At 42.6% G+C, this 72,089-nt stretch overlaps 1 protein-coding gene across 10 annotated transcripts; it reads right to left on the bottom strand.

The window, feature by feature from the left end:
• Positions 1-4,484: 4,484 nt before the first annotated feature.
• NPL (N-acetylneuraminate pyruvate lyase) lies at positions 4,485-44,943 on the bottom strand. 10 transcript variants are annotated; one of them, XR_015143161.1, is made up of 14 exons: positions 44,716-44,838; positions 39,983-40,089; positions 33,724-33,797; positions 32,531-32,618; positions 28,785-28,842; positions 27,413-27,529; positions 20,554-20,629; positions 19,377-19,452; positions 18,954-19,046; positions 17,866-18,014; positions 17,193-17,239; positions 14,498-14,582; positions 10,226-10,265; positions 6,066-6,666 (listed from the first exon to the last, which is right to left on the bottom strand). XR_015143161.1 is itself a non-coding variant. In XM_086343491.1 (13 exons), the coding sequence occupies exons 2-13, from the start codon at positions 40,048-40,050 to the stop codon at positions 6,482-6,484; spliced, it is 1,080 nt and encodes a 359-aa protein (XP_086199617.1). In that variant the 5' UTR covers positions 40,051-40,066; positions 44,716-44,931; the 3' UTR covers positions 4,485-6,481. The 10 variants fall into 10 exon arrangements, 8 of the variants coding, with proteins under 8 accessions (XP_086199617.1, XP_086199611.1, XP_086199612.1 ...); XM_086343491.1 differs by lacking the exon at positions 19,377-19,452 and having other exon boundaries at positions 4,485-6,666; positions 39,983-40,066; positions 44,716-44,931; XM_086343485.1 differs by lacking the exon at positions 19,377-19,452 and having other exon boundaries at positions 4,485-6,666; positions 44,716-44,757.
• Positions 44,944-72,089: the final 27,146 nt, after the last annotated feature.

A 72,089-nucleotide genomic window follows, 5' to 3' on the forward strand; every position in this document is an offset into this window, starting at 1 on the left:
CAGGGAAGAATAAAATCTGATTTCCTGTTCCATCTGTTTCTTTTACTCTAACCTTTGCTTTCCATTGCTTTTGTTTCTACAATCACTAAGAAGATGCTGCCTGAAGTTATAAGCGTACATCGTGGCCTCGGGGAACACCTGCCCCTCTGCCAGAATGTTAAAATGTCTTTATTCAGCTCACAGGGAAACATCCTGACCATGTCCACCTGTGAATGGCTGCAGAAAAAAAGGAATTAACACTTTCCCTAATGGAGGCTGTACAAAGGAGATACTTTGCAAGACTTACTGCCTTTTCACTTTACTTCCTCACCTTCTCTCCTCTGTTCTATAAAAGAAGCTAGCATCCAGACCCCGTAAAACATCTTGGACTCTAGTCCGCCACCTTCTCGGATGCCTGGTTTTCTGAGTAAAATCGCTACACCTTGCCTCAACACCTTGTCTCCTGATCATTGGCCTGTTGTGCAGCAAGCGGACTTGGACTTGGTAACATTTGCAGAGGGAAGTAAGCTCTGTTATCTTCTTAGTTTGTCATCTTGATCCTCATCCCATGGTGAGAATATTTAGACCATGGAATTAGGCAAATGCTACACCCCACCCCCACCCCCTCACCCAATCTTCTGCCAGAGTCAATTGTTAACCATTTATCAGCTCACCTCTGGCCTTGGTCCGGGCAAGTCCTTCAGCTGCCGTGTTTAATCTTCCCTTCCCTTGAACCAGGGGTGAATTAGATGCTAGTCTTTCAGCTCCAGCCTCCTGCCCTGCAGCTTAGGCAGGCGATGGTGAGTCATGCTACTTCTGAGCTGCCCTAGAGAGCCCGTGTCCTGAGCCTGGGGCTCAGTGACAAGGTGATTGGGAATGGAACCTCACATGGTACTCAACTTCTGAGGTTCCAGGGCTTTCCACGCTTGCAAGATGACTCCAGGGGTAATTGAAAGACCCTGGTCCTTTGGGGACTGGTGACATCTGCCAACTGCCCGTTTCCCTCTGAGCTTTAACATTCTCCTCTGAGAAAGAGACTTCTGAAGCAGATCTTCTCTGAACATCACCACCCCTCACATTTGAGGCTTTTGGAGTTCCTCCGAGCACAGCTCTGCTCCCATGTCTCCAATCCCTCCATCTCAGACTCCTATGAAGCTCCCTCTGTAAGCGCACCGAATGCCAGTCATGCCCAGGTTCTGTTCTCAGCACTCTATATACACTCTGCCTGGACTATCTTACATGCTTTCCACTACCATCTATGTGTGAATGAATACCCTCTAAACTTCAATCTCCTATCCAAACTTTCTTTTGAACTTCAGATCATAGGTAAATGCTTGGTGAACCTCTCTCCTTAACGTCCCCCAGGCTTTTGAGTCTCGGGTCTCAATCCTGATTCTTTTATCATTGGAGTAGGCAGCCTTCAATATGGCCAACAACGATCCTTTCCTCCTGGCATATGAACCCTGTGTAGTCCCATCCTACACTGTTACTAGGACTGGTCTTTTTGACTAAAGCACACGGAATGGGATAGTAAGCCACTTCTGAGATTGCTTTAAAAGACTGTGGCTTCTGTTTTGAGTTTTGGCTCACTTGTGTGCCATCTCTATCTTTCGGATCACTCTCATATCTTTCTGGAGTAAGAAAGCTGCCATAGTGTCATGAGAAACTGAAGTCTCTGGCCAACAGCCAGCAACAGAGGCCTGCCCAGCTACGTAAGTGAACCCAGAAGTGAGTTCTTTGGCTCCAGTTCAACCTTGAGAGGAATAAAGCTCTAGCCAACGGCTTGACTGCAATTTTTTCAAAGACTTTGTACCAGAATCATCCAGTTAAGCTGCTCCTAGATTCCTAACCCTCAGAAACTACATGAGTTAATGATTCCAATGTTAAACTGTTACATTTATGGGTGATTTATTACATGAAATAAATAACAAATACAAGTGCAATTGTCCCTTAGTATCCATAGGGGATTGGTCCCAGGACCCTCCCAGATACCAATCTATGGAGACTCACCAGTCTCCAAATAAATGGCACAGTATTTGCATAAAACCTATAGGATATACTTCTGTATATTTTAATCATCTCTAGATTTATAATAACTACAATGTATGTGCTATGTAAATAGTTGTAAATACAATGTAAATGTTATGTAGTTATCTGCTGCTGCTGCTGCTAAGTCGCTTTAGTCGTGTCCGACTCTGTGCGACCCCATAGACGGCAGCCCACCAGGCTCCCCTGTCCCTGGGATTCTCCAGGCAAGAACACTGGAGTGGGTTGCCATTTCCTTCTCCAATGCATGAAAGTGAAAAGTGAAAGTGAAGTCGCTCAGTCGTGTCCGACTCCCAGACCCCATGGACTGCAGCCCACCAGGCTCCTCCGTCCATGGGATTTTCCAGGCAAGAGTACTGGAGTGGGGTGCCATTGCCTTCTCCAATGTAGTTACCAGTATGTGGCATATTCAAGTTTTGCTTTTTGGAACCTTCTGGAATTTTTTTTCCCAATATTTTTCTTCTGTATTTGGTTGAATCCTTGGATACAGAGATATCCTGCAGATACAGAGTGCCAGTTGTATCTTCTGTATCTAGTTTCTGTTCATTGTTTTTTCTAAATATCTTTTATTCCACTCTCTCCCCTCCATCACTGCTGCCACTTCCTTAGTTTGAGTCTCCACCACTGGTTACCTATTGCAATAGGCCACCTAATGGTTTCCCTATTCCCAGTCTGTCTTTTAATCTACTCATCACACCGCTTCAAGAGTGACATTTTTAAAACAAAAAGTCATGTCACATACCTTCCCAGCCCACAAACACATTCAGTTCAGTTCAGCTGCTCAGTCATGTCCAACTCTTTACGACCTCAAGGACAGTAGCATGCCAGGCCTCCCTGTCCATCACCAACTGCCAGACTTTATTCAAACTCATGTCCATTGAGTCAGTGATGCCATCCAACCATCTAATCCTTTGTCATCCCCTTCTCCTCCTACCTTCAATCTTTCCCAGTATTAGGGTCTTTTCCAATGAATCAGTTCTTTGCATCAGGTGGCCAAAGTATTGGAGTTTCAGCTTCAACATCAGTCTTTCCAATGAATTTTCAGGACTTATTTCTTTTAGGACAGACTGGCTGGATCTCCTTGCACTCCAAGGGACTCTCAAGGGTCTTCTCCAAAACCACAGTTCAAAAGCATCAATTCTTTGGTGCTCAGCTTTCTTTATAGTCCAACTCTCACATCCATACATGACCACTGGAAAAACCATAGCCTTGACTAGACGGACCTTTGTTGGCAAAGGAATGTCTCTGCTTTTGAATATGCTATCTAGGTTGGTCATAACTTTCCTTCCAAGGAGTAAGCGTCTTTTAATTTCATGGCTGCAGTCACCATCTGCAGTGATTTTGGAGCCCCAAAAAATAAAGTCTGACACTGTTTCCACTGTTTCCCCATCTATTTGCCATGAAGTGATGGGACCAGATGCCATGATCTTAGTTTTCTGAATGGTGAGTTTTAAGCCAACTTTTCATTCTCCCCTTTCACTTTCATCAAGAGGCTCTAATTCTTCTTCGCTTTCTGCCATAAGGGTGGTGTCATCTGCATATCTGAGGTTATTGATATTACTCCTGGCAATCTTGATTCCAGCTTGTGCTTCATCCAGCCCAGTGTTTCTCATGATGTACTGCACATATAAGGAAGCCCCATAAATACTTCAAATCTTTCAGTGATGGTAACTTTTAAAATCTATGTCTCTTTGACATGGTTGTTCCTCTAAAGTCACTTAGCAAAAGGCATTCTCTTATTGTATTTGCCACTGTTCCAAACAGTGATACATGGGTCATTCAAGAGTCCGTAGATATTTTCCATTCCCCATCTGCTACTGTTAGAAGCACAGTCAAAACTTTGCAACCTAGGAAAAAATCTGAGAGTGGAATTGTGATCTGATCTCTGATGATAATAAATGGAAATTTCTATATCACTTCTTGGGTTTTGTATCTTTTTCAACTTTATTTTGCCAGCTATTGAGTTAGCGGTTTAGCAGCAATGCCATGTTTCTCTCTGGTGTATAAAGAACACACACTGGGGGCTTCCCTGGTGGCTCAGTGGTAAAGAATCTGTCTGCCAACGCAGGAGACACAGGTTCAATCCCTGGTCCAGGAAGATTTCGCATGGCCTCGGAGCAACTAAGCCTGTGCTCCACAACTACTGAACCTGGATGCCTAGAACCTGTGCTCTGCAACAAGAGATAGCATTGAAACGAAAAGCCCATGCAGCACAACAAAGAGTAGCCCCTACTGCAACCAGAGAAAGCATGTGCAAAGCAGCAAAGACCCAGCACAGCCAAAAATAAGAAATAAAATGAAAATTATTAAAAACAACAACAACATAACAAAGTTTAAACTCAGCCTTGGTCATTTGTTTAACCATCATCTTTCTCTTTGTGTTCACAAGATCTCATTAATCATGTTAAAAGCTCTCCAAGTGCTAATTTCAGATGAGCAAAAAAAGAAAAACAGAGCTCTTTGCTTAATGGATATCCAGCATTTATTTTCACTGAAAAATTAATTTGGCCTTAGTATCATTAAATAGGGATATGACATCCTCAGAAACAAACATTAACAAAAAACCTCACTTTTCTTCTTCTGGAAGTTAACAGCTATACAGAGAAGTTTCAATGAGGTAGAATATAAGCTCACATAAGCAACTGTGGTTCAATTTCTAATTTAGATACCTTATTCCTAAAGAAGACAGAAATATGAGAAAACAGTATGTGTTATTCCTGGGCAAAAAAGGAGTGTTGTTGTTCAGTCACTAAGTCATATCTGACTCTTTGTGACCTCATGGCCTGCAGCATGCCAGGCTCCTCTATCCTCCACTATATCCTGGAGTTTGCTCAAATTCATGTCCATTGAGTCGGCAAAAGGAGGGAGGAGATATAAATATAACAACTGTTACCTACCCAACCAATTTTTAAAAGGGTTAGCAAAGATAACTGAATCCATTGTTCATTTTGAATTCTCATTTTGAACAAGTTTTCTTGTTAATTTAAAAAATTAAAAAACAGCATAAACTGATACGAATTTCAAACAGTTCTCTTCTGCAGACTCATCAGACAGGAAACAAAATGAAACCCTAGGTAGTTACTAGATTGGATAATCAAGTTTAAAAGCATTAGGGATTAACCATCAATAGACTTTGTTGCTATAAACCACACACCTGGGTTTGTTACAGAGGAGGCTGAGCAGCCAATTATACATTTCAGGAAAAAAAGAAGTAAAGGGTGTGTAGAGAAAGTTAAAGTGAGATCTTTGCTGCTGCTGCTAAGTCGCTTCAGTCGTGTCCAACTCTATGCGACCTCATGATGGCAGCCCATCAGGCTCCGCCGTCCCTGGGATTCTCCAGCCAAGAACACTGGAGTGGGTTGCCATTTCCTTCTCCAATGCATGAAAGTGAAAAGTGAAAGTGAAGTTGCTCAGTCGTGTCCGACTCTTAGCGACCCCATGGACTGGAGCCCACCAGGCTCCTCCGTCCATGGGATTTTCCAGGCAAGAGTACTGGAGTGGGGTGCCATTGCCTTGGGTCCTCCCTAAACTTTTTATCACTGAAAAGTGACTGCTTGAAAATGCAACTGGAAAATGAAAGTAAGTAGCCACTGGGCTCACTGCAGAAGGGACTCTGGTTTTCACTGCCAATAATTCAGTGCACTGTTGGGGGACACTTTCTCCCGAGTGAGGAAAGGAGGAAGTTGCAGTGCCCAGAGCAGAGAGATCTTTGGTTCTGTGAAACTCTGAGCTTTAAGAAGTTCTCTACAGCAGCAAGTAGACATGAATTCATCTTTTCGGAAGGCCTCCCCTTTGTTAGTGAAAACCACCCAAATAGCCCTTTATTATAGTAACTGAAGCAAGTCTTCACCTAACCCAAAGTTTTTGGGGAAAATTGTGACACTGTAATTAATCTGCAAGAAGATATACTGAGTTAGACTGAGCAGCCAAGTGAACTGATATGTTAATAATTGTGCATAGTTGAGTTATGTTGTTAGATGTAATTGTAATTGGCATTACAGTTAGAATATCTGCCTAAATGCAATCACTCAGAGTTGTCCTAGATTACAAATGAATATTTATTAAAATGAAAGTATATTGTAGTAGTTTAAAATTAGAAAACTTTAAAATAGAATTAAGAACCAGGAATTAAGATAATGGGAGCTCCTGAAGGCAAATGGAATTAATCAAGTACAGTTTTCCTCTTGATTTGATCTCATCCACATATGCAAAAATTTCTCTACAAAAATTTTGTGAAATATTGAATGATTTAGGGCTATGACTCCTTTTGAAGTTTTTGCCCTTTCACAAATAAAAACTTTTAAAAGATCATAGTAGGTATTTAAATACTTGTTGACTGCTGTAAGATTTCATTTGCTAGGAAGGTTGAGTTCAAGCTCATCTAAAGTCTTTGAGAAACAAATGCTGTATTCAAGGTGCATTATATTTCAATGTACACACCCTGATTTGATAGACACTAGCTACAAGCTTCCATATTTCCATCCTTTAAATCAGTGCAAGAAAGGAAATCTAGGCTTTTCAGTTTAGCTTCTGCATTATCAGTAAACTCCCTGGAGGCTTTCTGTAGCGGAAGACGGGGTGGGCCCATTGGAATCCCGGAGACAAGGGTCATGATGGCTTTGGTCTGCGACACTCCAAAACCTAGGAAAAATAAACAGGAAACATGGCTGGGACAGTTCACTTTGCCACAAACATTCCAGAGAAGAGATCATATTCTTACAGTGATTCCTAGCACAGGATAAAATGGAACTAAAAGATGGGGTATTTCTGTCAATACGGCAGATTGAGCAGATGCAGGAAGTCCCTGCATGCATGCTCAGGGGCCTCAGTGGACTACAGCCCACCAGGCTCCTCTGTCCATGGGATCGATTCTCCAGGCAAGAATACTGGAGTGGGTTGCCATGCCCTCTCTAGGAGATCTTCCTGACCCAGGGGCTGAACCTGGGTCTCTTGGTGTCTACCCCCACTGGCAGGCAGGTTCTTTACCATTAGCGCCACCTGGGAAGCCCCTTAGGGAATCCGTAGGCCTGTTCTGAACACATACAAATGCTGGAAGCTTTTTTAACAAATTGATAAATTATAAAATAAAACAAAATGAGACTCAAAGTCAACCTCAAAAGCAAGAAGGAGGGACAAGAGGTATCAGGAATAAAGAGGTCAAAGTGGTAGGGAGACACTGAAGCCAATGGTCCATGAGGATAATGTGATTCAGGGATGTACCGCTGTGGATTGAAAGATAGAGGACTTCATCACTAAGACAGAATTTAGTTCCAGCACATCTAAGAAGTCCCTGAGAAATGCACTAATTAAGGGAATAGTTTATGACTCAGTGCTGGTGTTTAGATTAGGGTTGCAATGCAAGATAGAGTCTTCAGTCTGTGAAGTGGAATTAAAACTCCCAGTATCAAGTTGGTAGTCAGTCTTATACAAAAAGCAATAGAAAAAACAAAACCAAACTAAACAAACAAACAAAGAAAAACTCTCCTAAGAAGCAAGGGAGCCTGACTTCTGCCAGGGCTGTGGCTGGAAAAGGAAGTAAAAGAAATCCCACGCCTGTGCCATATATAAATGCTGGATCTATATTATGTGCTTAGTTCAGGAACCATACTAAAAAATATACCTAAAGACTTGGTTAGAACTGATGAAACTGAAGTGTTTGCAGAGGCAGATATAAAATCCCTTGATAGGACACCTCACAACCTGGAGGACAACGAATTCCCCAGGAAACAACTGTCTCTGAAGATGAATTCAGAGTTAAAAGTTATAAAGCACATGAGGAAAAAGAAGCTGCATGGGAACCAGCAAATACACAACTCACAAATTTCACATCCTGAGAAAAGATGACACAAAATTCTGAAAGAGATTCCACAGAGATAAAATATTTAAGAATAGAAGCCATAGGCTAAGAGAAGGACATATAAAGAATGGGATCATTTGGAAGAAATAACCAAAAAGAAATCATGAAAATGAAAAATATATAACCAGTGAAATGAAATTGTAGAAAATAGCTGAAGATAATATTAGTGATTTTGAAGGTAGGTCTAAGGAAATAAACCAGAATATGGCACAGGAAGATATTTGTTTTCTTAACTGGCTATTGCTCTTAGATTAAAGGTATGAGCAGTAATTTTCTTTTCCTAAGGTAACTTAGTTACAGTCAGTAACAATTGAGCACTGGGAAAGAAAATACTAGCTTGGCTAAATACATAGAATATACTTTGCTAAATGCAAAGTGACCCTCCTATTCTTATTATGAATGGTGGGAGAGGGAGAGCTACCTTCATGATAAGGCTATCATATTTATTAAGTCTCTCTTATATACAATGGAATGAGAGTCCCTTGGACTGAAAGGATATCCAACCAGTCCATCCTAAAGGAAATCAGTCCTGAATATTCATTGGAAGGACTGATGTTGAAGCTGAAACGCCAATACTTTGGCCACCTGATGTGAAGCGCTGACTCATTTGAAAAGACCCTGATTCTGGGAAAGATTGAGGGCAGGAGGAGAAGGGGACGACAGAGGATGAGATGGTTGGATGGCATCACCGACTTGATGGGCATGGGTTTGGGTGGACTCCGGGAGTTGGTGATGGACAGGGAGGCCTGGCATGCTGCGGTTCATGGGGTTGCAAAGAGTCGGACAGGAATGAGTGACTGAACTGAAACTGAAACTGAAAAAAGAACGAAAGCTTGCAGCTTATAACAGATGGACCTAGAGGGTATTGAACTAAATGAAATTGAAATAAGTCAGACAGAAAAAGGCACTATATTAGTGGAATCTTAACTACAAAAAATAAACAAAGACAGAAATAGAGTTATACATGCTGTATGTCAAATTTATCTCAATAAAACTGGAAGAAAAATCCTTCTTTGCAGTATCACTGCTGGTATGCAAAGTGATCTTAGACATACAGGGAAATGTTTAGTTCCTTAAAAACTGGAAAACCTAGTAGTAGTTCAATATCTACTTTTACGCACCTTAGGAATATATACCAACCCATTTTGGTATTTTGTGAAAAGTATTGCTTAAGACAAGGGAATAATAATAGCTAACAATATTGGGTGGGCCAAAAAGTTCCTTCTAGTTATGGAAAACCCAGAACGAACTTTGTGGCCAATCCATTAGTACTGGTGGCACACAAATATGACCAAAATCATCGAAGTGGAAAAACAAATGGGAAGCATTGTCTTTGAAGGATAAAGAGAGCTGGCTGAAAACCCATGAGAATGAGGGACATAATACATAATAGGTGCTTAGGGCTTGGGAGGACTTGCCAGGAAGAGGCAGAAAGGCTCTGAAAGGAAGGAAGGAGGTCTGCCAAGAAAAAAACCTAAAACTTTTCCTGGACTTGACCCAGGTTCTCAAGAAGGGCCAAGTTCTTGCAGAAGTGGAGTGAATGGTGGCATTTATCATTTGTTATGGATAAGACTTCGGAGACTGTGGAGAGGTTTCTCTACTCAGATTCAGGGTATTTCCCTCAAACTTTACATTGTCATATTATTCAAACCTCTATCCATTCAAGCTTACTTGTGTTAATAAACTTTTAAATTGCAGATACTCTTGGGAGAGCTGTCAGTCAGTCACATATTCAAGCTGCTTGCTTCCAAATACTTAGGCTGAAATCAGCTATAGTGTGGTAGTAGAATTTTAAGGAGCAGAGGCAAGGGAAGGGAGGGAGTACTGATGGTTTAGAAGAAAAGGGGTAAAAAATGGTGTGTGCACAGAGTAGGAAGGTGAGTAAAGTGCTAAGATGGAAAAGAGAGGTTTGCAGAAGGGTGCCAAGACCTTCCAACTGGGTTTACTTCACCGTTTTATAGGATTGGCTCTGAAAGTTAGCATTAGGGATAGAACCTTGTTTACAACTGATTAAAAGGTGTTCTTGTTGAACCCTCGGACAAAGTGATGAAAGTCCCTCATTACTTTCTCTGAAACTCTCCCAGCATCGTGTGTTCAGTTGCTCAGTCGTGTTCAACTCTTTGCAGTCCCATGGGATGTAGCCTGCCAGGCTCCTCTGTTCATGGGATTTTTTTCCAGGCAAGAATACTGGAGCGGGGTTGCCATTTCCTACTCCAGGGGATCTTCCCAACCCAGGATCGAACCCAAGTGTCTTGCATCTCCTGCATTGGCAGGTGGATTCTTTATCACTGTGCCACCTGGGAAGCCTCCAAACCCTCCCGAGTAGCAAAGAGGGAAACTTACCTAGTTTGACCACAAAGTTGATAAATCTCTGAATACAAAACTGGAAAGAAACAAACAAATCTACAGTCAGTATTACTGAACCGTGGTAACAATTTAAAGAATTTGGAGGTCCAGTTACAGAAACCTCAAACCAAAGGTCCACACATCTTATTTTTCTGTAGGTCTGACTGAATGGAGAAAAACAGCCAAGTGAGGATGGTTGAGATCCATCTCGGATAACGTAGGATCTTTCTGTATATATAAGCTTTATGAATCGAGCCCATGAAGAAAAGAAGCTCCAATGAAGGAACTGTTCTATACAGAGTTAGGGTGGGGAAGGCAACCTCTACCCATCTAGGCTACCTAGGTAAGCTAACCAGCTAGTGTAGTTGTTTCCAAATTGGGGTGCTCTAACTTCTGGATGACTTTACAAGACACCTTGGGGACACTTGGCCAAGGCTGATTTATGGAAATCAACTTCTAGATACTCAAATCCCATAAGTGCTATTTCTAAAATTGATCAGAGAGAGGATTTACACATAATGGAGGTGTAGATTGTCCTTTTCCATTTTCCCTTTCACAGTCCTTCTCCTACTTTTGAAAAAATAAAGACATACCTCCTATATCACTGCCTTGGGACACCTCTTGCAATCAAATAAAGGAGCAAATCAAATGTTGGTATTGGCATCCACAAAGAGAGCTGACAGAGTGATTCCTCTAATTAATGAATAACAAGTCCTCTTAAAAATCGTAGGGTTTTCCATTTTTTCCTTTCAACATTGCTTTTAATGTTGTGATTCACACTGTCAGTTGAAAATCATTAAATGATCAAGCTTTCTGTGATCTGTGGCATATGACTCAAAAACTGCTTAAAGAACTGAGTGCCACTGCTTCTTCCATTCTTATCTACTAATACATGATCATGCTTTCACAGCACTTATTTCTATAAAAACAAAAACCAGAAATAGTATTGATGCTGAACTGTAACTCATTCTAGCATTAAAGGATATTCATCCCCAAATTCATGAAGCAATTCTTAGAAAAAGAGATCCCCATCCATCTCACTATTTTCAATAGAGATGTATTTTCAAGAACATTTGCTTTTTGTGTTGTTTTACTCAATTGTATGTGTGTGTGTGCATGCTTAGTCATTCAGTCATGTCTGACTCTGTGACTCCATGGACTGTAGGTTGGCAGGTGCCTCTATCCATGGGAATTCTTCCAGGCAAGAATACTAAAGTGGGTTGCCATTTCCTACTAAAGGGGATCTTCCCCACCCAGGGACTGAACCAGTGTCTCTTGCATCTCCTGCATTGCAAGGTGGATTCTTTAGCATTAGAATGTGCTTTAGCATTAGAATGTGGCACCTGGGAAGCCCTTAATCAATTGTATACAAGCAACAAAAAATTCAATGCAGATTAAAATTTGAACACCAAGAATGTATATGCATATGTTCTTTTTTTCCTGACAAACTATGGCACATTACGTTCAAAAGTCTCTACTTTGCTTCTCTTCTAAGCTTTTATTTCCTATTCACTATCACACTATCCAACCTTGTCTTAGCTTGGTGCTCAGTGGAAATAATTTAATCAAACCATTCATTAATAATGTTAGCTACTCATAATAAAATTAAATATATAAAAAAACAAAAAACCCCAAAAGTCTCTACTTTGTTGTTGTTTTTTTCTTACACTTAATATATCATAGAGATCTCTTCACATCTGTGCATATAAAACTTTTAAAGGGCTGTAAATAGATCCATTAAAAAACTCAAACATAGCGGTGGGACCTTTCCCTTTAGGCTGTGCCCAGCTGTCTTCTGGGCTTCCCAGGTGGCTCAGCGGTAAAGAAGCCACCTGCCAATGCAGGAGACATGGGCTCGATCCCCGGGTCAGAAAGATCCTCTGGAGGAGAGAATGGCAACCTACTCCAGTATTCTTGCCTGGAAAACCCTATGGACAGAGAAGTCCATGGGGTCATAAAAGACTGACTAAACAACAAGGTATTTAACCGTCTCTTTGGGTGGATATGTGAGCTGTTTCCATCTTGTGCTATTATAAACAATGTTATAAGGAATAGCTTTGTATATGCATTATTTCACTTTGTAAATATAATGGATGGCATTTAAATCTATGAGAATGAGTAAGTTTAGCCCTAACTTTTTACTTGTTTGTTTCTTCACTTGACTACAAACTCCTTTAGGGCAGAGACCAGCTTTACTGAAATCAAGTATTCAGTTCAGCCCTTGGTATATTAACAAATAAGTAAATGAGACCCACTCACACTGGCTTTCTGTAAGAAAAAATAGAATGTGATGAACGAAACTCCTTCCCAATAATGTTTTAAGTGAGATGATTTATTTGAGTAGGACTAAAAGAAAAAATGGGATGGAGATGGAAGCTGAGTCAACCCATAAAAGAAACCACTAAATGGAAGGGTCCATCTTGCATCCATTTCATGCCATTCTATGATTTTCCCTCCATTCAGCTCAGAACAGGTTGAAATTTTCAAAAATACTTTTTTTTCTGGGAAACTTTGGAAGAAGAAAATTATAAATGAAAAGAGATGGCATGAGTCTGCACAATTCAGACTTCATGCCTTAGTTTAAAACCAACGTCCTGCCAATGCTTAATCTAGGTGACATAGCCTCCTAAGTCCTTACGGTGTTCCCGCTTTCAGCCTCACCTGGTCTGAGGCTGAACAAAGATGAATATTAAATAAGCTGTTTTAAACTTTAAGTAGGAAGTAGATTTAGGCTGGCTCAACGTTCAGGGCTAAAGGCTAAGGATGTATTTTTTTAAATTAACTAATTAATTTGGCTGTGTTGGGTCTGAGTTGCAGCATGCAGGGTCTTGTTTGCATCTTTGGCTCTTTCCCTGTGGCATGGGCTCAGCAGTTGCAGCACGAAGGTTTAGTTGCTCTGTGGCATGTGGGATCTTAGTTCCCCAACCAGGGATCTAACCCACGCCCCCTGTGTTTCAAGGTAGATTCCTAAGGAATGGGCCACCAGGGAAGTCCCAGGAGGGACGTATTTAATCACTCTTGGCAACTGCTTCTTCCTGTTCTCTTCTTGGTTAGAGCTCAGGTCACCCCCTCTAACCCTCAGGATGCTTTGTGGCTTCTGCTCTGTAATTCCTGATTTGCCCTGATGGTGGCCAGTTCAGTTCAGTTCAGTCGCTCAGTCATGTCCGACTCTTTGCAACCCCATGGACTGCAGCTCGCCAGGCTTCCCTGTCCATCACCAACTCTCGGAACTTGCTCACACTTATGTCCATTAAGTCGGTGATGCCTTCTAAACATCTCATCTTCTGGCCTTCCCTTCTCCTCCTGCTTTCAATCTTGCCCAGCATCAGTGTCTTTTCCAATGAGTCCATTCTTAGGACAGGATGGTGGCCTGTCCTATTCTAAAGATCCCTTATCTGAGCTTACTGGAACCAACCACCTGCTCTGATCTTGCTTATGCCTTTCATTCCCACTCTTTTTTTTTTTTTTGGCTACTCCTCTTGGTCACTTCTATGATCCTGAAAGTTCCTAGACCTCTCAGGGCCTCCAGAAGTTACTCTGTTGTGCTGACTCTTTCTTTCCACCTTATTCTGTTTACCTAAAGTATACACACTACCAGCTGCTGTGACTGGTTCTAGCCTTTGGTGAGGCTCTTCCTTTTCTAGACAGCGAGGCTGTCCTCCCTGTAACATTAACAGCAGCCACCATTTCCCCCAGGGGTCTTCCCTAAGACACACCAGTTTCTGATGCTTTTCTCTTCCTGTTTCAAAGTTGGTGTCTTCCTTTGCATCACCTACTTAGCTTTTGTTTCCTGCCTGGTGATAAAGTTCTCAGCAACATTTCCAGGGCAAAGGAGACTGACCTGCTCTGATTTTGGATAAAGTCTCCTGTTTTTGGGTCACCAGCTTCATAGTTTCTTTATATACTCTGGTGACTCAAGTGTCAAGTTCTCAAGGGCATGGCATGTGGTCACTTACCCAGAAACCCATCACTATTATTTCACAGTCATAAAAACACTTTGAATGTAGATTAAAAATAAGATCATTTCTAGGAGGAACAGAAAGGAGTCATTCCCGTATGGGGCCTGTCCTGATTAGACATGTAGGGAGTGTGGACAATGGGGCAGATTTGGTTTTAAACAAAAAAAAAAAGACAGGAAATACAGAAAGAAGCAGCTGGGCAATTTTAAAGAGGGCAGGCATGGTAGGAATGCTGATGAGAGAGAATAAGAATTCTCAAGTGGGAAAGAAAAAAGGCTGTGATTTCTAAGGAGGGAAAAAGAAAGCTAACCTGATGGTTCAGAGCTGAAGAGAAGTCCTTTCGTTCAAAAGCCTCCAACATCTGCTTTGTCTTTTTTCCCAGGTAGTTATAGGTACTAGAAAGAGAAAACAGCACATACTGTAAGGTCAGTAACTCTGCAGGAAGACCCAGCTCTGCAAACCCCTCTGAAGCTTAAAAGGGAAAAATATACCAAGCCTTCCAGAAGCCTATTTTTGGGCCCTAACCTTTTAAAGCATCAGGTGTCTTTAGTTCTGAATTTTCCAGCAATACTAAGCAGTGCAGAGGAGGCAGAGAACACTAAAGGGAATGAAGAAAAGGGAGGAAAAATGCAAAAAGGGTAGAGTTGGAAAAAAGTGAAAGACAGAGGTATATTTGGCAAAGAGTGACTGAGGGCAACACCTGAGCCAGGGCACACACAGAGGTGCAATGCTAGATAAGAACTGTGGATTAAAAAAAAAAAAAAAAGAACTGTGAATAAAATGCAATGTCTAAAGTACATCCTAGAAACCTTAAGCTGAGGAACAGGGTGAATGGAGCACCACAGTAAAAGGGGAAAATCCTAGCAGATTACCTCAGTTCTTTGTCAGGTTACATGCTACCTAGAGACTAGTTTCTAATAATAATATGAATACTGATTATAATAATAATATGAGAGACCTCTCATTGACTATTATATTTCACTGCCTGACATAAACCATGTCTGATCCTCCCAAAACCCTGCGAGGGAGATGTGGTCTCCATTTCGCCGTGAAGATGCTATGCCTTAAAGAAAGGCTACAGAGTTGTCAAGAAGGTTTTCCATCCCTTTGTACCGCCTTCTATCACACCTCAACAAACACAGAGATGAGAGTTATTTGATCTGATAAGATGTTCTTGCCATCTTAAAAAAGAAACTCTAACTCTACCAATAGTATCTTAGACTAATCACTAGATTCTTAGAGAAACCAGCAAGGCAGGCGTTTCTTGAAATTCAGAACAAGGATGTTTTCCCAGCTTCTCATACAGTAACTCAGGATCAGAGAAGGGTTTTATCTTTTTGTACTGGGAACAGCATATTGTTGGTACTTCAAACATGTAGTCCCTGGAGTCCATACAAGGGATTCCAAGACTGTGAAGTTCATATTTTCTCCCAGTAATAAAATAGGGAAGAATAAAATATAATTGCTGAGGTAAGTTACTTGCAGACGTGAAACACCGGAGTTCACAATATGTTAAATGAAGGTCTCAGGGGTCTTGGAATGTTGATCATGATTAAGAAGAAATGAACTGTAACCAAATGTACTTTGCCTTCAGATTATGTTGACAGAATAAAAATGCCTAGTATGAAGGTCAGAAAAAAAAAAAAAAAGTCTAAAAAGAACTTCCATGGTCAGCAGATCCAGGCATTCAGGCTTCCTCAGTATAAATGGCCTGTGTGACAATGGTTGTTTCAGGCATCCTGGCTCGATGAATGAGCCATTAAGATTATCCAACTCAACTACTCTTCATCAAAGGCATGCTCACCAAGATATACTATGAGTTTTCACTTTGCTTCCCCTGTACTTTTCCCACAGGGGGAAAAATACACTTTCAGTTAATAGAAATAGTTCAATCTGCTTGCAGGCACATTTCTAATGAATTAGGTTAACATGTGCAGTGGACATGCTCAATCGAATGTCCCAGGGCCTTTTGCTGAGTAGACATCGGGCCACATGATTCTGCCCTCCCAGTTGCAACTGATTGGGCTTTAGGTGGACATCTGACTTGGCAGTGCTATCTAGTGACAGCCTGAGATGCCCCAATCAGGCACCATGACTGGCCACACACATGCTGAAGCAGAGAAAGCCCGTCTGGAGAGAAGGGAGATAGAGATACGTCCAAAGACCACAGATGGAGAACAGTCTGCAGTTGAGAGCTTTGCAGTTTTGGGTTCTCATCTTCTCTGAGACCTCACTGCACTCCCTCCCCTTGGGGTGTATGAAATTTCTCAGTATTTTACAATAACTTACCTTCTTTCACATAAGCTAGTTTGAAGAGTTTTCTGTTATTTGTAACCAAGTAATTTCTGACAAAGAAGTTCTATGCACACTTTCAGCTTGTGTGCCTCACCTCTAACTGCAACAGCTGCTTCGTAAAACAACGACTGAGTCACTAACAAAGTGTTACGTGAAGGTTAGTCCTTCAGTCATGTCCGCCTCTTTACGACCCCATGGACTGCAGCCCGCCAGGTCCTCTTTCCAAGGAATTCTCCAGGCAAGAATACTGGAGTGGGTTGCCATTCCCTTCTCCAGGGGATCTTCCCAACGCAGGAATCAAACCCAGGTCTCCTGCATTAGAGGAGGAGGAGGTAAGAACTTGCTGTTCCCAGTACAACAAGATAAAACTTCTCTGATCTGAGTTACTGTATGAGAAACTGGGAAAACATTCTTGTTCTGAATTTCAAGAATCTCCTGCCTTGCTGGTTACTCTAAGAATCCAGTGATTAGTCTAAGATACTGTTGGTAGAGTTAGAGCTTCTTTACCATCTGAGCTACCAGGGAAGCCCACCAAAGTGCTAAGCCCTACTTAATTCATTTTCACTGAGAATGTGGCAAAGAAGGGCAACTTCTCTTAGAAAAGGTTTACATGCAAGAAATACAACTACTCAGGTGACAAATGGCCCTGGGGCGGGGTGGGGGGCGGATTTTACAGTTATAATCACTGGGGAAAACTGAGTCCTGCTTACCTGCCCACCGCTCCAGTTGCTCCCATCACCAGAGCACTTAACAGTTGCTGATCAGAAACAAAGATTTTCTTCCATTATGTTTTGACAGATAAAAATATATACTTTGTAAAATATAAACATCATTGAACATACTCTACATAATTACATTCAACTTCTGCTTAATGACAGCTTTTTTTACTATATATTCTTATAACTTTTATCAATAAATGTGTGCAGTGTTTGCAAGGAATAGTCACATAAAGCAGTTTTCTGCCCATTACCCTAGTTCCCCATGCTAGAGAGTGACATCCAAATTGCTGTTAGCCAATAATACAAATACTGTTCAGTAACCTATTGAGTTATTTCATTATAATGGACAGAATTCTAAGATGGCCTACATGATCTCCATTTGTTACTGTTACCCCCTAAATATGTCCCTTTCCCTGAGAGTGGGTGGGACCAATAACTTGCTTCTAACAGATTATGGCAAAAACCTCATCATGAGGCTATGATAGACTTTTATCAGTTTTATTGAGGTATAAATAGCAAATAAAAATTTAAAATAAAAAAAAAACAGAAACAAAGAACATAATTACTATGATGAAAAAGAAGAGGAGTTGCTACTGTATAAGCAGCTACATCAATTGTTTGGGAGGGAAACTAACCAGCTGGGACATGCCAGGAGGTGACTTACCTCATCCACTCCAAAAAGGAAAGCAAACTGTCGCTGACGATTCTGATCCACACACTGCCCGAAGTCTAAGAGATCCGTGTCACTGAATTTCAGCCCTTGGAAGCTGGGGATCTTATCCTGAATCCCATCCAACAGTTCCTCAGCACGAACTGTTCAAAGCAATAAACATCTTGTTCACCTGTACACCCCCGGGAAGTATCAGAGGACACCCCATCTAGCCCCATACATCTGCACGGAGCTGCCAGGAGCTGCTCTCAGCTGCAACTGGCTGCAGATTGAACATAATCACTTGCCCTTGCCTCCTCGTTCGTCTGTACTTGTCAAATTATAGATCTAAATCTTCTGTTCCTTGAACAATAGATGGATATTTATAAAGCGCAACCTCAGTGTTTTCTTTTAAGGAAGTTAAAAGGAGCAGAATTTTAAAAATAGCCTCCTAAGAAATTTCATCTACTGTAACAGTCTTCACGCTGGAGAAGTACGATAATGATGACAGAAAAGCTAGAAGAAAAGTGAGAAGAGATCAGAGTACCTTCCTGTGTGCCAGGCACCGAGTATGCGGTAGGGTACAAAGCCGACTGTCCTAGTGGGGTTTGCTGGCTGTATCTTCCCATGTAAGAAGGAGGGGTGTGTGACATAGACACAAGGCGTCTGCTAGAAGTGCCTAGGGGCCAACGTGTCTTTCATACTTAAAATATTCCATTTAAGGTAGTGCAGATGACTGATAAGGATGGACATTTTATTCTCCCCCAGCCGTGCTGGGTATTGCGGCTCCCAGACTCTAGTTGCGGTGCATAGGCTTAGCTGCCTAGTGGCATGTTGGATCTTAATTCCCTAAAAGGGACAGAACCCACGTCCCCTGCTTTAGAAGGCAGATTCTCAACCACTGGACCACCAGGGCAGTCCCAGGCTGCCTTAGTTTTGATGAGTGACTTATTTTGGAGCAGTTGGAACTATCTCAGTCAACAGTCTTGTGCTTTTGTGACATGGGGTGGGGTGGGATGGGATGGAGTGTGGGAGTTTCTTAGTGAAATAGGGTACAACGTGAAGGCTAAAGGGGGGGAAACGTGGAAAGAGGCAGTACTTACTCTTCACCCCGGTCAAGGCAGGGATGTGATAGTAGTAAAACGGCAATGCAGGGGCGGCAGCAGCCACTTCTTTTAGGAAATTAATTAGGACATCTGAAAGAACAGCAGGAAAAGTCATGGTGTGAACAGGTGTAAAACTGCCTTTCCCCAGGGAAAAACGAGCCACCGAGTGACATGCAACCATCTATTTCAGAGGCTGAAAATTCTTGACCATGCTTACTATCTCTGAGATTGCTATTGCAATTCACTTCATGCAAAGTTTTGTTTTCCTCTCTCCAGAAGGGCCAAAATAAGAGGTTCACTTTCCTACTATACTAAAATACTAACAAAAAACTGGTGCAAATCTTCCCACATACTAAGAGAAGTCATGAAATACTCTTACAAAAACCAGGAGCCCATCAAACAGGATCCTCTTCCTCTTACCCAGCAGGCTAAGTGTGATCAGTGAATAGTAAAGACTTTGCATTAGCATCAGAATAAAGTTGTAATTGAGAAAATCCTACAACAAAAAGATAAAACAACATCTGCTCAAAATGGGAAGACATGAAAGTAATGGCACATTTCAACCAGAGTTTGGTACTTTTCCCCTTTGGAGAGAAATTTATATTTTTCAGAAGAGAGTTCAGTTTGGTTTACTGAAGAACTGGGGTTTCCTACATCCTCCAATTTGAGCTTCAACAACAATTTCACTGCTGTTTATATAGATATTTATGATAAACAAATCCAGCAAGACTGCTTACACTTGGATGCCACTGAATAGTGGGAAAAGGAATCCAACGTACTTCATCTGAATGCTGTGATAAATGTTTTTTATCTATGATAAATATTTCTGACAAAATTATGCATTATTTTTTTTGTCTTTTATGTAAAGTATTTATGCAAGAAAAATGAAAAACCATGTTAAAAAACTTTTAAAAATATTCTAAATTTCTGAATTGTAATATTTAAATTATTTATCTATATTAACAACTATTTTCTCTCTACCAATAAATATTTATTTAACTGCATGCAAATAACATCTTGTGTTTTTAATCCTTTTACATTTGTATTGTATTTTTGCTAATCAAAAGAATTAAAAGGACTCAGTACACTTGGAAACCACAGATAGTTTCCATAGAGAAAACAAGAACTTGATATTTTGAAAGCAATGGATATTTCTGTGAAATCTTTTTTCCAGTTCATCTGACTCACTTGAATAGTACATGTAGTCTCAAAATGCCCATCACTTATATTCCTCTTTTTTTTTTTGGAGAAAAATGGTCTCACGCTTTGCCATGTAACTCTGACTCTACACAACGGATTGGACAAGAAGTGGACACCTGACCCAAACACAGGCACCTGTAGGTTGACCCCAGGCTTGGTGAATGACCTAATCAGATTACTTGGCAAAAGAGCCAAAGTCCTTTGATGGAGTCTTTTCTCCTGTGGATCCAGGAAGTCTGAAAATTCCGGAGAACTATGCCATGGCAGTCTCATGCCGTGAGACTCTTCACGGCAGTTCATAGGACTTTACTTTCATGAGTTAAATACAAGCATTTGGAACGACAGCATAAAGAAATGGAACATGTGTGGCATTGTGTGTTTAGACCTATCTACCTACCTTTGTTCCATGGCTTGAGAAAGAAAGGTGCGATGACAGCGATGCCGTCGGCTCCTATTTCTGCTGCATGTTGGGCCTTTAAAAGAAGAAAGACCACTGGTCACAATTCCAGTGTGGGTGAGTGTGGGGGTTTCTCCACACCAACAAGCAATTCTCAAACACCAGCTGGGTTTCCTACAATTCAAGTCAACTCTGACACTGTCTATCTGGAGATGGAGTCAGCTTCCACGAGTTAAGGGCTCAGTCCCATAAGACCAGCCTCCTGTGCTTAGTTGCTCATTCAGGACCAACCCTTTGTGACCCCATGAACTGTAGCCCGCCAGCCACCTCTGTCCACGGGGATTCTCCAGGCAAGAATACCACCCTCACGTCAAATGCCATGTTATCCTGTGCTCCTGACCTACGGGCTGTAGACTGGAGGTGTCAACGCCCCCTCCAAAGATCAAATAATTTGCTAAGGTGGCTCACAGAACTCAGAGAAACGACTGAGGAGACCACTGTCTACTTTATATATATATAAAGTAGGATATGACTCAGGAACAGCCAGATCAAAGAGTTGCACAGGGCAAGGGGCGGGGAGGGCACAAAACTTCCACATCGTCTCCCAGTGGACGTCTCCCACATCCTCCCCAAATCTCTACATGTTCACCAAACTAGAAATCCATCCTTTGGTGTATTTAATGAGGTTTTACTACATACGCATTATTGGTTATATCATTGGCCATTGGTGACTGGTTCAAATTCCAGCCCCTTTCCCTCCCTGCAGGGACAGAGCTGAGAATGAAAATTCCAACCCCTTAATTCACTGGCTTGGTGTTCTTGGCAACCAGCTCCCAACCTTAAGTGCTTTCCAAAAATCACCTCATTAACATAACAAGAGACACTTTTATTGTTCTCATCTCTGGGAATTCTAAGGGTTTTAGGGGCTCTGTGCCAGAAATGGGACAAAAACCAAATACATAAGATCTTATGGAAAAAACCAAATGCTTTTTTGGCCAATTCAATCTATTTCTTGTTATAAATCACAATATCACAACTATCCTAAGAGATTTATTATATTCACCTCTAACTTAGATACTAGAGGTTAACAACAGACTTTTCAAATTTGCCAGCTGATGTACCACTAGAGTGGGAAATTAGCCATATTTAATAATGTCATTACCAGGAAAATCCCAGGTTGCAAAGTAGAGACCTTTGGAGGAGGTGAGCTGTGTTATTTAACTTGAACCTTCCAAGGCTTTGTCACTACAAAAAAAAACTCGCTATGGAGACACGAGCAGTTTGTTTTGATAAACTGTAACTGTTCATGATAGAGAAACTAGCAAATGTCACGGCTCTTCCAGCGTTCAGCCCGTTGGATAACACCGACTTTCCTCTCCAAAGATACAACAGTCACATTTCAAAATTCATATTACAGATTGGAAATGTTAGGGACAGGGTAGAAGGGACAAAGCAGGTGATTAAATAGTTAATGCCACTAGTGCATTATACGTAGACAAAAAATGGGAGACCTCTGTAAGTTAATGATTACTCCAGAAAGCAGGTTTGCTTGTCCACAAAACCAAGCATGCTTGCTTTGCAGCAGAAGCATGAGACACGACCCAAACAATAAAACAACTGCAACAGTAGGAAAGAGCTGGACACGACTGAGCAACTGAATAACAACAATCGTAAGACCTACGCCATGCCCAGTGAGCTCAGTTGTTAGGACACACTCTTTGCACCCATGAAAAACAATAATTTGTGTACCTAGCTTGACCATGAAGGGATAAAAAAACTCCCCTGCCCAACCTGAAGGAGGAACTGAAGTTGGAAGCATGACATCTATTCAAGAAAGACAAAGAAGGTCTTCTCCCCCTCCCCACTTCTCTTCTGATTATAAAACTATAGCCCGGTAATCTCTCGCCCACTCTCTTGTGTAAGCCTCACAAGCATCCTATTCGAATAAATCACTTCTTAGCTATCATTTTGCCTCTTGCTGAAATCTTTCTGCACTGAGACATAAAGGACTGGAGCTCTTCGGAGTACCCTTCACGCCATCCTGAAATGCCACAATGGTTTCAGCAAGGCAGTTGGGAAAGTTTGAGTAGAAAGATAATACACATCACAGAAGATAGAGTGCTACTCTTCTGATGTTTTCTCACATTATCTCATCAAAAATGAACATTTCTTCCCACTGAGCCCTCATAACTTTTTTTGTATGTATTTCAAGTAGAGTACCTAAGCCTACCACACTGTAAGATAGTTGCATATGGTTACTGGTCTCCAACTAGAGTTAATTCCCTGAGGGTAGGATGTCAGATCTTATTGACTCTTGTGTTCAGATCAGTCATGGTGCTGAACACATAGCAAGTACCCAGTACCCAGTAGATGTGTGAAACATGCCCCATTACCTAAAAGGGGCATCACATTAACTATGGATATCTGTATCTAATAGATGTGATTAACTTTCTGCAGAAGTAAAGCAGAAGAGTCAAAAAGAGACTGGAATACAGTCTAAAGACCAGTCAAGGACATTGGACAGAATTTTATTAATAAAGGATTGAAATGAGATATATTTGAATCATTCAGTACACTGTTCAGGACAAGAGTAGTAGGGTAACCTTAGCTGAAAGGAAGGACAAAAACCACTTCATAGATAGTTGATGGCAGGGCCCATTCAGGCATCATCCAGTGGAGACTTATGACTAAGCAGATGCCAATATCACTGTCTCTTTGGCAAGATTATCCCACGGCAGGGGATTAATCTTTATGCTAAGATTATCTTTATATTATTCTAGTATTGAGTCCAATGAACAACATTGGCTCTCATGTCATGATATAACAATATTTTAAAATTTACGAGACCCAGGTTCGGTCCCTGGGTTGGGAAGATCCCCTGGAAAAGAGAATGGCCACTCACTCCAGTGTTCTTGCCTGGAGAATCTCATGGACAGAGGAGCCTGGTGGGCTACAGTCCATGGGGTCTCAAAGAGTCAGACATGACTGAGCAATTAACACCTCTTCCATCGGAGAAAATGGCAATTGAAAGGAGAAGGGGGAGAAAAAAGATTTCCTCCACTACACTACCTTACTTGAAAGACTGACTGTAGGAACAACAAATCAAAAAGAATAAATTAAGTTTTCAAGTTCAGATTCTAGGCTTACTAAGCAATCATTTAGTAACGCCTTCACTTGTGGCTTGCCTAAGAGTATTGAATTGCAGTTTTGCAAGTATACAGTATGCATCCCATTTCTAAATTCAGTTAATCGGCATTTCTCCAACAGTCCGATGGTTAAGACTCTGGGCTTCCACTGCAGGGGGCATGGGTTCAATCTGTAGTAAGGGAACTAAGATCCCAAATACCACATCAGGGCCAAAATAAATAAATAGACAAATAAAAACTTAATTAATTCATTCAAATAACAGGAAATAGAATCAAACAAGGGCTTCCCAGGTGGCGCTGGTGGTAAAGAATCCACCTGTCAATGCAGGAGACGCAGGAGACATGGGTTGGATCCCTGGGCCAGGAAGATTCCCCTGAAGGAGGGCCCGGCAACCCACTCAAGTATTTTTGCCTGGAGAATCCCATGGACAGGGAAGTCTGGCAGGCTACAGTCCACGGAGTCGCAAAGAGTCGGACACAACTGAAGCGATTTTGCATTCATGCTGCTGCCGCTGCTGCTAAGTTGCTTCAGTCGTGTCCGACTCTGTGCAACCCCATGGACGGCAGCCCACCAGGCTCCCCCATCCCTGGGATTCTCCAGGCAAGAACACTGGAGTGGGTTGCCATTTCCTTCTCGATCAAACAAAACCCACAAGAAGATGCTGGAGTTAGATCGGGTCATTGTGCTCCCTGGAATTAAAGCATCAAAGTTACGTGGACAATGTCTCTGCCATTTCAGTAAACAGTGTTTCGGCCAAACTGCCATCAGCTGCTGCAGCCACCAGGTCAGTGTGCCCTGAGGAGAACTCAGGATGGAGAAAAACATGCATATCAAAGGAACAGTTTCGATAAGCCTGCATGCACTTTCCCATACAAAGAAAAGCACTAAAGCAATTAACTTGAAATGTATTTTTGTGATAAGCTATAGTCTTTTGGGAGAAGGCAATGGCACCCCACTCCAGTACTTTTGCCTGGAAAATCCCATGGACGGAGGAGCCTGGTAGGCTGCAGTCCATGGGATCGCTAGAGTCGGACACGACTGAGCGACTTCACTTTCACTTTTCAGTTTCATGCATTGGAGAAGGCAATGGCAACCCACTCCAGTGTTCTTGCCTGGAAAATCCCGTGGACAGAGGAGCCTGGTGGGCTGCAGTCCATGGGGTCGCTAAGAGTTGGACATGACTAAGCAACTTCACTTTGACTTTTCACTTTCATGCTTTGGAGAAGGAAATGGCAACCCACTCCAGTGTTCTTGCCTGGAGAATCCCAGGGACGGGGGAGCCTGGTGGGCTGCCGTCTATGGGGTCGCACAGAGTCGGACACGACTGAAGCGACTTAGCAGTAGCATAATCTTTTGATGTTCAACTACGTGGTTTATTTTTGTTTTTTTCAGCCAGAAACTCCTACATGTGCAGATTCTTCCCTTGCCTCTTTGGAACAGTCCCTCAGAGCTAGCTGAGTGGCTGTACCCCAGGCCCCAGTCCTTAGTTAAGGACGCTGATTAAAATATAATTCTTGCCTTTTAGACTGCACATTTTTTTCAGTCAACAGTTAACTGACAGCAGTCCAGTCTACGATACTTCTGGGCTTTCTTTACTTACTCCATTCACAAAGGCTTCAAAATCACCATTTACTTTTCTGCTAGCAACTTTTAACTCCTTCCTCCCTCGCCACAGTTTTACTCCACCTAACCTGCTCACCTCTAAACCCAAAGCAATGTAACTCTTTGCATTTTTGTTCCTATGTTCTAACTGAAGAGTGTACCTAGAAGAAAATTTCCACAGCTGTGTTGAGTGGTGATGGGACAAACTGAAGACGTACAACTTTAGTTGGTTTTTAGCACCACTAGGGCAATCCTTTTAAAAAAATTTAATTACTTTAAATTTATTTTTCAAAATTGTGACTTAGAAAAATGCAACACTGGGAATTCACTGGTGGCCTGATGCTTAGGATTCCAGGATTTCATTGCTATGGCCTGCATTCAATCTTTGGGTGGGGAACTAAGATTATACAAGCTGCACAGTGAGGTTTAAAAAAAAATCTTAACTATTTTTAAGTGTACAGTTCAGTTCTGCTAAATATATTCACATTGTTGAGAAACAGATCTATAGAACTTATTCATCCTGCAAATCTGAAACCCGTGGAAGGAGTTGTCAATAGGAACTTTATTTTGTACCTTAGGGCTCCATCCTGTTAAACTGTGAACTGTGCTGACCCTGCTGACAAAAACAAAAAAAAGCAGCAGCAGCAGCTATCTGTTAAGAAAGGCATCTTGGGGCAATGTGCAGAAATGTGCCTTTACTGATAATAAGTGAGACACACTTGTTTAGTCACTCAGTCGTGTCCAACTCTTTATGACTTCATGGACTGCAGCACAGCAGGCTTCCCTGTCCTTCACTGTCTCCCCGAGTTTGCTCAGACTTATCTCCATTCGAGTCAATGATGGCATTCAATCATCTCATCCTCTGTCACCCCTTTCTCTTTCTGTCTTCAATTTTTCCCAGCATCAGGGTCTTTTCCAATGAATTGGCTTTTTGCATCGGGTGACTAAAGAGTTGGAGCTTCAGCTTTAGCAACAGTCCTTCCAATGAACATTCAGGGTTGATTTCCTTTAGGATTGACTGGTTTGATCTCCTTGCTGTCCAAGGGATTCTCAAGAGTCTTCTCTAGGACCACAGTTCGAAAGCATCAATTCTTCAGTGCTCAGCCTTCTTTATGGTCCAACTCTCACATCCATACATGACTACTGGAAAAACCACAGCTTTGACTAGACGGACCTTTGTCTGCAAAGTGATGTCTCTGCTTTTTAATATGCTGTCTAGGTGTGTAATAGCTTTTCTTCCAAGGAGCAAGCATCTTTTAATTTCCTGGTTGCAAGTCACTGTCCGCAGTGATTTTAGAGCCCAAGAAAATACAGTCTATCACTGTCTCTATTTTTCCCCATTTATTTGCCATGAAGTAAAGGAAATCAGTCCTGGGTGTTCTTTGGAAGGACTGATGTTAAAGCTGAAACTCCAATATTTTGGCCACCTCATGCGAAGAGTTGACTCATTGGAAAAGACTCAGATGCTGGGAGGGATTGGAGGCAGGAGAAGGGGATGACAGAGGATGAGATAGCTGGATGGCATCACTGACTTGATGGACATGAGTTTGGGTGAACTCCGGGAGTTGGTGATGGACAGGGAGGCCTGGCATGCTGTGATTCATGGGGTCGCAAAGAGTCACACACGACTGAGCGACTGCAATGAACTGATGGGACTGGATGCCATGATCCTAGTTTTTTGAATGTTGAGTTTTAAGTCAGCTTTTTCACTCTCTTTTTTCACCTTCATCAAGAGGCTCTTTAGTTTCTCTTTGCTTTCTGCCCTTAGGGTGGTATCATCTGTGTATCTGAGACACATTTGACCAGTCAATAAATTGTAACCGAAAAAAAAAAAAAAAAAAATATATATAGACCTCCCAATCAGAGCTCTTGGCAAATAACTTATGGAAACTAAGTGTATTTCTCTGTTTCCCTTTAAAAACTTCTGCCTTTTGGTTCCCAGAGGGGCACTGTTCTGGTGGCTGCTGGAATCTGTGCTCCCTGAATTGTAATTCTAAGACCCCAAATAACCATGAATTTGTTTTCTATTGTCTGTGAGTTTGTTCCTGTGTTGTAAATAAGTTCATTTGGGTATCATTTTTTTTAGATTCCACATACAAATTTGACGTACTTCACTTAGTATGATATTCTCCAGGTCCATCCATGCTGGGTTAACAGATACATACCACTCCCCACAAAATAGATAGGCAACAAGGACTACTGTACGGCACAGGGAACTTGTAGTAATCTATAACGAAAAAGAATCTGAATCGATATTCTTTGTATTTAGATATACGTCTGATCCAATTTGCAAAAGAGAACACACAGCTGCATCACTCGACGTTTATAGTGACGCAGACAGGCTGCACGGCTGCAGTTTGTGCTCGTTTGACAGTCAGCTAACACCTAAGTAACCTCAATCTCAAGACTACTAAGTTCTACCAAGGTCTATTTGAAATTAATCCAATCAGGGATTTAAGTAAATGTCCAGGGAATAAAATTTAAGGTTCAACCAAACGATAGAATTCTGAAGGTAATAACTGCTTCATCTAGATGTGTGTGTGTGTGCGTGTGTGTGTATCTCTGTATGTGTGTATATATAAAACTGCATCACTTTGCTGTATACCAGAAACTACCACAACACTGTAAATCAACTATACTTCTATTTAAAACAAGATCTCAAATAAATGTATGTCTTTGTTTTATAGCCTGCTGCTTTTTCTCAGACAACAAACTCTATTCCCATTAAACGACTCTTCTTTCCCCCTCCCACTAGTCCCCAGTAACCACCATTCTAATTTCTGTTCACGTGGATTTGACTACTTTGCATACCTCATAACATAAGAGGAATAATATAGTATTTGTCCTTTAGTGACTGGGGTGCTTCACTTAGCACAATGTCCTCAAGGAGGTTCATCCATACTGCAGCATGTGACAAGATGGATTTGCTTCAATATTGAATAATATTCCATTGTATGTATATACTATATACCACCTTTTCTTTATCCATTCATCCATCCACGGGCATCTAGGTTGCCTCGACCTCATGAACAGTGCTGCTATAAACACGGGTGGGGGCAAGCTTCTTCTGTCTAAACTTTCTCTTCCATTCTCCAGGCATTCATTCTCAGTTTTTACCACTTCTCATGTCTGAACACTCACTCCATCTCCTTTAGGCGCAGCAGATGGTCTTGCCTTTCACTTCCCAGAGAAAACTGAGGTTGGCTCAAGTTAAGTTCCTTACCTGCAAGCCAGATAGCTCCATACCCATCCTTACTTTGCCCAATAGAATAGGTGCCTCTGTCTCCTATTTGACGCTCTGCTACAGCAGTTATCACCTTGGGCTGCTCTCTTCATAGCTCCGTGCTGGCTTCCCTGAGGTCCTAGACCTTATATGCACCAGCATAGCATCCAATAGTTAGCAAAAGTGATACTGACTTTAACTCCAGCATAAAGAGGGAGGTCCCTCAACTGGTCTCTCCCAGATGGACCCACATACATACCAGTTCTTGTGACTCCTTCAAGCTCAAGGCTCCCACATGAATTACTATCTGATCCAACCTGCAAAAGAGAAAACTCTGTTGCATCACTTGAAGTTTACAAAGGGCTGTGCTACTCTGGTTTGTGCTGGTTTTACCAGTTAGCTAATATCTGGCTAATCTCACTCTTAAGACTAGTGAATTCTACTGTGGTCTACTTATAATTAACCTGATCAGGGATTTTTTAAAAAGTCCAGGGAATACAATTTAAGATCCAACCAAGCAATAGACTGATGTTGAAGCTAAAACTCCAATACTTCGGCCACCTGATGTGAAAAGCTGACTCATTTGAAAAGACCCAGATGCTGGGAAAGATTCAAGGCGGGAGGAGAAGGGGACGACAGAAGATGAGATGGTTGGATAGCATCACTGACTCAATGGACATGAGTTTAAGTAAACTCCGGAAGTTGGTGATGGACAGGGAGGCCTGGCGTGCTGCAGTCCATGGGGCCACAAAGAGTCAGACACGACTGAGCGACTGAACTGAACTGAAGCAATAGAATTTTGAAAGCAGTAACAGATTAATCAACACTTGAGGACTTGTTTTGACTATGCCTTGTTAGAGATTCTGCATTTGATGGTGACGGTATACATGCAGATAGGTGTAAAACTGAGATATTTTGGGTTGGAGATAAAAATAGAGGTTCCTTAAGGCGTACATCCAGGAATCAGTCCTATAAGAAACGAACTCGCTGTGAAAAGTTTTTTCCTATCTTGAAAGTCCTCAGGATTTGGCCATGGAAAAGGTTTTCTCTGAGACCCCAGTGTTCATCTTTGGATGTGTGCCACTGGGTCCCCGGGGAAGAAGCCACACTTAGACTGGTCCTCTGTGGGTAGGATCAATAAGACTCAGCTGTAATTCAGTCATGCTGGTGAGTCTTCCAGGGACTCTGAATGACACACGTGCTGCTCTCACGGGATGGAGACATGTCATCCCCATTGAGGCCTGAGCACTGAGCCCTCCCATCATCCTTGACTTGTGCTGTCTTAGGTAAAATGGGATCTCACTGCGAAGTCCTGTGATCAGGTCTGCATTTGTAAAGGATAACAGAAGACTTCTGAAAGGAGAAAAGGTGGCTGGCTTTTTATCCTCACCAGCAGCTTTACTGCGTGACTCCCTTAAACCTTTTACTACCCCATCTCCTGGCTTAGGTTAAAACAATCATGCATTTCCTTCTCTCCACCAGGCTGCTGACTCTGTGGCTTTAGTACAAACTTGCAGTTTCTCAATTCAGGAGGAAAAGACTCCCCAAAGTGTTCTAGCCGCCATGACTTACTTCGTTTTCCAAGTCCCTGCAGAGGCTGCTCCAAGTCTTGACTTTTCACCTCAAGCTCTAAATTCTACCCCACGACCCCTTTTTCTTGGCAGATGTCCTTGCTCCTCGCTTGCAAGGCACCAAAGATAAAGGCAGTCTGCACAGACTCCCTTTTCCTCCTCCTCACCTCTGTGCTTAGCAGTGTCCCCTTCTGAGTGTTCCTCCCAGCTTCTTACTGTCTCCTAGAGCTACTCTACCTACATTTGGTTTTATTTCAAGCCCCGCTGAGATCTTCCATCAAAGGCGTCGGTTCTCCACTCTCTTTATCTCTTCTCCAATGGCACTGTCCTTTCAGCATGGAAATGTGTTTAAGACTTTCCTACTCTGAGAGAAATAAACTACCCTTCTTTTAATCTTGGTTCCTCTTCTCTAATCCATTATTCCCTTTCTCCTTCCCTTCATCCCAGCACATTTTTAAAAATAAGTATTTTTAAAATTTATTTCTCTGTGCTGGGTCTTAGTCACAGTCTGTGCAATCTAGTTTCCAGACTGGGGATCGAACCTGGGCCCCTGCATTGGGAGTTCAGAGTCTTAGCCACTGGACCACCAGGGAAGTCCCCACCTGCAAAGGTTTTTCTGAGTGTGAGAATAAACTACCCTTACAGGTCCCCCTTCCAGGGGTCTGCTGCATTCTACCCCCTCTGCAGCTGCTTCTGTGACAATGACCGGATGGGCTCTGCTCTCTCTGAGGTCACTGGTTATTTCCTGCCTTCTCAATCCTCCATTCTGCCGACTCTCACAGCATCTAACAGTTATAACAAATGTTATAATGGACATGGCACCCATGGCAAATAATTACAGTGAATTCTTATATAATCCTTAGCACTGTGTCAGGCACTTCTTGGACCCTCACCACCACCTTATAGGATGGGTACGATTAACATTCCAGGCTGATAGAGCACAGGGCGTTTAAGACCAGCCTGAGCTCACAGAGCTACCGAGAGGCAGAGCCAGCAGCTGACTCAGGCAGTCTGGCCTTCAAGCCCTGCTCTTAATTCCCATGTTCTCTGGACGCTCTACAAGACCTTGCTTCCTGCAGTGACAGGACTCTCTCCTCATCTCCTTCCAACCCTTCTGAGTGTTTTCTGTCTGGGCCCACTTTACTATCCCCCTGTTTCTGGTGCCTTGCTTTTCTGACCATGCTGGGAGGCACATGGGATCTTAGTTCCCTGACCAGGGATCGAAGCTGCACCCCCGGCAATAGAAGCACAGCTTCCTAAACTGCTGGAACTAGGGAATTTCCTCTGGTGCTTTTCTTAATGTTTACCCTTGGCCTTCCTGTTTTCTCACTCCACCCACGGTCTTTAATTGTTTGGGGCCCAGGATGGGACTGAAAATTAGCTGAAAACTGACAGAAAATGCCTATGTGGACGTTCAAATTTGGCGTACAATTTCAGAGTGCCCGAAGTGCTCCAAGGGCTTCTCAGGTGCTGCTAGTGTTAAAGAACCCGCCTGCCAATCCAGGAGATATAAGAGACTCGGGTTTGGCCCTGGGTCAGGAATATCCCCTGCAGGAGGGCACAGCAACCCACTCCAGTATTCTTGCCTGGAGAATCCCATGGACAGAGGAGCCTGGCGGGCCATGGTCCATAGAGTTGCAGAGTCGGACACAACCGAAGCGACTTAGCACACAGGCAAGGTGCTCTAAAGCCATTTAAGGATTGGAGACTTACCTCCAATCTAAGGCATCGTCAATCACTCCCTCCTCTGATCCCTGTTTACACTATTTATCAGAAGGATCAGTGTTAGTTTTCATGGTCTGACATCTCCACTGGATGGTAAGCAACCTGAGGGCAGAGATCCTGTTTTATATCCCCAGTGCCAGCACAGTGCATAATACACAAAGTAACAACGAATCAAACTTGGTTCATTGCGCCTATTGAATCGATGCAGTTCTATTGGTTTCACTGGGCATGATTGAGTGTTATGACAAAAATCCATCACTGCACTGAAGTTTAGAGGATGCAAAAAGCTCCCTAAGACTATGAGAGGAAGCACCACAGACAGCATGCGGAGTCATGTGCAGAGACAAGACGTGATGGAAGCAACAGGACCCACCCTGAGATGGGAAGGATGCTGAGCAGCTCAGCAGAAGGGCCAGCAGCCAACCACCAGGACCCTCGGCCCCAGATCCAAGGACAGGGAACCCACCCCCAGCAAGGGACTGGCCTGGTAAACAGACCAGAGGCAGTTTCTGGTTACCCGATGGGATCTCTGAGAGCTGGGAGTGTCTTGCTGCCCTTCCACATGGAAAGGAAGGGCGTTCCTCTCTCCACAAGCTGACTTTGGGCCAGACTTGTGGCTGGAAGGCAGGAATGCTGTGTCATCTGAGACAGAGCTACGGTCTCTGCCGCCCTGGCAGATAAGGGTGTTTATCTCGATGGAGCCACTCACTTGTTCCTCCCCTTTGTCACCCACTCCTCTGCGACCCGGCAGCGCTCCGAGATGCTCAGGGACAGGCCTTCTCCCGTCGTGCCGTTCACTGTTCCAAACAGAGAGTCAGTCATGGGGACCAGCTGATACCTGTCATTCCTCCGGCACCAACGCTGGCAGTGCAGGGGCAGAAACCCCTGCTCAAGAGGAAGGGACACGGAGACACACTGAGGAGAGTCTGGAGCCAGTGGTGTGATGTCATGTTTCCATTCTTCACTTCAGACCCAGTCTTTTGTTCATCTTCATCTTATCAAAATGACCAGGAAGGTTAGGCATGACTTGTAATTACAAATCTGTCCTTGTTTTCAGGGATAGAGAGTAAGTATTTTAAATGGAGACAGAGATGACTGCTCAGGTTTCAGGCAAGTCTCTGAACACGCCAGGCAAGTTCTCTATTTGGGTTTAATGGCAGGAAAACCAATACCACCCAGTACCGGGATGTCCCAGCGGTCCTAAGTGGCATTTATTGACAAAGACAATGGTGGGGACTGCAGATCTAAAACGACCTCTGTCTATAGACCTGGGTCCGTGGACTCTTTAATCAATAGAAATTGGTAAGAGGCCAGACGAGAATCTCAGGCAAGGCTTTATGGCCGTTCCTGATGCGGCCGGAGGGAGGGAGAAGCAGAAACAGGCACCCTTGCTCGCTCCCCAGAGTGGCAAGCTGGTCCTTAAAAGGGGTCACAAGAGGGCGGGTCCGTGGGTTGGGCAGGAGGCATAGGTGGTCTGCCCACTCCCTCGGTGTGCTGTATGCGGGCATCATGTATAGCACCCTGCTTTTGCTCCCAGCACCTCAGAAGTGGCCACTGGCCATTGCCTTTTTGTATCTTATTGCTCATCATTTGCCCCAGGTGCACACGTGCATAGCGATTTTTAGTCCCTTACAGTCTCTTTATAGTCTGTTGCTCTAGGTGCAAGTGCTCTGGTTAAGGGTCCCAGCTCCTGGCCGATTTCAAGCACACTACCCAATTAGATAATCCCTTGATCATCTTTTAGGTCTAAAATTGATGAACCTAAAAATTCACAAATCTTACACTGCTTAGCCAGGCTCAACCATAACCTATAACACAATACTACTGTGACCTCCAGGCTAGTAATCTGCTTTCCAAGGACTGAGCTCAAGATATGTAGAGAAATCCCTAAAGATGACTTACCAAAGACATTCTTCACTCCCTGTTCCTCTACGAGATAGTCCACATACCGACCAATGACTGAAAAGTTGATTTCTCTGAAAAACACAAAAAAATCGGAAAAGAATGTGCATTTATTCTTTTCTAGATTATTCAATCCATGTTTATTGTTTAGTTGCTAAGTGGTGCCCGACTCTTTTTGCGACCCCATGGATTGTATCCCGTCAGGCTCCTCTGTCCATGGAATTTCCCAGGCAAGAATACTGGAGTGGGTTGCTATTTCCTCCTCCAGGGGGTCTTCCTGATGCAAGGATCCAACCTGCATCTCCTGCATTGGCAGGCAGATTCTTAACAGCTGAGCCACTGCTCTCTCTTGTTAATCGTTATTCAAATCCACCCAATCAGACTGAAATTCTTAGCCTGCTCTGAATAATGGCTGGGTTTTTTTCTTCTCTACTCAGCCACATGTGACTCAATTATGTGAGCAAAACCTTATTAGCTATCCACAAAGGTTTTACATTTAAACTTCGTCACAAGTAATATTTAAAAAATAATTACTTAATTATCTTTTGCCCTTTTGGGGAAGAGTGATGGGCTGGGGTGTGGTTAAATGAGAACTTAACATTTTCCGTGTGGCCAGAAGCAATCATTTCTTAGGAAGTAAGAAAATCCAATCTTAGTAATTGAAGAATTTTCGCACTTAATATTTACGACAATAGAGGAAGGCGTAAAGCCATTTATATGTGTTAAACTGAAGGGGAGTAACAGTTGGAAAGGAATTTTGCCATCAGTTTGTCTTTCAAAGTGTCATTTGCGGGACAGCGGTATCAGTATCTGGGGATATTAGCTGGAAATGATGAGTCCCAGGCCACACACAGTTCTCCTGGTCAGAATCTGCACTGTAACAAGATCTGCAGATGATCTGGATGCGCTTTTCAGTTTGAAAAGTACTAACCTTGTAAAGATCTGATACTTCAGGCAATAAGGGCTCTTTTCCTTAAAATCATAATGAGTTTGAAAATCTAGAAACTGACAGATGAGATAAAATGACCTGTTCTCAATCAAAATATAGGTGGGGAGGATGGAGAATGAAAACAAAGGAAAACAGTGGGGCAAGGGTGTGTTAAATGTTGCAGAATGCATGGTTGACAAGAAAACTAAGTATTGATATGAGTTGGCTAGCACTTTTGCATTTGTGTCAGTGGGGCCAGAGAATACTAATTTAATTTTAACCTTATTAACATTCTTTTTGTCTTATTACTCCTTAAAAAAAACAAAAGAAACCAAAATATCTGAGGCATATAGAAAACAAAGACATCAAAGGGTATTTGTCAAAGGAAACAGAACAACAGAGATGAAAACAAAGAATGCCTAGGCAACCGCTGCCCACAATGTGCAAGAGGTAACCAGTCCAAGCTGCCACGTGGGCAAAGGCCCGCTTTAGTGTAGTTGAAAGGCCAGCAAGGGGAGCAGGCGCTCTCCATAATGGCTCATGTCCCAGCATCGTTAACACTGCCCCTCCCTGCCCACTTGCTCAAATGTCATATCCTGGCCTCTCAGTCCCACTGAGCAAGACTCTAAGATGGGGGAGTGGGCTGCCTAGACAATTCATCTCAGGACCCTCGTTTAGGTCAGCTTGACCTGCTCAACTTCTCGAAGTCTCTCTGCTTCAGACATTTGTGACCACTCGGAACCACACCTTTACAACACACTTGCCCCTTGCTGCTTCCGTCGGCTCTTCCCCACCTGGAACAAGCCCTGAGATGCAGGAACCATCAGCAGGGGCTTTGTCTGTGTGACAGTAGCTCTGGTTTTGACCGATGATGTCCACCTACTCATGCAAGCAACCAGGAGACACCTCTGGCAGGTCCCAGGGACTTTCCAATCACGGACTGGAAACCGGAAATAAAGTCTCTGGACAATAGCTTATGCTGGCGTCACGGATTCAGACACAGTGGCTCCTGAAGACTTTCACTGAAGTCTCAACATCTCCCCAGTTCCACCCTGGCCACATACACACGGAGAGCAGGCCTGGACTTTTCACCAAGGAGGAACCTCTAGAGCTCCAGGTGACTGAGGCCTAGTAGGTACTATACTCATTTTAATATGCTTTCTTTTGGTTTAATCTAATGTTTTCCTGGGCTTCCCTGGTGGCTCAGATGGTAAAGAATCTGCCTTCAATGCAGGATACCCAGGTTCGATCCTTGGATCCGGAAGATCCCTTGGAGAAGGGAATGGCAATCCACTCCAGTATTCTTGCCTGGAGAATCCCATGAACACAGGAGCCTGGTGGGCTACAGTCCATGGGGTTGTGAAGAGTCAAACATGACTGAGTGACTAACACTTTCACTCTAACACTATTCCGTGTATACTTCAGCTTTCAAAATCAGATGGAAGCTACTCATCCTTTTTGGCAAAATAACTACTCAGTTACTTAAAAACTCCTTTGGGAGAGCAGCATGCAGGGGCTATAATGACCCCACCCTGCCAGAGGCAGAAAGTGTCCTATTCTGGAAATCTGGGTCACTCAGTCTCCCGCAACAGTTACAAAGACGACAGTCTACACAAATCCATCTCCAGCGGGCCGGGCCCTTTGACTGGCTGGATAACAGGTTTGTTGTTACTACAGTGTGTTGTAAAAATTCTCATGAGGAAGTCCAGGGCCTTCGGGGGAGAAAACACGACTTTTTTCCAGACATTTTGGCCAATCTGAAATGGACTCTCTGTTCTAATGACTGTGAACTTGCCCAGTGGAAAAAGTGATTTCTTGAAACAACTAAGGAAAACAAAAGTCCTTCACTCTAATGTAGAAAAAGACACGAATTGGGCTGGGTAGAGATTGACCTTCCTTTCCAATTAGGCATTAATCCATAGGATCTCGGTTTCATCAACTGCACAAATAGACATGACAGCTCTGAGTTGCTAGGAAGATTTAAGTGGAATACGTCCCTTAAAATACCCCACATGAAGACTAACACATAGTGTTCAGCCAATCAATGTCAGCTTCCTCTCCTCATGAAATTACAGCTAACTAAATTTACCATATGCTGTGTGAAATGCTGAAGATTCAAAGATAAATAAGATATATGCTCAGTCCCTATGCAGCGCCTGGTACCCAATAAATATCTATATATAAGGGTAGGCAGCTCAAAGCCTGTTGGGTGACTTCCCTGGTTAGTCCAGTGGCTAAGACTCCAGGCTCCAAATGAAGGGAGCCCAGGTTTGATCCCTGGTCAGGGAACTAGATCCCACATGCTTCAATTAGGACCTGGCACAGCCAGATTGAAGAAAAAAAAAATCTGTTGGTAGAAACACGCATGTAACAAACAGCTATTATAATAATTATCATAAACAAATAATTGTGATATAATATGAAAGGGTAGGCACAGGGTGCTAAGAGACCACAGAGGAAGGACTCTATAACTCTTTTTAGGGAAACTGGGGAAGAATAACCAGGGGATGGTTTTGATGGATGAATAGACAAGTTCAAATGGAGCAGGAAAAGGAGAGGATGGTGGTAGAAAAAGGCAGAGGATACAAAATGTGTAAAGGCACAGAGAAGAAAGGGGATGAGGTGTTCTGGGGAAAAGAAATGTAGGAGGAAAGGTAGACTGTAAAGGACTTCCTATGTCATCCCAGGTTCTGGGCTTCCACCTTCAGACCAGTTCATGCCAGACTTCAGTGTGCTAAAGAATCATTCGGGGACACCGCTAAAATACAGGTCCTAGTTCAGTGGTATGTAGTAGCACCTGAGATACTGCATTTCTAGCAAGTTCCTATGTGATGTTGGACCATGCAAGTAGCAAGGCTTAGACAAAACGGAATTCAGAAAGATTCTTAGAGAGTAAATCTAATTTGTTTTTGTTGTTCAGTCGTCAAGTCGTGTCCAACTCTGTGACCTCAGGGACTGCAGCACACCAGGCCTCCCTGTCCCTCACCATCTCCTGGAATGTGCCCAAGTTCATGTCCATCACATGATTATATTTATGAGGAAACTCATTGGACTACAGTGTGGAGGATGCCCTGCAGTTGCAGGTACTCAGAAATTCTTACTTAACGGACATCACCATAGTATCCCTAATAACCTAACACTAGAGAACTGTGGACTCTCAGCATTTGAATGGCCTTAGAGATTATGTGGTTGAATTCTGTCTCCTTACAAAATATGAGAGAACTTTTACAAGGTGAATAGAGCTCCCCCGCATCAGATAGTTAGTGGTGTCAGAGCTGGGGGTTAGGAACCCAGATAGTCTAACTAAAATCTATTTAACCATGTTTTTTCCCTGCCAATTTCCTCACTTTAGGAGATCAACTTTTGTTCAGAGTCGAATCACTAGAATTATGAAGAAAAAAGAATCTTCAGCCATTCTGAATTATGGAGGACGTGGTTTACTCTAAGAGCCAGGTTAGGAAAACTCCTATCTTGGTAGGTCACCGGGCAGAATTTCTAGGTGTTAGATTCCATGTAGCTCTTCTTTCTGTCCTGTCTCTTAGAAAACATGTCAGAAAAACAGATTCTCTTGTGGGCAAGTAGGTTAATATCTACCTGCTCTTGGTGGTACTCCAAACCTGCTTCATAGCTATAGGAATATTTAGATGGAGCAGAAAGATGGAGGGAAAAGGGAACTGACAAAACTTACATGCCTACTATGTATCATGTACTTACACACATTTTGATTTAATTTAAATTCTTACAAGGCCCTTATAAAAACACATTTTTATTTCATACTTCAGGAAAGTGAGGGTCGTAGAAGAGAAAATAATTCATGAAAAAAGAGGAAATAGTCAATGGAGGCAACAGGGCTAGAAGTATTTGGGAAACAGAGAAGGATCCAGAAAAGCAGAGTCATTTTAGTTATCTCTAATATGTGTGGGTCTTGGTGTCCCAGGAAAACAGCAGGATAGAGCGAAAACACAGATACTCAGAGGGTTCCAGATGAATAAGCAGGACTTTGAAGAAAGCCACTTCTAGGCTAAGAGGGATCTGATTAAAAAGGTTAAAGTAGCACCAACCAGATACAGTGTTCTGAGCTTGCAAACAGGATCTTACTCCATAACAGGAAGTTAAGTCCTGTCTGCTCATGCAATCACATGACTGCTGTTTTATCCGCCCAACAAGTAGCTGACACATTGAGAAAGAGCTGACTTCAGTCTTTCTTAGCGCTTGTGGAAATGGAGAGGCAACAGGAAAAAAAAAAAAAAAGTGCTATTAACCACGCCATCTCAGCAAGAATTTTACTTAGACCTAGTAAAAGATGTGATTTTTTTGAGAATCTTAGAAGTTAAAATGTTTGAACTCCAATGACCTAAGGGAAAACTGTGATACAGCCAACTCTGAATTAAGAACAGTAAAAGTCATAAGAAATGTGATCCACTTTAAAGGGATAGGGTTAAGGTTTGTAAAAATTCTGTAACAGAAGACCAAAAACATGTCTTATTTAAAGGCTTATAGAATACATCATCTTTCATTTATCCCTTACGCCACAACAGCAATTCAAACTAATTAACCTAAGCACATGCTGACCCTATGCTAAACACTATTACATGGATTATCTCATTTTAATACTCATAACTCCAGAATGTAGGTATAGTTGCAATTAAATAGAGGAAGAAAGGAGAAGCTTTTCTTCTAACATGTCAAAAACAGATCCAGAAGGTGGACCATTCCCCATTGTGTTAATGGTAATGTTCAGGGAGGATTTATATATTGCTCATGGATGCCGGGAGCACATGACCACTCTGCTAGTACCACCATACTATTCATCTGGAAAATGCTTGCTTGGTAACAATCTCTCAGCAATCACATGTTATTACCTCCCTTTTGCAAGCTCCCCATCATTTAACCAATGTTGAAATGAGTCTGTAAAACATGCCTTAAGGGGGCCATCTGGCAGAAACCTTCCCCACTTTCTTCAGGGTAGGACATTTCATCACGTCCATGAACAGTCTAGATCCAGCTTCTAGAGGCCAGAGCTTGATATCAAATCCTGCTAAAATGAGATTTTCCTCACCTAACTCCACTGGTCTTATTTGGGATGGGCAGGGCTCTGATGAAATCCAAGCAGAATTTTGCTTTGTGGGGCTACAGACACCAGGAGGAAGGTGAGCTGCCATATATTATCTCATCTTCCTCTGCACTGCCTGTGATACAGAGACCTCTTCTCTGACCTGGGGTCAGAGACACTGTAGGGGTGGAAGCTGCAGAGTCCAAGCCACCGCTACTATGGAGAACTTTTGATCATTATGGTGGAGGGAGATCCCTTTAGTCCCAAACCATAGTTACCCATGCTCAGTCATCGGTGTGATGGTCGCAGCAACAAGACCTTGGAGCTTCTTCTTTGGGGAGGCCATCGAGTTGCTTAAATGTCTGGAAAACATATAATGTCCTTCCTGTCTTCAAGAAATGTCAATTAATGATAAAACTCTGGGGCAAAGTCCATTCCTACACAGTTTAGAACTGTGAAAAATGCTTACAAGTGTACAAACACAGAGCAAATGAGAGGAATGTAAAATGTGAGAGCTTTACACTATAAAGGAGGAAACTATATTTTAAAGACAGGAGAGAGGGAGACAAGAGAGTAATGTTCTAGGAAAATACCATTGGAAAGGACTCCCGACTTATCTATACAGATGACCAAGGCAGTTTGAAACCTCAGAGAGCAGGGATGAAAAACAGCAGAAGAAAGAATATGAATCAAATTCAGCAAGGTCAAAGACATTACTCAAGTTGAAATATGGTCAGGAGAAAAGGGACAGTCTTATGTCTTTTCATAACTTCATATGGTTGAACAAGAATCTCCCCTTAGACCAGTATTTAAGCCTTAAAAGGCTTCAGTGTGAGCTACATAATTATCTTTAGATTTACCTAACTATCCTTTCATATTCTAGTTTTAATCAGTTTTTCCCTGTTTCCCTGGCTTTAGGAAATCACATCACAAATACTACATTCACCTCTTCCCCACTAGACCAAGCTCCCCCAGCACAGGAAATAGATTTCATTTATCTTTGCTTTCCCTGAACTCAGTGCTCTGTTGGACACCCTGTGTTCAATTACAAAGTGATGGATATGTGAGTGATTGGGCTTCCCTGGTAGTTCAGATGGTAAAGAGTCTGCCTGCAGTGCAGGAGACCAGGGTTCAATCCCTGGGTCAGGAAGATCCCCTGGAGAAGGCAATGGCAACTCACTCCAGTATTCTTGCCTGGAAAATCCCATGGATGGAGGAGCCTGGTAGGCTACAGTCCATGGGGTCGCAAAGAGTCAGACACAACTGAGTGACTTCACTTTCTTCTTTCTATGTGAGTGATTGAATGAGGTATCCAGATTGTAGCTGGATGATGACTCCCACAGAGATCTCTGCTGAGACAATGAACCTAGCACACACTCATCTGGGGTAAAAGGATCCCTCACTACCTGGCAGAGAATGTACCTGCTCATAACCAGCATAAAAAAGCTAAGAAGTTGCCCAAAACAGGCAATGAGAGGCATCAAGCATCCTGGTTAAAAGCTTAGATTCCACAGGAGGCTACTTGCTTCATCTCCTACCTCTGTCATTTAACTAGTTATAGAAGCACTATTAATTTTTGAGCTGGAGGACATGAAAATTTGAAGCCACACATGCAAAGTCTAACAATTGAAGAAGAAAATAAAACATAATCAGACAGTATTTGGTGGCAATTTTACAAAAGATGTTTGGCTTGGTGAAAAGTTAGTGATGTCTATAATTAACAAGAGAGAGTATATAATACTTCTGAGGTCACTTTTAAAAACCCAATGCCAGATTCCCTGGTGGTGCAACAGGTAAGAATCCACCTGCCAACACAGGGGACATAGGTTGGATCCCTGGTCCACGAAGATTCCACGTGCTGCAAAACAACTAAGCCTGTGCACATCCACTGAGCCTGTGCTCTAGAACCCAAAAGCTACAACTAGAGCCTTTGCTTTGCAACAAGAGAAGCCACTGCAATGAGAAGATTGCACACCTGCAAGGAAGAGTAGCTACCCCTTGCTCACCACAACTAGAGAAAGTCCACGCACAGCAACAAAGACCTAGAGCACCAAAAAAAAGAAAACAAAAAACCACCAATGCCCACTATGCTTAAATTTGGCCCACATAAGGTAATATCATGGACTATCCTATTGTGTTCGTTTTTTATAACTGTTAATCTCATCTCCCCAGATAGCATAAACTTCCAGAGTATAGAGATCACTTTTTCTACTTTTTCTGTATCCCCCAAGATCTTGGCTCAAGTGAGCTCTTGAAGCTAGAAACAGGCCAGAACAAGGACAAAAACATGAAAGGGTACAGGTGGCAAAACATATTGTTTTTGTGGCTGGCCAATGATGATGCCTCCCCTTACAGACAGATACATCCCTGGTGAGCTCTGCTCCTGAACTTAAGCCCAAAGCCTTCCAGTAGTTTTGCTCTGTACTGAAGGGCAATAAAGGGGGACCTTATCAGATACAAAGGATACTAGGATTTCTCTGACTTCTCCTAGTTTGAAGATGACGCTAAATCCTGTTGGAAGTTTTGAAAGAGAAATGTAATCACCTGGCCCATGGGGAAAATGCAAGGCCAAGAACACAGGACCCCAGAGGAAGGTCTGAGCACCAAATGAGGCTGACGCTGTGTCCACTGCACACCGTCAACTGCACGCATCCTCCTCCTGCACGCATCTCAACTCAGGAGAGCCTAAAGCAAACCCGCCATCTGATCATCTAAACAATGTCTTCGTTTGCTCCTTACAGTAGGGGGGTTAGAGCTCTAGGTCTGGAGTCAGACTTCCTGCATTCACATCCCGGCTCTACCACTTACCAGCTGGGTGACCTCAGGACAACTATTTAACCTCTCTGTGCTTCAGGTTCCCCTTCTGTAAACGGGGATAACAGTAATCACTTTTCATAGGGGTGCTGAGAGAATTACATGAATTGATTCTTGTAAAGTGATTAACAGTGCCAGGCTGTCAGGCACATAGTAAGTACAGGTTCAGCCCCCTCCGTGAAGTCTTGCCTGTTGACTATAGGAGACAATAGGCAGCATTCCTTTATCAGCACCATTTCCTGTCATCTCAGCTCCATCGGTACCACCTCCCCAACACTGGCTACTCTTTTCTATTCAGGGACTAAATCATTTCCTTTCCATCTGTTATCATCTTTCCCTGCAACCCTTCCCGCTCCCCTTACTGTCCTTCTCATAACTTACACATCGTTAATTACCTCTTATCTAGACATACATACATATGGGCACAACTCCATACTAAAGGGGCTCAAGAAGGTTCAAGAGATAAAAGTTCAGAGAGCTAGGTTCCATATCAAGTCTCCTAGAGGCTGTACACTCTAGATTTCCATATTCTTGTGCTTTTAGCTGCATTTATTTCATATTTAGGGCAGTTACAAGGATATTCTTAGGATGGTCAAAAGCCTGGACTGGCAAGATAGAAAGACTTATCTATCTATGTCTCAAATTAAGTGCACTTAAATACAGCTTGCTTCGTTAAAACATATGGGGCTTGGGATAAGAGTTGGGAATCACTGTCCTAACCCCAACTCTCTTCTTCAACACAGGCAGGCTACCAGACCAACCTAGTAGCTCAGACGTTTCTGATCTTGATTTTGCCCTGCTCAGAAAATACTAATTAACATCTTCCCGGCTTCCACAGGACAAATAGCCAATTTCCTGGTCTATTGTCTCTGTAGAGATCTCTCCACACCTGAAGTGCACCAGTCCAACTGGTCCCTGGTGCTCTGCTGCAACCTACCTCATCCTGGCTCGCCTGTTCTCCCACCCAGAATGGCAGTATCTCCCATTTCAGCCCCTTCAGTATAACTAACTTTTGGAACTCACCTTAAATATGAGAGGACACTCTCTGATCCTCTAAATGAAAATAATTTCTTACTCTTTAGCATTCCCTCAAACATTTGCTTTTCATTAAAAACTACATCAGAGATAGGTAGTTCTGGCTCTTCTTTTACAGTGTAAGCCATCAGGGGGCAAGAACGGTTCAAAATATCTATCTTTGTGCGGCGCAATACACTAAATAAACGAGCAATTTGCTGGCTTTGGAAACCGTGAAAATGCTTCAGGAAGTGAAGTGAAGTCAAAGTTGCTCAGTCGTGTCTGACTCTTTGCGATCCCATGGACCATACAGTCCATGGAATTCTCCAGGCCAGAAATACTGGAGTGGGTCCCTACTCCAGGGGACCTTCCCAGCCCAGCCATCGAACCCAGGTCTCCTGCATTGCAGGCGGATTCTTTACCAGCGGAGTCACAAGGGAAAATAAATGAGTAAAGTTTGCTGGCTTTGTAAACTGTGAAACTGCTTCAGGATGAGATGGAGTTAAAAAAAAAAAATCACAACCATGGTAACTGAGAATGATCCATATTTTGTAAATAGGAATATTAAGAATATCATTACTTAAACACTTATTATTCTCGAAATCTTAACACCTCTATCCACAGACAAGAATCCTTAATGCAAAGAATTCAAGCTGCCTAAGTCAAGCTCTCTTAAAAGAACAAAGTTAAAAAAAATCGCTGGGGGAGGAAGAGGAAGATGCAGTTCTAGACGTGGAAAATCACTCCAAAGACAGAAATACTTGGAAAGATACAAACAGAAATAGAGAAACTAAACACACAAAAATGCAGAAATACAGCTTCCCATCAAATGAAGGGACTGTATGACTCTTAATCCCTAAACTCTCTTCTCCCCAGTGGCTGACTCTGATTACTTTTAAAAAAGGATCCTTGAGGCCCGGCTCTGCGGTCTGGACAGAACCTAGCGGAGTGGGTCCCTCTTCCCGTCCGTCCAGACACTCCCCCCGGGCCGAGAGGGTGTCGCGTTCACACTCCCCCAGGCTCCATTTCCCAGCTTCCCGGCCCTGACCTTTGCGTCCGGCCGTCACGGTCTCACCCACCCCCGAGTCCACTCCCTGACGCCCCTCTGCGCTCATTCCCTGTTTGTCGGTCTCCATGCGTCCGTCCGTCGGTGCGTCCGTCCACGCCGCCCGGGCGCGCTCACCCAGCCGCCGCGAGGCCGCCTGTGCCGCTGCGCTCCGGCTCCCAAGCGCGTTCTTTATCGCGGCAGCCGCGCACCACGTGCCCGCCCCGCCCGGCCCGGGAGCTGCAGTTCCGCCCGCGCCGCCCGCAGCCCAAGGCCGGGCGCACAGGTGGAGTTCCCTCTGCCCGGGGTGTCCCCGCCAGCGCCGGGGTCTGGCTGCGCACAGGCGCGCAGCTCCGGCTCCCCAGCAGCTGTGAGCTCGGAACTTGCCCCTGGGTTCTCCGAGCGCGCGCTCATCCCGTCCGGGCGGCACCTCCCCTCAGGTGCAGCCACACCTATCTTTTTCTCCTGCTGGGCCGGTCCTTCCCCTTCTGGGGTCCTTTCTGTGTTAACCTGCCTTCTGCCCGAGGCCCTGCAACAAAGGATTTGGAAATTCGGGCTGCTGTTCTAGAAGCGTGGCGAGAACACTGCCTGCCCCTTGGGGATTCCCTGATCTTCCAGCTCCAGCTGCTGCCCCAACCCCGCAGGTTCTCCTGTTAGAAAGAGATACACCTAGAGATTGTTGTCATACTGAGTGAAGTGAGTCAGAAAAACAAATATCATATGATGTTGCGTGTAAGTGGAATCTAAAGAAATGGTAAAATGAACTAATTTGTGAAACAGAGATAGAGTCAGGTATAGAACACAAACTTGCCGGTTACCAGGAGGGAAAGGGGGGGGAGTGGTAAAATGGGAAACTGGGATTGACACATACACATACACACTACTATATATAAAATAAATAACTAATAAGGACCTACTGTATAACACAGGGAACTCTATTCAGTACTCTGTAATGACCTAAATGGGAAAGGAATCTTAAAAAAAAAAAAAGATATATGTACAGGTATAACTGATTCACTGAAACTAACGCAACGTTGAGAATCACTATATTCCAGTTTTTAAGAAGAGATGAACGGATATTAAAAGCGGATTTGTTACTAATGCAACAGTTTTTCTGGCTTATTCTGGAGAACAATTGAAAGAATTTTGAAAGGAAAAAGTATTTTTAACCAAAATATCTCCACTTGTAAAAATGTCAAGAGTTTATTTTCTAATATCAAGTGTTGAGTTAATAAATCAGAAACACAACCATAAGCAACTCCCTGAGCTTTCTCTTGCTGATGTGAATTAACCTCAGTTTTCCATAAGAGGCAATGGGCAGTGCTTATTTCATTTAGAAAAAATGGATTTCCTGAAGCGCTTTCTAGTTTGCAAAGTGCTTTTAAATCCATTCGGATAGGTCTTTCATTGCATGTTGCACCAGAAATTAATTCATTCCATTCAGTTCAGTCGCTCAGTCATGTCCGACTCTTTGAGACCCCATGAACCGCAGCATGCCAGGCCTCCCTGTCCATCACCAACTCCCGGAGTCCACCCAAACCCATGTCCATTGTGTTGGTGATGCCATCCAACCATCTCATCTTCTGTCGTCCCCTTCTCCTCCTGCCCTCAATCTTTCCCAGCATCAGGGCTTTTCAAATGAGTCGGCTCTTCATATGAGGTGGCCAAAGTACTGGAGTTTCAATTTCAACATCAGTCCCTCCAATGCGCACCCAGGACTGATCTCCTTTAGGATGGACTGGTTGGATCTCCTTACAGTCCAAGGGATTCTCAAGAGTCTTCTCCAACACCACAGTTCAAAAGCATCAATTCTTTGGCCCTCAGCTTTCTTTATAGTCCAACTCTCACATCCATACATGACTATTGGAAAAACCATAGCCTTGACTAGATGGACCTTTGTTGGCAAAGTAATGTCTCTGCTTTTGAATATGCTGTCTAGGTTGGTCATAACTTTCCTTCCAAGGAGTAAGCGTCTTTTAATTTCATGGCTGCAGTCACCATCTGCAGTGATTTTGGAGCCCAGAAAAATAAAGTCAGCCACTGTTTCCCCATCTATTTGCCATGAAGTGATGGGACTGGATGCCATGATCTTCGTTTGCTGAATGTTGAGCTTTAAGCCCACTTTTTCACTCTCCTCTTTCACTTTCATCAAGAGACTCTTCAGTTCTTCTTCACTTTCTGCCATAAGGGTGGTGTCATCTGCATATCTGAGGTTATTGATATTTCTCCCAGCAATCTTGATTCTAGCTTGTGCTTCCTCCAGCCCAGCATTTCTCATGATGTACTCTGCATAGAAATTAAATAAGCAGGGTGACAATATACAGCCTTGACATACTCCTTTTCCTATTTGGAACCAGTCTGTTGTTCCATGTCCAATTCTAACTGTTGCTTCCTGACCTGCATATAGGTTTCTCAAGAGGCAGGTGAGGTGGTCTGGTATTCCCATCTCTTTAAGAATTTTCCATAGTTTATTGTGATCCACACAGTCAAAGGCTTTGGCATAGTCAATAAAGCAGAAATAGATGTTTTTCTGGAACTCTCTTGCTTTTTCCATGATCCAGTGGATGTTGGCAATTTGATCTCTGGTTCCTCTGTCTTTTCTAAAGCCAGCTTGAACATCTGGAAGTTCACGGTTCACATATTGCTGAAGCTTGGCTTGGAGAATTTTGAGCATTACTTTACTAGTGTGTGAGATGAGTGCAATTGTGTGATAGTTTGAGCATTCTTTGGCATTATCTTTCTTTGGGATTGGAATGAAAACTGACCTTTTCCAGTCCTGTGGCCACTGCTGAGTTTTTCAAATTTGCTGACATATTGAGTGCAGCACTTTCACAGCATCATCTTTTAGGATTTGAAATAGCTCAACTGGAATTCCATCACCTCCACTAGCTTTATTCGTAGTGATGCTTCCTAAGGCCCACCTGACTTCACATTCCAGGATGTCTGGCTCTAGGTGAGTGTGAGTGATCACACCTTCATGATTATCTGGGTCGTGAAGATCTTTTTTGTATAGTTCTTTTGTGTATTCTTGCCACCTCTTCTTATTAATGAATTTATAAAACAATCCTATATGGTGGGTACCATTTTTTAAAAAGTCATACTTTACAGATGAGGACGCATTCTCCCATTTTATAGATCAGAAACAGGAGTTTAAAAAGCTTAAGTGATTTGCCAAAGGCTCTAGAACCAGTGAGCAGTTGAGTTGTGATTTGATCTCAAGTCATCTGGGAGCTGATACTATTAATTGCTACTCTGTGTTATCCTGCGAAAAAGGAAGGAAGGAAGAGTCCTAGTTACATCTGTTTGTTTCATTATGTTAAAAAGAATATTATATCCCAATGGGACAATGTTAGTATTTTTTTTTCAAGGTCACATTTAAAGAAATGTTTTTAAATTGTATTTCTTTTCATTTTTGGCTGTGCTGGGTCTTTGTTGCTGCTTGGGCTTTTCTCTAGTAGCACAACTCTAGTGGTGCGTGGGCTACTCATTGCGGTGGCTTCTCTTGTTGCGGAGCATAGGCTTTAGGTGTACGGGCTTCAGTAGTTGTGGCTCTTGGGCTTAGTTGTTCCTCAGCATGTGGGATCTTCCCAGTGCAGGGATTGAATCCATGTCTCCTGCCTTGGCAGGCAGATTCTTCACCACTGAGCCGCCAAGGAAGCCCTCAAAGTCACACCTTAATATATGAAAAATTAAGTACCCAAAAGATGTAAATCAGTAGGATTAATATTGCCAGCCAATAAGCCAATATTCTGAATCTATTTGATATAAATATTTTATAAATAACTATGTTTATTTATTGGAGAAGGAAATGGCAACTCACTCCAGTATTCTTGCCTGGGGAATCCCATGGGCAAAAGAGCGTGGAGGGCTACAATCCATAGGGTCACAGAGAGTCGGACACGACTGGGGTGACTTAGCATATGTTTATTTATATAAATATATAAATGTTTATATAAGTTTGGTGCATGTATGCTAAGTCACTTATGTGCTAAGTCACCCCAGTCATGTCTGACTCTGTGTGACCCTATAGACTGCAGCCTGCCAGACTCCTCTGTTCATGGGATTCCCCAGGCAAGAATACTGGAGTGGGTTGCCGTGCTCTCCTCCAGGGGATCTTCTCAACCCAGGGATCAAACCCACATCTCCTGCATTGGCAGGTGGGTTCTTTACCACTAGGGCCACCTGGAAATTCCTTATTATAATGTGTTAGGGTTTGCTAAGAAGCAGATGCTAACGTGGAATTTGATGTGCAGATTTTCAGAGGGAGGTAGCAAGGGAAGGCAGGAAGAGCCTTTAGGTTGTCATGGAGCTCTGATACTTCTGGAAGGAGAAGGAAAGAAAGAGGGTTGGGTGGGAAGAGTCTCATTAGAATGAGGGAGAGATGTGCATATCCCAATATCCACTAACTGCTCTGAAGAAACTCACAGCCTCAACTATGAATTGTGGGAAAGGCATTTATTAATATATATATATGTATATATATATATATACCTGTGTAAAGATATTAAGAAGCACTGAGGGGAGACTCCATGTGGATTGGTTGAGTATGTGTGTGTGTTTTACTAAGTGTGTGTGTGATGAAGCAAGAGAGTCTCAGGGAGGTCTCCCTAGGGGAAGATGACACCTAAGTTCAGTCTTAGACACTTGAGTAGGCCTTAGAAGAAGGGAGAGGCAAAAAAAAAAAACAAAAAACCCACTATGGGCTTCAAGTCCTCTGACACTTTTCTTTTTAAAAGCTTTTTTATTTTGTATTGGGATATAGACAATTAACAATGTGATAGTTTCAGGTGAACTGCGAAGGGACTCAGCCATACATATGCATGTATCCATTCTCCCCCAAACGCCCCTCCCATCCAGGCTGCCACATGACATTGGGCAGAGTTCTCTGTATTGTACAGTAGGTCCTTCTTGGTTATCCATTTTAAATATGGCAGTGTGTACATGTCCATCCCAAACTCCCTAACTATCACTCCCCACCCTGACACTTTTCTGATGAGTGGCAAGGACTCTGTGACATTTCGTCTCCTGTCATCCAGTGTTGTTTAATCACCTTCATTAACTTTTTATGCTTTTATTTTCTGCCCTGCAGCACCACTGTGAGGTGCTCCAAGCAGGCACCGGGGCCCATTTCTTTGTTTTTCATGCGGTGCAGAGAGCAGTGTCTGTCCACCTGGAGGCCAGAAGGGTGGGGCTTGGAGGCACTGACTCCCTTCAACCCTTCTTTGTTTTTAAAAAATATATTGGGGTTCCGCATCGTATATTGTTCACTGTAACTCAGGTTTGAAACTTGGTGATTCAGAGAAAAGAGCTCGAGCCTCTGGAGCACTGTAATTGATCAGAATGGCCACAGGCTCCATCTTTGGAGGAGGATGTGCAGTCATATTACAAGCTCCTGAACTGCCGACTGTGAGTAAAGGGTGATTTCCCCCAAAGGTTGCCCTTTTTTTCTTGTGAGGTTGTTGAAAGATGCTAGTGCCAATTTCAACATATTTGTGCCAGGAGGGGTTTGATTAATTTGCTAGAATGGCTCACAGAACTCAGAGAAATATACAACTCAGGCATAGCCAGATGGAAGAGATGTTTACGGCAAGGCATGGAAAGAGGGTAAGGAGATTTTTTCATGCCCTCACCACGCTGACCACTCTCCAAGTAAAACGGAGTGGGGCCCTGTGGGGGCCTGGGGCATGGAGGCCTCTTTTTTGTCCCCCATTTCTCAAAAGAAATTGGGCTTCCCTGGTGGCTCAGATGGTAAAGAATCTGTCTGCATTGTGGGAGACCTGGTTTCGATCCCTGGGTTAGGAAGAGTCCCCTGGAGGAGGGCATAGAAACCCACTCCAGTATTCTTGCCTGGAGAATCCCATGGACAGAGGAGCCTGGCGGGCTGCAGTCCATGGGGTCGAAAAGAGTCAGACACGACTGAGTGACCAAGCACGCAGCACAAGACTCCAGCCTCCATGACCTTCCTTGAGTTCCAAAGGGCAGATATGAACAGTTGCTAATCAAGGGAGAAGCAGCCAAGGAATCACCTGAGGCAAGATTAATGAGACGTTTGTGAAGATTAGGAGACCCATCACCTGAGGCCCTGCACACACCTCAGCTTGTCAGAGACCTCACCCTTAGGAGTTACAAGACTCCAGGTCAGATCCTCCTGGGTAGGGGCACATAGTTTTGCAAGGCAGGATCCCACTGTGTCCTCCTTTGCCTGGCAAAGTAATAAAGCTATTCTTTTCTACCCCTTCAGACTCTGTCTTCTCGTTTCTATTCAGCACTGGTGAGCAGAGGTCAGTTCGGTTCAGTTCAGTTGCTCAGTCATGTCTGACTCTTTGTAACCCCAAGGATTGCAGTACCCCAGGCTTGCCTGTTCATCACCAACTCCCAGAGCTTGCTTAGACCCATGTCTATCGAGTCGGTGATGCCATCCAACCATCTCATCCTCTGCCATCCCCTTCTCCTCCTGCCTTCAATCTTTCCCAGCATCAGGGTCTTTTCCGATGAGTCAGTTCTTCACATCAGGTGGCCGAAGTATTGGAGTTTCAGCTTCAGCATCAGTCCTTCCAATGAATATTTTGGACTGGTTTCCTTTAGGATTGACTGGTTGAAGTCCAAGAGACTCTCAAGAGGCTTCTCTAACACCACAGTTCAAAAGCATCAATTCTTTGGCGATCAGCTTTCTTTATAGTCCAACTCTCATATCCATTCATGACCACTGGAAAACCATGGCCTTGACTAGATGGACCTTTGTTGGCAAAGTAATGTCTCTGCTTTTTAATATGCTGTCTAGGTTGGTCATAGCTTTTCTTCCAAGGAGCAGGCGTCTTTTAATTTCATGGCTGAGTCACCATCTGCAGTGATTTGCTCTTATCACTTAGGAAATTCCAAGGGTGTTAGGCCCTCCATACCAGGAACTGAATGAAGACCAAATGTATATTTCTTACTATAGATCAAAATATCACAGTTGCCTTATTAGAAAAGAAGAAATGGGTTTCGGACAGCTAACATGCTGTCTGAATGCGCTATGCTGGGGCACATCCATGAAGGAAAGAGTGTAAGTTGGATCTTAAAGTCTCGCCATCCTTTGTGGACCAGAAACAGGTGTTGTCCTTAAGTGAGCCGGAGTTGTTTCCATTCAGGGGAAAGAACGTATAACCAGCTTACAGTTACGAGAATTCTCTTGGAAGTTCTGGCCATTCAGATATGTCAGAGGGCCTGGTTGAAAAGCTGGAGTTCATTTTGGTGGTGGTTGGTGATTTAGTCGCTGAGTTCATTTGGCATCTTGTCAAATGCTTGTTCTTCATCGATTGAGATGGTCATATGGTTTTTATCCTTCATTTTATTTATTTTTTATTAGTTAATTTATTTTTGCCTGTGTTGGGTCTTCGTTGCTGCGTGGGGGCTTTCTCTAGTTGCAGTGAGTGGAGGCTACTCTCTAGCTGCGGTGCTCAGGCATCTCAATGCAGTGGCTCTTCTTGTTTTGGAATGTGTGCTCTAGGGTGCATGGGCCTTGGTAATTATGGCATACAGGCTAAGTTGCTCCTCAGCTTGTGGAATCCTCCCAGAGAGGGGACTGAACCCACATCCCCTGCATTGGCAGGCAGATTCTTAACCACTGGATCACCAAGGAAGTCCATCCTTCATTTTCTTAATGTAGTGTGTCACATTGATTTGTGGATGTTGAACCATCTTGTGTCCCTGAAATGACTCCCACTTGACCATAGTGTATGATCCTTTTGATATTTCATTGAATTTTGTTGGCTAATATTTTGTTGAGGGACCTTTCTGGTTAAGAGGGATGGTGTCAGCACAGAAGATGTGAAACTAGGGAGCCTGATGGGCACAAGAGCCAGACAAAAACAGTAGTGCCCCTCTGAGAGCGGGGAGGGGATTATTCCTGGTGTGGATTAAACCCAGGGAACATTGCCTTGTTGCTGACTTGGACATTCTCTGTTCTGTCTTTAGACTGAAGTACCAGTGGGTTGCACACATGTTTTGTCACCACCTAATCAGAGGAAAACACTTTGAAAATTTGGGCCTTGTTTGACAGCTAGCAAGGGTGACTTATGAGCATGCCATAGGTTGAAAACAGAAATGTAATAATATTAATTTTGCTTGGCTGGGCTTCTTTGATAATCTTCAAATAATTACAAAGGCCAGACATTCAGCCTGCATTGCTGCTGTCTACTTGATGATTGCATTTGTCTGTGCTCAGTCATGTCCAACTCTTTGGGACCTCATGGACTGTAGCCCGCCAGGCTTCTCTGTCCATGGGATTCTCCAGGCAAGCATACTGGAGCGGGCTGCTATTTCCTACTCCAACGAATCTTTCTGACCCAGAGATCCAACCCTGGGATCTTATGTCTCTTCTGTCTCTTTTTGTTGTTGTTGTTGTTTTAAAATTTATTTATTTTAATTAGAGGCTAATTACTTTACAATATTGTATTGGTTTTGCCATACATCAACATGAATCCACCACGGGTGTACATGTGTTCCCAATCCTGAACCCCCCTCCCACCTCCCTCCCCATACCATCCCTCTGGGTCATCCCAGTGCACCAGCCCCAAGCATCCTGTATCCTGCATCAAACCTGGACTGGTGATTCATTTCTTGTATGATATTATACATGATTCAATGCCATTCTCCCAAATCATCCCTCCCCTCCCTCTCCCACAGAGTCCAAAAGACTGTTCTAAACATATGTGTCTCTTTTGCTGTCTCTCATACAGGGTTATCGTTACCATCTTTCTAAATTCCATATATATATGCGTTAGTATACTGTACTGGTGTTTTTCTTTCTGGCTTACTTCACTCTGTATAATCGGCTCCAGTTTCAACCACCTCATTAGAACTGATTCAAATGTATTCTTTTTAATGGCTGAGTAATACTCCATTGTGTATATGTACAACAGCTTTCTTATCCATTCATCTGCTGATGGACATCTAGGTTTCTTCCATGTCTTGGCTATTATAAACAGTGCTGCAATGAATATTGGGATACACGTGTTTCTTTCAATTCTGGTTTCCTTGGTGTGTACGCCCAGCACTGGATTGCTGGGTCATATGGCAGTTCTATTTCCAGTTTTTTAAAGAATCTCAACACTGTTCTCCATAGTGGCTGTACTAGTTTGCATTCCCACCAACAGTGTAAGAGGGTTCCCTTTTCTTCATGTCCTCTCCAGCATTTATTGCTTGTAGACTTTTGGATCACAGCCATTCTGAGTGGCGTGAAATGGTACCTCATTGTGGTTTTGAATTGCATTTCTCTGATAATGAGTGATGTTGAGCATCTTTTCATGTGTTTGTTAGCCATCTGTATGTCTTCTTTGGAGAAATATCTATTTAATTTTTTGGCCCATTTTTTTGATTGGGTCGTTTATTTCTCTGGAATTGAGCTGTAGGAGTTGCTTGTATATTTTTGAGATTAGTTGTCAGTTGCTTCATTTGCTATTATTTTCTCCCATTCTGAAGTCTGTCTTTTCACCTTGCTTATAGTTTCCTTTGTTGTGCAGAAGCTTTTAATTTTAATTAGATGCCATTTGTTTATTTTTGCTTTTATTTCCAATATTCTGGGAGGTGGGTCATAGAGGATCCTGCTGTGATTTATGTCGGAGAGCGTTTTGCCTATGTTCTCCTCTAAGAGTTTTATAGTTTCTGGTCTAATGTTTAGATCTTTAATTCATTTTGAACTTATTTTTGTGTATGGTGTTAGAAAGTGTTCCAGTTTCATTCTTTTACAAGTGGTTGACCAGTTTTCTCAGCACCACTTGTTAAAGAGATTGTCTTTTCTCCATTGTATATTCTTGCCTCCTTTGTCGAAGATAAGGTGTCCATAGGTGCATGGATTTATCTCTGGGCTTTCTATTTTGTTCCATTGATCTATATTTCTGTCTTTGTGCCAGTACCATACTGTCTTGATAACTGTGGCTACTTTGTAGTAGAGCCTGAAGTCAGGCAGGTTGATTCCTTCAGTTCCATTCTTCTTTCTCAAGATTGCTTTGGCTATTCGAGGTTTTTTGTATTTCCATACAAATTGTAAAATTATTTGTTCTAGCTCTGTGAAAAATACCGTTGGTAGCTTGATAGGGATTGCATTGAATCTATAGATTGCTTTGGGTAGTATACTCATTTTCACTATATTGATTCTTCCAATCCATGAATGTAGTATATTTCTCCATCTATTAGTGTCCTCTTTGATTTCTTTCACCAGTGTTTTATAGTTTTCTATATATAGGTCTTTAGTTTCTTTAGGTAGATATATTCCTAAGTATTTTATTCTTTTCATTGCAATGGTGAATGGGATTGTTTCCTTAATTTCTCTTTATATTTTCTCATTATTAGTGTATAGGAATGCAAGGGATTTCTGTGTGTTGATTTTATATCCTGCAACTTTACTATATTCATTGATTAGCTCTAGTAATTTTCTGGTGGAGTCTTTAGGGTTTTCTATGTAGAGGATCACGTCATCTGCAAACAGTGAGAGTTTTACTTCTTCTTTTCCAATTTGGATTCATTTTATTTCTTTTTCTGCTCTGATTGCTGTGGCCAAAACTTCCAAATCTATGTTGAATAGTAGTGGTGAAAGTGGGCACCCTTGTCTTGTTCCTGACTTTAGGGGAAATGCTTTCAATTTTTCACCGTTGAGGATAATGTTTGCTGTGGGTTTGTCATATATAGCTTTTATTATGTTGAGGTATGTTCCTTCTATTCCTGCTTTCTGGAGAGTTTTTTTTTTTTTTATCATAAATGGATGTTGAATTTTGTCAAAGGCTTTCTCTGCATCTATTGAGATAATCATATGGTTTTTATTTTTCAATTTGTTAATGTGGTGTATTACATTGATTGATTTGTGGATATTGAAGAATCCTTGCATCCCTGGGATAAAGCCCACTTGGTCATGGTGTATGATCTTTTTAATGTGTTGTTGGATTCTGATTGCTAGAATTTTGTTAAGGATTTTTGCATCTATGTTCATCAGTGATATTGGCCTGTAGTTTTCTTTTTTTGTGGCATCTTTGTCAGGTTTTGGTATTAGGGTGATGGTGGCTTCATAGAATGAGTTTGGAAGTTTACCTTCCTCTGCAATTTTCTGAAAGAGTTTGAGTAGGATAGATGTTAGCTCTTCTCTAAATTTTTGGTAGAATTCAGCTGTGAAGCCATCTGGACCTGGGTTTTTGTTTGCTGGAAGATTTCTGATTACAGTTTCAATTTCCATGCTTGTGATGGGTCTGTTAAGATTTTCTATTTCTTCCTGGTTCAGTTTTGGAAAGCTGTATTTTTCTAAGAATTTGTCCATTTCTTCCATGTTGTCCATTTTATTGGCATATAATTGCTGATAGTAGTCTCTTGTGATCCTTTGTATTTCTGTGTTGTCTGTTGTGATCTCTCCATTTTCATTTCTAATTTTATTGATTTGATTTTTCTCCCTTTGTTTCTTGATGAGTCTGGCTAGTGGTTTGTCAATTTTATTTATCCTTTCAAAGAACCAGCTTTTGGCTTTGTTGATTTTTGCTATGGTCTCCTTTGTTTCTTTTGCGTTTATTTCTGCCCTAATTTTTAAGATTTCTTTCCTTCTATTAACCCTGGGGTTCTTCATTTCTTCTTTTTCTAGTTGCTTTAGGTGTAGAGTTATGTTATTTATTTGACTTTTTTCTTGTTTCTTGAGGTGTGCCTGTATTGCCATGAACTTTCCCCTTAGCACTGCTTTTACATCTCTTCTGTGTCTTATGTCTCTTGCGTTGACAAGCGGATTCTTTACTACTGTGCCACCTGATCATTAGGTCTTTGGGAAGCATACAAGTGAGTCCATTCTCCTTGTGACAATAGTCTATAGCATTCCCCAGGGATCTTAAAGAGAAATAAGCATGTATCCCAAAACATCCCCAAAACTCAGTAACTGCTTGTATTGTGTTGGCCAAAAAGTTCTTTCGAGATGGTCAAAAAGTTCTTTCGAGTTATCTCGAAAGAACTTTTTGGCCAACCCAATACGATGCGTAAAGTAAAAACTCACCACTGGGTGGCAGTCTATCAGCGGAAATTACTTTCTCTTTTGATGAATCCTTCCTGGACTGAAAGTTTCTGGGAATATCAGTGAACAATAAAAATATTAGCTAATCCTTTCCTTCTCCCATTTCCTCATCCTCCTTTCCCCTTAATCTATGCAGGTGACATCTTTAATTTTAAATCTTCTTTAATCCTTGCCTCTTAATATTAAAAAAAGGATGTATAGAAACACAAAAGCTAGACATGAAAAATTATGTTCCCCCCTTCCCCCGCAAATTGTAGTCTTTTGTGCTTTAATGATAAAGATGACTATAAGAAGATGTATATTCAGTGGTCTTGACTTTCTGATATGTAGAGGATACTTAAAAATGTGTAGTTTTTAAGTATCCTCTTCAAATTTAGTTTGTAAGGATTTTCTCCCTCATGAATAAAAAAGCTCTACGCTTCTTTTCACATTTGAGATGAAGATGGAGCAGTTAGGAGAAATATATTTTGACTCTTTTATGAGGAAAATTTATTATGTGTCCCTTTTGAAAGAAAGGAAATTCATTGAGGTAAGGGCAATTTGAAATTTAATATATTTTTACCCAAGACTGGTTTGATTCTGGGTAAGGCCTGAATTTAGGTACTAATAGTTCAACCTCTGGAAAGCTTAGGTCCTCTCTGCCAGCTGGTAGCAGGGGTAGGAGCCCAGATGGTCTCTGGAGGGAGACTCAGGGAGGTTTTGCTGGGCCTGTCCCTCCTCATTCTCTCTACCCAAGCCATCAGGGCATCATTGTCCTAGGCCAGCACTCTTGGATTCCAGCTCTCAGTGGTATTTCCACTGAATCCATCGGCCAAGTTCTTCTGGGTCTACTGGAAAGCTCCCATAAGTTATTCCAGAATCTCACTCTTTATTCCTGTGCCCCATTTCTCAGGCCAGTTTAGCTTAGTTATAACTAGATTATGTTAGCTCTGAAAGAAATACATACAGTCTACATTTGTAAAGGTGGGCCAAGCAGGTAAAAACATGCAGAACACAGAACAGTGTTCAATTCTTCTATCTGTATTAAAAGAAGTAAAGATGTGTGTAGGGATATGCCTATATATGCAAATAGGTTATCTGGAAGGATAACAGTGATGTTCAGAATATTTATCTGGCTCGGCATTGACAAACAGGATGGCTGCTGGCCTTCAAGCTGGAAGGTTGCTGGAGACCCCCTCGAATCTAAGCTTTAACCCATTAATGATGGATTGAAATTCTGGGCAGGCAGCACTTTATGGGCTTGAAGCAGTAGCTACTTATCAACCTGAAAGGAAATATTTTAAGAATTTTAACAACTCGCTAGTTGTTTTATACTAGTGAGAAGGTGATGGCACCCCACTCCAGTACTCTTGCCTGGCAAATCCCATGGACGGAGGAGCCTGGTAGGTTGCAGTCCATGGGGTCGCTACGAGTCAGACACGACTGAGCGACTTCACTTTCACTTTTCACTTTCATGCATTGGAGAAGGAAATGGCAACTCACTCCAGTGTTCTTGCCTGGAGAATCCCAGGGACGGTGGGCTGCTGTCTATGGGGTCACACAGAGTCGGACATGACTGAAGTGACTTAGTAGCAGCAGCAGCATGCCAGTAACTATCAGTCATTTCTCCTGGCAACAGGGATTGAGGAAGGGAGGGACTTATTTTTCAACATGCCTTTTAGGGCTGTTCAAAGTTTTTGCTTCTTTTTTCCGAGAACCACGTACTTGTGGATAGAATTTCATTTTGTTTAGTTAGGAGAGAAGTCCTGTTTTAAATTTGGTCTGAGCACTCCTGTCTGGTCGTCTGACATCCAGTCTGTGCGCAGCCTCGGGGCCATCTTCTTTGGCTGCATCTTCCTGGAAACTCCTCCACCCAGAGCTTTGGAGCAGCCCTCTCTGTGTCTGGCTGAATTCCCGCTCACCGCCATCCAGTCTCCACCCTCACCCCCAAAGTTGTGTCTGAATCTCCTCTTGTTACTTATCTTGGACTTCCTATAGCTCTACCTATCAGACCCATTACTAACTAGTGTACATACCACTCTGCTTAATCTTGTGGCCAGAAAATAAGGGCTTTTTTTAGTGTTCACATAACTTTTGTGCACGTAGAAGGGGACGACAGAGGATGAGACGGTTGGATGGCATCACTGACGTGATGGACATGAGTTTGAGTAGGCTCCCAGAGTTAGTGACGGACAGGGAAGCCTGGTGCACTGCAGTCCATGGGGTCGCAAAGAGTCGGACACAACTGAGCGACTGAACTGAACCGAACCTTTGTTTCCTGAAGTTTTACCTATGTGTCAGCACTGCTGGTAACGGTTATTGTCTTAGTGGTGAGAACTCCCACTGCATTGGCTATGTGTCCACCCACCTGCGGAGTGGGCAGCCCTCCCTCCACGTCTCCCCCAGTGTTCCTGGGAGGCATGTGGTACTGCTGGTGTTCCCTCCAGTCTTTTCCTGTTAGTCTTCCAGCTCCTTGTTGGTGTCCCCTGCCATGAGGCCACTGGGGGGCAGTGTCTCCCCTCAGCCACTTCACAGCTGCTCTCAGCCAGAGTTGCTCTCTCGGTGCCTAAAGACACAGAGAAAAGCCCCTTCTTGGCCACAGTTTCTCACCCTTGTCTCAAAATGACATGACTTGTATCCAGCGGCTCACTGAGCCCTACCCTCTCTGCCTGCAGGCTCTCCGTCCACAGGCTCAGAAATGAGTCTATAGAGCTTAGGCAGGGAGCCAAAGTCAGAAGACGTTTTTCTCTTTCCCATGCCCCATTCTGCACCCCAGGACTGTTCCTTCCTATCATTCCTTTGTCGCAAGCACCTTCAAGCCATCCCTTCCCTTCAGTCTAATCAGTTCCTAACCAGGCCAACCGCTCCCTTAGATTTATCAAACAAAGTTGACTTCTAGTGGTGGCCAACACTGGCCTCAGGCTGACAGCCTGGCCACACACTTTCGATTCACACTTATCTCCCTGAGTGGTAGTTATCTTTCAGGCTTTCTGCTTCCCCCATCAAAGGGGGGTTCCCACTGTGGGTTCTTACAGTGGGAGTCCCCCAGCTCTGGAGGGTAGAGTGGTAGTCACCTTTGTCTCTCCAGCACCCAGGCCCTGCCCGTTACACGGCAGACCTTGATGAATACTTTCGAGAGAATAATCGAATAGTTGTTTAGCACAGGTATGCAAAAGGAAACAGTTCATCTTTTCCAAAGGGATATTCAGGCAACCTACGAAGAGGGAGGAAAACTCATCTTAAAGGGTGTCCTCTACACAGACATGGAGAGCAGGCTTGTGGACCCAGCGGGGCCGAACTGAGAGTAGCGTTGAAACATATACATTACTACTACTACTACTAAGTCGCTTCAGTCGTGTCCGACTCTGTTCGACCCCACAGACAGTAACCTATCAGGCTCTGCCATCCCTGGAATTCTCCGGGCAAGAACACTGGAGTGGGTTGCCATTTCCTTCTCCAATGCATGAAAGTGAAAAGTGAAAGTGAAGTCGCTCAGTCGTGTCCGACTCTTCTCGACCCCATGGACTACAGCCTACCAGGCTCCTCTATCCATGGGATTTTCCAGGCAAGAGTACTGGAGTGGGTTGCCATTGCCTTCTCCAACATATACATTACCTAGTGTGAAACAGAGAGCTGCTGGGAAGCTGCTCTATAATACAGGGAGCTCAGCCCAGTGCTCTGTGACAACCTAGAGGGTGGGATGGGATGAGGGATGGAAGGGAGGTTCAAGAGGGAGGGGACATATGTATATTTATGGCTGATTCACATGGTTGTATGGCAGAAACCAACGCAACTTTGTAAAGTAATCATCCTCCAATTAAAAATAATTTTAAAAAGGGTGGTCATCTATCCTACAAAGTAGCCGTTCAAAGCTCTTTAGTCTCCTGGGGTCCTCAGGTGGAGAAGATCCAGGGTTAGAGCAGCACTTTGGGGGAGGCTTGAACTGCTCTTGTTCTAAGAAAATAACATGTCACAACTACGTGACTAGTTGTGTACCTGCCGATCCAGAAAACAAAAACAAAACAGAAATGGATACAGTGTGGCAAACATATTGATCAAAAGGGGGAAAAGCAAGTGACACACAGGGACAGAATATTTTATTTGTATCATCCCTAGTTCAGAGAAATAAGTTGACTCTGTGCTCCATTCACCTACATGTTTATAGCAGAGGTGAAAGTGACAGGCTGAGGAATGGATTTGTTAGTGCCCTGTATCGGGTGTTTCTTCACTAATTATTTAGTTGAATAAGTCTGAAGTCATGTGATAGACCGTTAAGCATAAACAATTCCTCAACCAAGAAAGATAAAGAAATTGTGTAACTCCCCAACTTTGTTCTCTAAGAAGAAAATCCATGAATCACCTCTGAAGCAGACGCTCTTTAACTAGTGTATGAGACAGAGATGTTTGTTATACTTATTAGGATAATAATAATTCTTAACACTTCCTGTGAGGCATGGCACTTGCAGAAATTGGAAAAAATAAGAATATTACAACAAGCTTATGGACAGTAGTAATATTACAAATAATTACAGTCACTGAAGTAACTTCAGAGATGAGAGTTTAGTTTCAGAGAGTGAAGTTTGTTTAACTATTGGTGAACGATCCCATAGCTGGTAAGAAGTCTCTCTAATTTCAAAGCATGACCTCTCCTCTACACAGTGATGCCTGTCCCACGGGAGGATGTTATCATGTAAAATCTTTGGATGAAAAACATCATGTGATCTAAAAAATGGCATTATCTGGTGACATGTTTTGGTTTCTCTAGTCTATATACAAGGGAAACCTAGGTAGAGAGAAACGAAATGACTTGGTCGGTGATGAGGCAGTTTGAACTGAAGGATGGTGGCTGGAACGACCAAGGTGCCGTGTTCTGTAACCCAGCACCTTCTCTGTTTTCTCCTCCAGGTTCTAGATGGCTCAGATGCTGACTTAAATAGTCTCCCAAACCCCCCACCCACCAGAAAAGCAGCTGGCACTTGTCAAAGGCCCACTTTGTTGTTCCTGAAACAGTGTTCGGGTCTGTGGGAAGCTCCGAAGCAAGACCAGACAGGGTCCCTGCCACTCTGGCACTCCTAATCTATGTGGAAAGACAAGACAGAAATACATGACAGAATTACAGAATCTGACAGAATGTAATAGAGTGCTAAATTGTGTGGTGGAGGCAATTAGAGAACAAGACAGTATATAATAAAGTGCTAATTGTGTGGTACAGACAATAAGTATAATAGAGTTCATGAAGGGATGGATGAGTGTGGGCTGCAGTCTTCAGGGAGGCTTCTCATCATGTCAGGCTGCCGTGCTCCCCCAGTGCATGATGGGAAACTGAATGTGAAATAGGAGATGGAATAGAGCCGAGCAACTGCGGTACCCTGGCACCTCCCCTCCGGCTGCATGAGGACAGAAAGAGAAGGGGTTCTTTGACAGGTGGCATCCTCCGTTAAAAAATATTCAAATAGAGAAATGCCTTCTTTTCTTTATTAATTGTGCTACAGAAAATTTCCTCAGAAATGTAAAATCATATTTTTGTTCTATGTTTTTTGGCTGCACCCTGAGGCATGTGGGATCTTAATTCCCTGACCAGGGATCGAACCTACGCCCCCTGCATTGGAAGCACGGAGTCTTAAGCACATATTTTATTTTTTAATGGTCTTTGCTCCTGTGATAGGTTTGTTTGTTTGTTTGTTTTTAAATTACTTTTATTTATTTTTTAGCTCCACTGCATAGCATGTGAGAAATTAGTTCCCTGACCAAAGAGCGAACCTGTGCCCCCTGCATTGGAAGCAGGGATTCTTAATAGCTGGACCATCAAGTGAAACTCCCTCAGTCGTGTCCTACTCTTTGCAACCCCATGGACTGTAGCCTGCCAGGTTTCTCTGCCCATGGGTTTCTCCAGGCCAAAATACTGCAGTGGGTAGCCATTCCCTTCTCCAGGGGATCTTCCCCACCCAGGGATCGAACCCAGGTCTCCTGCACCGCAGGCAGCTTCTTTACCGTCTGAGCCACCAGGGAAGCCCCAGACCACCAACGGGGTTCCTAAAGTCTTATTTTAAATTGAATAATGTTTTACATGTACTAGGAGATTCAGTGTTTATAGAACTGGGTTGTAAGTCCTTTTCATTAATAAAGAGTACTTTTGCATAATAGATAATCTTCCTAGTTATACAAGATTCCTTAAAGCAAGCAAATAGATACTCCTGAATGCTGATGGGGCTGACAAACGTATTGCAAGGTAATTTGGCAACGTGTCCCTCAAATCTTCAAAATGCGCTTAGTCGTCAGCTTATCAATTTCACTTCTGGGAATTTATTCTAAGGAAATAATCATGACTGACTGCAAGGATAACTTTTCTATAAGAATAAGTATTACAGAGTTGAGAGAAATTGGGGACAACCTAAATGTCCTCAAATAAAGGACTAATGAAATAGCACACATTTAGAAAATGGCATGTGTAATTACTAAAATGCTGTAGAAAAATACTTAATATGGTGGGAAATATTCACAATATGTAGCTAAGTGGAAACAAGCAAATTCTACATCTTCTAGAGTAGGATTTCATTTTTTGTTAAAAATGTTTTGTGTAGAAAAATTTATCAGTGTGGTGGAGACATATGGATTTTCCACTTCTTTACACTTTTGTGTAATTTCCAAATGTTGCCCAAGCTACATGGTTTGCTCTGAAGTAAAATATGTATTAAAAGCCTATGGTTTTCTGATTTGATCTAGTTTGAGCGTTTGAGTAGTCATACTTTGGACTGTTACCCTGTGAGATTTTTAGCATGGGGTAGACCAGTCCTGGCAACCCACTCCAGTACCCTTGCCTGGAAAATCCCATGGACAGAGGAGCCTGGTAGGCTTCAGTCCATGGGGTTGCAAAGAGTCAGACATGACTGAGCGACTTCACTTTTACTTTTCACTTTCATGCACTGGAGAAGGAAATGGCAACCCACTCCAGTGTTCTTGCCTGGAGAATCCCAGGGACGGCAGAACCTGGTGGGCTGCCATCTATGGGGTCGTACAGAGTTGGACACGACTGAAGTGACTGAACAGTAGCAGCAGACCAGTCCTACAGGAATTCTACAGATCTTGGGGCTGGAGGTGGAGGTGGAGGTTGTTGGAACTGAAGAACTCACGCAACAGAGGAGTTCTGGGCTTAGAGACACACATCAAAAGCACTATTCCATTTTCCTTTGAATTATAAATAATTTCTATTTAGCAGAATATGTACCTTATTTCTTGAACTCATATCAAGTAGGAGATGTTTTGGAGGTATGCACATTTTTTAAGGCCCATACAACATGAATTTTTAACAGCAAAACCTTAAAGGGGGCAGAAAGCCTAGGACATGAATCAATTTTAAAGGTGTCTGAAATACCGAGGGAAAAAAAAAAGAACAAAACAAAACACACCAAAACAGAATTTGAGAAGTTGTGTTGTATTTTAAATGTTTATCTTGAACAAATGAATACCCTGAACACAGAGTACAAGAACAGAAAGTAAAATTTTATTTGGAGATAGGTCAAAGGCCTGAATTTGAGAATTTTGGTGAATATGAGGCTGAAGACAAATTAGGCCCTGCCTTGAAACCACATGGAGGATGTGGAATTGCTGAAAAAAAGGCCAGAATACTGGAGTATTCTGGAAAGGATTTTGGAATTTTTGGTGCACGGGATTTTCCATGTCTAAAGTCAAAACAAAATACTCTTTTTCAATTCCGAGAACTTGATTTAAAACTGTTTTGAAAGGGGCCTTTCTCTGAAACATTTCAATACAAAAGTACTTTATTTTCTCACCCTATGACTCGGTGTCTTACATTTTTTAGGTTTTGACTAATTTAAGGTCTTAAAATATACTTGTTTGAACCCCGTTTAGTTAATAATTTTCTATTTTTACCTCACCATCTAGTGTCTCATCTTCAGTTGGCCCAGTGAAAATAAAACCCAGCAAAGTCAAAATTTTGCTTCCTTTTCTGTGTTTCCCAAATATAGAAGAAATCTTTGGATACCCAGGTTTGGGGAAAGTCAAACCTTAGCTAAAACGGGGGCGTGTTTGCCCCCCTTTTGAAGAGTGCATCCTGTAGGAATAATTTCTTTTGCTGAGATGGGCAGCATCCCTGGAGTACAAGTGAGGGCTTGTTCCTGCACATTCCCTTGTCTTCCTGTTAATTCGGGTGAATCAACCCTCTGTGCTCCAGGCTTTCAATTGGATGGCATCGCACATTGCTCTGCTGGAGGCCGAGAGGCATATGACAAGTAATTAAAGCATTTCTGACAATGGCCAACAGCTGACATGGACAAGTCTCCTCTCCCCCTACATGTATGTAGAGGTCTGGATAAAACATGTCAGCAATTAAAAATATGTATAACCAGTATTGAAAAAGTAAGTGAAACAGTTTAGTTCTCATTATGAAAAAGGAACTTAGAGTCAATGTGTTAACTGTAGCTAATATTCCTGGATCTGCATGTGTGTCCTAGAATCTGGGGGTCGGGGTGCTGAGGCTCATGTAGAGACTGGATATGTGGCCTCAGGCCAGTTTTAGGCAGGGCGACTAAGCTTGTCAGGTTTCGCAAACTAAAATATGGAATACTCAGTTACAGTTGAGTTCCGCAGAAACAGTGAATGTATATACATACATACATATACATGTTTTTTGGTATAAGTATGTCCTAAGAGTTGAATTGTGCATACTTAAAGGAAAAATGTTTATCTGAAATTCAGATTTAACAGAGTGTCCTGCCAAGAAATTGTCATACCACTTGAGTGAAGTAAGTCCGACAAAGAACATCAACTATCATATGATATCACTTATATGCGGAATCTAAAAAGAATGATACAAATGAACTTATTTTCAAAACAGAAACACACTCACAGAGAATGAACTTTTGGTTACCAGAAGGGAGGGGTTGGGGGCTAGGGACAGTTAGGGAGTTTGGAATTGACGTACACATTGCTATATTTAAAATGGATAACCAGCAAGGACCTACTGTATAGCACAGGGAACCCTGCTCAATGTTATGCAACAAACTAGATGGAAAAATAATTTTAAAAAGAACAGATACATGTATATGTGTATACACACTCACACACACATATGTATATATATAAAATAATCACTTTTTACTTTGTTGTACACCTGAAACTAGCACAACATTGTTACTCAACTGTATTCCAATATGACATAAAAAGGTTTTTAAAAAGATACCCTAAAACATGGATAGAAAGCTACTTCTCTCCCATGTAAGAGGTCAAAGGCTGCTAGAGTGGCTCTGTTATTTTCAATTTGTGGCTTCTATTTCAGGATCCCCCATGGCTTCTTTAGCTCTGGCCTTCTGGTCTGTATCCTAGGCAGGGGTGGTGGTGGGAAGATTGCAGGGAAAAGAGGCATGGATGCCCATTTCCCTAAAAGCACATGCAGAAGATACAACCATCACTTCTCATATCAGAAAGCCATTAGGGAGGCAGGGAGAGGTTCTCTATCCTTTTTTTTGATGAAAAATAATGTTCAACCTAGAAATCTATGTGTGCTTAGTACCCTAGTCGTGTCTGGCTCTTTGCGATCCCATGGACTGAAGCCCACAAGGCTCCCCTGTTCATGGAATTCTCCAGACAAGAATACTGCACTGGGTAGCCATTCTCTCCTACAGGGAATCTTCCCAACCCAGGGACCAAACCCAGGTCAGCTGCATTGCAGGCAGATTCTTTACCATCTGATCCACCATGGAAGCCCAGAAATCCATATTCAACAGAATTATCATCAAGAATGAGAGGGAAATAAAAGTATTTAATGATAAATAATTTAAAAAATAGACTTTTGTGGACAAAACTACCAAAGTATATTCTTTGGTAAGATAGGCTTTGGGTATAGAAGGGAAATGTGAGATGCAAGAAACAATGGAAAGCCTCCCTGTATAAGTCTTGAATTCAACTGCACTTAACATTGCATCTCAAAAGACTTTCCTGGTGGTACAGTGAATAAGAATCCACCTTCCAATGCAGGAGACACAGGTTTAATCTGTGGTCCGGGAAGATCCCACATGCCACGGGCAACTAGAGCCTGAGAGCTGCAGCTACTGGACCCACGTGAGCTGCAGCTACTGAAGCCTGTGTGCCTAGAGCCTGGGCTCCGCAACAAGAGAAGCCTGCGCACTGCAGTGAAGAACAACCCCTGCTCGCTGCAACTAGAGAAAGCCCATACCCAGCAACAAAGACCCAGTGCAACCAATAAATAAATAATTTTTAAAAATCTCAAAATGTATAAAGAAACAACGTGATAGGATTATGCGGATGAGAGGTACCATAGAAAGCACGTCAGATCAGAAGATCTGGGTTGTGGCCTCTGCTTTTTCACTTTATATCTCAGAACTTCAGGTTGCTGCTGCTGCTGCTGCTAAGTCGCTTCAGTCGTGTCCGACTCTGTGCGACCCCATAGACAGCAGACCACAAGGTTCCCCCGTCCCTGGGATTCTCTAGGCAAGAACACTGGAGTGGGTTGCCATTTCCTCCTCCAATGCATGAAAGTGAAAAGTGAAAGTGAAGTCATTCAGTCGTGTCTGACTCTTAGCGACCCCATGGACTGCAGCCTACCAGGCCCCTCTGTCCATGGGATTTTCCAAGCAAGAGTACTGGAGTGGGGTGCCATTGCCAGGGCTAGGTATTTCTATAATTTATTCTAACTTCAAAAAACAACAGACACCCAACTCTGATTCATCAGTTTTACATCCTTGTGGTATAACTTTCCTGGTTTATAATGTGAGTTTTGGATTATGACGGTCCTGCTTCAAATCTTTGCTCTGTCATTGTTTAACTTTGTGATCTTGAGGAATTTAACCTCTTAAAGCTTCCGTTTCCACATCTGAGAAATAGAAAAATAGTTGTTCTTACTCAGAGTTCTCTAAACAGTAGAAGCTGACTCCTGCCGAATAAGTGGAAAAGCATTTTATTTAAAACATACTGGATGGCTCACAGGACTGTTGAGTGAACTGGAAAACTGGACTTGAGGATAAGCCTGGAGGAGCAATACTACAAACCAGGACATAGATCTAATAGAAAATTGCTGCTGCTGCACAACCGCTGCTTCTACATCAGAAATACACCATTGCAATCCCTGGGAAATAGCCACAACTGCTGCTGCCAGCACAGAAAGCCAGAGCATCTTTCCTCGTGGCTTACTTCTGAATCAAAGTCTTATCATGGCATCCCTGATCGGTTTTAACTAAAGCACGTGCCTGAATCCTACCTGCCAGGAAGGCTGGGAATTTGTATTCTTTCTTATGTTGGAATGGTGATGATCAGAATTTGGTTATTGCCCCAAATAAAGAAGGAGACTCAAAAGCTAATAGACTGCCATGAATAGGATAGATGCCCATGATCATCATGTTAATATTTACTGTCCTGAATTTGAACTCCCTCCTATGTTTGGGAAATTTAACTTTTTGTAAGTCTTTCTAGGTGGAGAATCTTCCTATGGCCAAAGCCAAAAAAAGAAGAAAAAAAAAAAAAAAGACCAGATACTGGTTTGCTTGAAATGTTGACATGAGACAGTGTTTGAACATGAGACTTAAGTTCTTGTCCTATGCTTTATGACCCAAAGAAGCAGGGGCAGTTTGGTAATGTCAGGAAGGAAGAAATTTTCCTCTACCCTTCTAGGTTCTTTTAGCTGATCTAAAAAACTATGTAGACAGGAGATAGATTAACAGGAGAAAGTCCTGTAACATGTATACATTGGAGAAACCCAGGAAAACTCAGTAACTCACCAAAATGGCCAAAGCCCTCATCATAAATTCCATTTTTAGCTAAAGATAAAAGAGGATGTTGGGGGTAATGGTTTGGACCTACAAAAAGGAGGAAGGCTATATATATGGAGGTGGAAAAGCAAATACTTGATAAATAAATGTTTGCAGGGCATACAGAGACAGTGGGATACAGAGAGGGATTTTTACGAGCCGGAATTTCCCAGTTTCCTCCCTAGTTCATACTACAGGTATCAATAATGATGATAATGCCTTCCTGGAATTGGTCTTCTATTTACACTCTTTTAGTCTGTTAGGGAAAATTCAGTGGTTCTTCCTGAATCTTTTAGGCCTGAAAAATAACCAGCCTAGATTAATTTTCGTGCCAAAGAGGCACAATTTGCGGTGGCAATTTTTGTTCCCGTACTATAGTCATTCTAGTGGCAGAGTGTTGATGGCTATGATAGTCAGTGTCCAATGGCTAGTAACAATAATGACAATAGGGTGCGGAGTCCACAGCTCTTATCATGAGGAACATCTCTTTCCTCATCTGAAAATGGATGCACCTTACTTTAGAGAGTGTGCGTAAGAATTAAGTGAGAATTGCCTGTGAGAAGGACCCCTGAGAAGCGTCAGTGGTCTATACATGCGGGCATTTTCCTCTTCCCCTGTCAGTCTTGGGAACATAGCATAATGTTTGGAGTTGCAGAAGAAAAGGAACAATCCATTTAAACTTTAAGAGTGTAGATAATAGAAGTAAGAGAAAGCAAAGACTATGTGTTCAGTTGACCATCATGGATTGAAAGGTTATAAATGCAACACTACATTAGCTCACTGGGAAAAATGAGAGGTCACCTATTTTGACAAGCCAGTTATTCTATCATTCTATTACCTGCAACATGCAATGGAGATGTTTGAATTCCAGCTGTTGTATGTCTTTTGAGTAGATTCAGCTGAAGCTCCAGATAAGGCTAATTCAAAATTCTCTGGCATGTTACAGTTACTCTCAGTTAAAAAAGAAGAAAACTCAAGACATCTCTTTGTCAGAATCTCATGTGATAAGAATGTACAATTAATACATCAGGGGTTTTCATTTTGTTTTTGCTGTTTTATCCACACAGTGTTGTATCCCTGTCTAGTATTTGTGTATGTGATTGCAGTTTCCTTTTTGTAGTGTTTGGATGGAGAGTGATGGCCGGGGGAATTTTGAGTCCTTTGGGGCTCAGTCAGTGGTGTGCGGGTCAGCCAAATTTTAGAGAGAGGAAAAAAAAAGCCCAACAACTGATTTATAGCCTTCGTCAACTGCCAGGGTTAAACACATGCCCTATGCTAACTTAAAGTTACCAACATGGCATCACAAAACACAAAACTGGGAAGAGATATGCAAAATAATCTTGCTACCTCGAGGCACCGGCTCCCAATACACACCACTGCAAGTTTGCATCTTAAATGTTTGCTCTTAAGGTAAAAGATTACATAGGCCATAAATCATACTGTATAGCTGAATATGTTTCAAAGGTGTAGTAGCCAAAAGAGGAGATTCCTAATAATGTTTTATCCCAAGGTAAAACCTTTAAACCTCTTGTCCCTCTACACTTCTTAAAAAGTTGCTAACTTAAGTTAAATGAAGGCTTAAATGAAGGTCTCTCTTCATTTAAGCTTGGAAGAGACCCTCTCTTCCAACCCGTAGAGTGAAGAAGATGGAGAGGTTTCTCTTCAGGGTGGGAGCTCTTTCCATGAGTTCTTGAGTGAAGAGGCCTTTTTTCAAACATATTGAATCATTTCTTATATTTAAAAAAAATGTTTACTTGTATTTGTTTGGCTGCACTGGATCTTAGTCGCGGTATGTAGGATCTAGTTTCCTGGCTGGGGACGGAACCCAGGACCCCCAGCACTGAGAGCATGGAGTCTTAGCAACTGGACCACCAGGGAAGTCCTCATTTCTTTTACATTTATCTAGCACTTTGCAGTTTTCTTCACTTAATTCTCTGTTTTGAAGAGGAGAAAGTTAACTCATCCAATGGAAGAACTGAGATTTGATTCTTTTTTTAAAACCTTTTAATTTTATATCAGAGTATAGCCAATTAACAATGTTGTGATAGTTCCAGGGGGGCAGCAAAGTGACTCAGCCATACATTTACATGTATCCATTCTACCCCCAACACCTCTCCCAGCCGAGCTGCCACGTAACACTGAGCAGAGCTCCCTGTGCTGTGCAGAAGGAGAGATTCGATTCTTGGGATCCCCTATCTGGTGCTCTCCTGACTGCTCCACTGCCTTTCCAAGGTGGGCAGAACCTTCCCTGGTTCCTCATTGCCTTGCAACTCAGTCAGGATATTTTCCACTCAACTGCCGGGAAGCTTCTTATTTCATCATCCCCTTCTCACTTTGACAAGGTGAAATTCCCCTGGCCTTCCATGGACTTGCTATTTTCGGTGTCTCCTGGCATCACATTCCGGCCAAGGTCCTATCCTGCTTGCTGATTGGCTGTGAGTAGCCACTCCCACATCTCTGCACAGGACTGTGATTGGTCTCATGTCCCAGCAATGCAGAGAAGTTGAGGCTTCCCGAGAACATGTTAAAGGTCATCTCTAGAGTTAACATGTGTTAGGTCAAGTCATTCTGCCTTCTCAGTAACAACATTAATCCACCATTATTAGTGGTGCCGAGAAAGAATTTTTATGAAATCAGTGATAGTCGAACAAGCTCAGAACCTTACATTATTTGACTTTCCAAGCAGACCGAACCACAACAATTCTTCAACAGTTTCATGAAAGGAAGGAAAAGGATTGCATAGGAAGCTTGAAAAGCTTAAGGAGCGTTTAACTAATGCCCTCCTATAGTAACCCAATATTTATTGTGCATCTATCATGCTCATGGCTCTGGTAAAAAGCCTGAAGACTCCCGGGGTCTAATGATGGTGTTCCTATTCTTCATATTTTTGCAGAGTGGCAGGGCAGACATACACACTGACGGTTGTGATTGAAGGTGATACATACTACAGCAGAGATGTGTGTGAGCCTGGAGGAGGAGGTGTTCATTCTGCCCAGGGGAATGAAGGAACCTTCACAAGAGGTCAGAGCTGAAGCTAGGATGTGAACAACAAGACTATGTAGTGCTTCCTCTGTTCCAGGAGCCGTCGTAGTCTAAGTGTTTTACATATATTAACCTATTTAATTTTCCAAAAGCCCTACAAGGTTGGCACAGTTCTCATCCCCTAGAAAACTGAATAATAGAGAAGTAACCTGTTCAGTGTCGCCTATCCAGGGAAACGTGGAGCTGGGATTTGAACCCATGCTGTTAACCCTGATTTGCTGGGATTATGGGACCGAGTGAGGACAGGAGGTGTGTGGAGGACATTCTGGGCTCAGGGAACACCATAGGCAAAGGCCCAGAGACAGCACAAAGGCTTTTGTTTTGTGTTTCTATGGGAAAGCAACACAGGACCATTGATCATACACGCATCATTTTTCTTTCAATGCAGAGGTTTCCCCCCCCTGCCCCCCCAGAGGATATTAGGAAAGGAATTTGTCAACACCATTTCTTAAAATCTGAATGTTTTCAAATGGCTGCTGTCCAACTATTCACACTGCTGAGTTGTTGGCTGAAGGTTGTCTTAAATATTATCTATGGTCCCATAGAAGGATACACATTTCTTGATTTCCCATTATTCTTGAAATAGATTTATTCTACTGCTACTTGGGGCTAAAATTGCAAGATTGATTTCCACTGAACACAGCATTTCCAGGTGTAAATTAATGGGCATAACCACGAAGTGCATTCCTGAT

Source organism: Bos grunniens, chromosome 16 (assembly GCF_055505025.1).
Source record: "Bos grunniens cultivar Pamir isolate PY7600 chromosome 16, Bosgru_T2T1.0, whole genome shotgun sequence".
NCBI lineage: Eukaryota > Metazoa > Chordata > Mammalia > Artiodactyla > Bovidae > Bos > Bos grunniens.

Bases quoted from the DNA above. Each gene is read 5' to 3' on its own strand.
- NPL (XM_086343485.1), bottom strand. From the start codon at position 40,077: ATGTTTTCCAGACATTTAAGCAACTCGATGGCCTCCCCAAAGAAGAAG. The intron at 14,583-17,192 runs GTAAGCAGGACT...TTCTCTTTCTAG, and splicing joins GCAACTGGAGCGGTGGGCAG to TACCTATAACTACCTGGGAA. The intron at 10,266-14,497 runs GTTAGCTTTCTT...GTTTCTTTCCAG, and splicing joins CTTCAGCTCTGAACCATCAG to TTTTGTATTCAGAGATTTAT.